The sequence below is a fragment of the Choloepus didactylus genome, chromosome 9 (assembly GCF_015220235.1).
Source record: "Choloepus didactylus isolate mChoDid1 chromosome 9, mChoDid1.pri, whole genome shotgun sequence".
Classification (NCBI taxonomy): domain Eukaryota; kingdom Metazoa; phylum Chordata; class Mammalia; order Pilosa; family Megalonychidae; genus Choloepus; species Choloepus didactylus.
In genome coordinates, this window is record NC_051315.1 from 66772755 (window position 1) to 66844843 (window position 72089).

The window sequence follows — 72089 nt, forward strand, 5'->3', positions numbered from 1 at the left end:
AATAGGTGCTTGAACATACACAAGAACGGGTAAAGAAATTTTAAGAAGGAATGAAATGTGACAACATATCAAAAGAAGCTTTTTTAAAAAACTCAGGATTAATATCAAGCTAGGTCCCCCTTCAGAATCACAGTGACATAAAGCATCAGCCTCCGGTCAAAGGTTTTCTTTTAGTTGCTGTTGCTATAGTTACATAGCACACACAAAACCCCAGGCCCTGGGAATTCAGGCTACCTGAGACCAGGATGCCCAAAATCTGGGAAGGCTCTCAGAGATCATTGTTCCAGTGGTCAGTACCAAGCTCTTTGTTTTATATAGGAGGAAACTGAGTGCAGATTGGTCAAGGGGACTTGCCAAGACCACACAGCCAGTGACCGCAGTCAACCTACTTCCCATCCTATGGTTCTTCCTCTACTCCACAGTTCATCCTCCTGTGCCCCAGCTCTCTGGAGGAATCAGTTTGCTGACTCAAAAGCAAGGTTAATGTATCCACCTTCTAAGATAGACAAATCCAAGTCCAATACCACTTATTGCATGAGCATCTACCCAATGAGACTATAAAGCAGAGGCACTGTCTGCTCTGTGGGCCCCCAAAGATCCCACAATGCCTTTTTGCAAGAGCTGAATTTACCTCCACTCTGGCCAAAGAAAAGCTCAGATGACTTTCACCTTTCTCTTTAGACTGCATTCCCTCCTTGCCTCCTAACTCTTCCTTCTCTGGCATCTGCTTTGCAGATCATTCCTTTGTGGTGCACTAGGGCAGATATCACGAACAGCTCTACAACTGCTGAACTACTGGAGAAAATGAGTTCTCACCAACCAGACCTGCTGCCTTTGCCTTAATAATCCAAGCTGCTGTGTGAGAATCCAGGTTGTGTTTGTAGATTTATTTCTGCTAACGCAATGCTTTTAATAAGTGACTAAAGCCATGATACAACTTTGCCAATTAATTTTTTTTTAATTCTAAGACAATTTGGGACACATTATCTTGGAAGGTTATTTGGAAAAAACCTTCTAATCAACCAAATTTAATTAATATTATTTGCTGTTACCTGACAGAACTAAATAGCAATCTCAGCTTTTGAACAGGGCCAGATCTCAATTAATAACATTGATTTATTTAAAATAAAAATAATGACCTCTCTTTACTCTCTGGCTCCCAAACGCAAAATCCCACAGTCTCCAATTAATGGTGATTTCTTTCCAGCAAAAACTTTTTTATCTCATCTATTCTCAAAATGCATGATTTGGCCTCAGGATTTCCTTTATACCAACTCACAGATACCTGAAGCTATTTTTAAATCTAGTGTGGTAGATGCCATCAAAATGGGTAAACACTGATCTTGATTTTCAAAGTACTTACATAGTAATGACTGTGATTTTCTTTGAAGAGGCTTAACTATGATACTTCTAGGTGAACATCTCCTGCAGTTTCTGATTTACTCAGCTAGACACAACTAGCACCAAAATACATAATCGTGGCAGTACAACAAAATGTAAAGCATCTGGATTAAAAGTTTAAAAAGGCAGATATCCATCCAGATGTTTGGGAGTGTATAAAAAAGGCAACTAGAGACCAGTTTGTTTTTTCACTTTTCTTGGAGATGCTCAACTGATATTAGAGTTTCATGAGTTAGAAAAAGAAGGGGCCATGAAGATCATACAGTTGTACCCCTTTGAAAAAAAAAAAAAAAGACAGACAACGTGGTGTTGTGATTAAGAGCTCACACTCTGGAATTACACCGTCAAGATTCAAAACCTGGCTCTTCCACTTTCTATTCTGTGAAGTTGATCACGAAGATTATCTTCTGTGTCTTAGTATCCTCATCTATAAAATATGATAATAATGACATTTACCTCATTAGCTTTGTTAGAATTAACTGAAACAATGTAAGCATATATTTATATATGGGGAGTTGGGGAGAGCACTCAGAAAGAAACTGCCACTTAGGAAGCACTAAAGAAGTAGATATTATTATATATTCTTTTATTTGTATAGGTTAGGAAATCAAGGCCAGTAAGTTATATGACTTACCCAGTGCAAAGCAACACAAGAAGAGCTACAATTCCTAGTCTTCTATTGCACACCCAGTGCTCACTCCACTCTGCCACCCTCCTTCTAATGAATGTTTTGATCTAGTGTAAACTGAGCTGTAAACATCGCTTAGCATTAAAGCAACAGCTGAGGGAAATCCAAGTGCTTTTATCAAGAATAACAAAAGACTCCCATTGATATAAACACTACTTGCACTGTGTCTTCTAATGGAAGGTGGTGCTGTAACCGCTTGCCCACAATTCCCTTTAACGGCGAATCTGCCATTATTCCTGTTGGCTGTCACTTACTGCCCTACGAGAAGGACTAGTACTGTCCCTGCTGACAAACATGGAAATTGGGGAACAGAATTGATGGCAGAGCCCAGTTTTCCTTCAAACTTATAGTTTTATGAAACTACACAAAGATATAGCTAGGTATCATCTTCTTCCAGGAAATGGGAACATTTAGAATCTTATTTCTTTAGGTTCGATGACTAGATCTAATAAAGAATTTCATTTTTCATGCCACAAAAGATGAGTTTTCTAAAATCCAATTTGAAAGAGAAATTAATTCCATTATCATCAATCAGGGAAGCATGCCCTCATTTAATAATAATTTTTACATCTTAGGCCATCTAATACACCAAAGAAATTCAAACGAGCCATGCTTTTTTATAAATCTTGGAATGGGAGGATAAAGGACTATAAGCTTACCTAACTTTTGGTAGTTAAAAACAGGATATTTAAAAACTTTCCTTGACAACTGCGCAAAAATGTATGACTCAAGGTATTATAATGTAGTACGTGATATATAACATATAAAGTCAAAAACAACTTAAATGTCCAATAATGGGAGGATAGATTAAATATATTATGGTGTATCTCTATAATGGACTACTCTACAGCCATCAACAATGATTATTAGTTACAAATTTATTTTGTCCTTAAAGATGTTTATGTTAATTAATGAGAAGCAGTTATAAATATTAATTTGTTATCACTCCATTTTGTTAAAGGTCTGTAGTCATATTTCACATGTCTAGGTATATGTAGGTAAAAGGTTAGAAGGATATACATCAAAATAATAAGAAAGTTTATTTCTAGGTAGTAGGATTATGGTAGTTTTTTGTTTAAATATTATAATTTTTTTACACTAATATGTTTCACTTGCATAAATAGTAAAAAAGCATATAATGCATCAGAAAGAATTCCATCCAAAATAGTTAATATTAAGAAATTGTTTTCATTTGTCTGGGACATTAGCTTCTGCTGCATACTTCATACCTTGGCGATGCCAGATAAATAAGAAATTCCTTTATTTTCCTGCCTCCCTGGGTAAACTGAGTTACCAAGTAAAATCAGAGGCAGAATTAAGGTCAAAACACAAAGGTGTTGGATTTTAATCCCCACTGCCAAAGTTTCTTTAGTCATTCACTGAATGAATATTTGTTATGCAGCTATAATAAGGAACATCAGGATAAATCATTCACAGATCCTATTGTCAAAGAGAATACAGCTACTAGGAGGATAAAGATTGTACTTATCAGAAAACATAGATAATGCCAGAAAAGAGGTATGTATGAAGGAGAGGTTTCTTTTTACTCGGGGAATTATGGAAGTATTATTGAACTAAAAGAACACAAATGAAATTAGGTATTGAAAAGTTGAGTTTTTCTGGTTAAATATTGTTTAAAGTTGAATTCCATACAGTATTACATGAAAACAGCAAGTTACAAAACAATATGTATGCTTAATATACACATTTTACACACTCATACAAACACACCCCCACACACAAGCATGAGTATAGCAAAATGTTACCAATGCTAATCTCTAGATAGGGAAATTACAGGTAGTTTTTATCATTTTGCATATGTCATGTTCAATTTCACTACAATCAACCCAAGCAGTGTATTCCAAATCAATAAATGGAGAAAACTTGCCCCTGGTGACCAAATAAAAGTTGGCATCATGTCACAATTAGTGCTTGACTATGGAAGAGTTAATGCTGACATGTGATAGATTATGAACAGAATATAGATCTCACCCACTTCTTTTCTGACAGCCACAGGCTCTGATTTTTTCCATCTGATAACACTGAATGAGTGTTACAAAATTCCCTCTTCCTTTGTGTAATATTCAGAGAACTGGTTAGATTCCTGAAGACTGAAAAAAGAACCAAAAAGAACCAGAACTCTTGAGGACATTTGCAATTATACGATCATTAATAACCAATATAGCTTCATGAAGAACTTGTCCGGGCTGGATGATATACAGTCATCTTCTTACATAGCAGACTGGTAGGCCTGGTGTGCCACAGAAAACTAATTGATGAAACCTATCTCGACTTGAGGAAGGCTTTTAATCCTGTCCTGTAACACATACTAGGAAAATAGGACCAGGAGAAGACTACTGTTCATTAGCTAATTACCACCTGGCTGGGAATTTTAAACTAAAGCATTCAAGTCTAGGAGGCCACAAATGGTGTTCTGTGATATCAAACTGAACAATGAACAGAAGTGCCAAGAAAGGAGTTCAGAAGGTAAAGTAACATTTTAAGATGAAATTGTACAAATAACCAGAAACAAAGACCAGAATTAAACAGTGTGAAAAACAGACAAACAAAAAAACATGCACCAAAAGTATACTTAGCACACGGGAGATTAAAAAAAAAAAAAAAAAAAAAGCAAATTGTTGAATAGAAATCTTAGAAATCTGACTACCAATAGACCTTATAGAAGCAGTTAAAAATACTTTTCTGACCATGGATGCAGAATTGGTACTGTAACATACAAATGTATGTTGTGCACACCCATATTAGCATTCCCCATGTTGTATTGCCATTATTTGTTGGCATGTCTTTTCCTCTTTTCAGATCTTTATATCGTGCTGTATTCCCAACACGGAGTCTGGCAGAGACGGCTTTCAGTAACTCCATAACTCCATAACTTTCAGTAACTCCATAAGAATGAATGAGATCATCCTCCCATGTTCCTCAGGATACCCTCCTAAAGCGCACATCTCCCTTAGAACTCCGTATGTAAAGACAGATATGAATAATCTGCTGAGCTTTTAAGGTTTATTTAGTTTATTTAGGGGAGAACCTAAATAAACTGGGGGAGGGGGGTGATAAATGAGAAAATAGCTAGGAATTGGATTATTTGGTTTATAGAAGAGAGGGCTGAGGGTAAATTAGTTACAATGTTCAAATTCTGAAGAGATCTTACCAAAGGATGTTCTCTTTTTCTACTACAAATGTCCCAAAATTTTTAGGTTAGAAGTCAAAATTAAGGAAATGGATCATTAAATATTGTAATGGATAACAAAACTAAACAAACAAAAAATACTAAACTAAAACGTCTTTTACTGTATGCTTTTACAAAAGAGCTAGCTCCTCAGCTCTAGAGATGAAGGCTTACTTACGAACCTCTGTGAAGTAAGGAGCTGGTCTCTCCAAGCTCCTTCCAGAGTCAAGTCCACAATTTCATGATAAATATGAGTATTCAGCCATCATCACAAGCTTTGCACAATTAAGCTGAAAATGCAAAACTCATTTTTATTTTTATGACACTTATGTTCAAGGGTATCATAGAAGTCTATATTAAGAACATAAAATAAATGTGGATATCTAGGAAATAGATTTCTAGAAAATCCCATACATCACTCTTCATGTATATTGCATAGATTTCTAGTTTTTAAAAATTAGCTGGTTATTTATGAATTCAGAATGTTCTAAATAAAACCAATATAATAAGTATAATTAAATCCAAAATAATTATTTCAGTTCGAAAATGTGTGACCTCTATACCTAATGTGGTTCAGTACACACTATATATGGTTACAACAAGAACTCAACTCTTGCACCCAACTTTTGTTGATTCCTGTGATGTATTTGTTGATACAATTTTGTTGTATCATTTGACCACTGGTTTAATTTGCAATGTGTAACTGTTCTAGTAACCCATTTGTCACCATAAAGAGCCTTTGGGTTTCTCCCAAAAGTGAAAGGGTACCCCAAATCTACTGATTTAGCACCAAACTTAAATAAACCCAGAGACCTTTGCACTTCTCATATTGAGTAGAACAAGGTCAAACTCAGCATCTTCCAAATGTAAAGGCTTAATTGGACTAATTCTTTCATGATAATAATGTATATTTAAGATAGCCACTAAAAATTGTCAATGCTAATTCAGTAGATCAATTCCATTAAACGCTTTGAACTTTTCACCACTTGCTAATCTAATCTATTAAAGCTGCTATTTTTGTTGAAAATCTGAAGCTGTAACTTAATATCAAATTACAATTCTATCCCAGACCTCAGAAATACTTCCCTACATGTGAAATATAATCTTAAGTATCTTGAGTTGTGTTAAATTATAAAAGATTCTAGTCATAAAATTTCCTGCAGCCAAATGCAGAGCTTTCTCAGTCTACTGGCGATTGACATTGTGGTAAGAAGCTTGCCATTTTTTTTATCTTAGAAATACATGTTTTATTGTGTCTAAAGCAAAACTTTAACATTTATGATTATTGATCATAGACCAACCTTTATACAGCTACATGGTTCAGATTTTAATATCAAACACAATGTAATTTAGGTAATAATTCAACTCAGATCAATAAACATGTCAAGATTTTGCTCAACATTTAGATTAACAATTTAAGTAATATAATTCGTTAATGTAAAAATTAATAGTACATTTATTAATCAGCTAATGAAGAATTTTGAGTTTGAGAAAAGAGACTCCAAATATTTACCATGTCTCATTTGTTTGGAACTAGGCTTCTGAGGCTATTTTTATTCCCTGTGATTTACCATCAGTATCCTCTGGGTGATAGTTGAGGAAACAGATGCTGGGAATCTCTCTCCACTCAGTTCCTGAGAGGAGAATTCTGACTCACAGCCGTGCCAGCTCCCTGCTTTGTACTCACACAGGCAGAGGGTGGTGGAGTAAAAAGTAAATGACTGCCTGATTTCCAGGCTCTCGTTGCCAGTTTCCTCAAAGTTTCCACTTACGCACTTGACTCCCTTACCAACTTCGTTTGAAGTTCCCATTCCAAATTCCTGAACGGCATGTTCCCAGGATACGTTTAATATTTTTTTAAATTTCATTCAGTGGGGATTTTCCAACTAAAATAAAAATTGAAAAATGAGGGGGATTCTTTTTGCAGTTCTTTATTCATTGTCCATTGATAGTACTGATATTATCTGCAGAGGGAAGATGAAGATACCACAAAATTTTAAAATGTTCCCCTCTAAGCACTTTCTTGTGGAGAACCATGAACCTTCCCAAAGTTTCCTGTGTGAGAAGATTTCATCTAAGATCTGCATTTACTTGGAGAGATTATATTTAAATTGTTAATAAAAATTAATGTTTATTAAATGCCTACAAGGTATAGAGCTTCATTCTTAGTGTATCTAGACTGACAAGAATACAGGGGTGGGGCAGATATCTGTGTGATTTAAATACTTTCTATAACAGATTTAAAACAGAAGCACAATCCACATTATGGATTGAGAATTCTGTTTTACAAGTCAGAAGTTTCTCATCAAACTATTATTTTAACAGAGAAATTAAACTCACAGGCCAATCTATATGTCTTTACAAAACTTTTTTTTAACCTACTTCTCCTATTGAAAACAATAGGCTCTATATGGGTGAATTTAAAATTAAATTTTATGTAAAGCAATGGGATATCCTTATCAAGCGCCACTGAATTACTTAAATGTTTCTTTATTAATCCTGTTATTTAGTGTAGTTTAATAATAGCCTAAATAATTGATTTAGTCTATATTTACATTAGGAAAACTTAAGAGTTGTTATGGCATTTCAGATAAAGCTATGTGATACTGAGGCAACAAGTGAATTTACTAATTTAATGGAAATCTGCCAGTTCCTTGGGTGGGAACAATGAAAAGGTGGTGGTTTGTCAGCATATAGATTAAGCAACCAACTGAAGACTAAGTAATTGCTTTTACATCAAAAGGCACCTACCCACACCCAAGTTTCCTACCATATTGTTGTCTATGGCAAAGTGGGCACAGTGCTCCATAACCACCAAATAAGGATTTCTTGCCAGCCACCCAAATAAGATATATTATACCAAATTCATAACATTCCAACAGAAAATGAGGCACTTTGAACAAGGAAGACTACTTTAATGAAAAAGATTTGGTGAGATGCCTACAAACAACTTTAAAATGCAAGAGATTCTCCAGTGGAAAATGGCCTACTCCTTGCAAACTGCTACACAATAGACAAAAAGTCAACATGAAAATGGACATTTAAAAAATGCATTCCCCAATAATTCTTTGCACAGATTTTTTTTTTAAAGGAAATGAAAAGAAAGAAAAGTAAATGATGCTGAACTACTATTGTAGCTGCAACAAATAACTCTGGGACTCTATGTGGCATAAAAACACCAGAATAACCCATTGATCCAGCTAGACATTTGAGCAAAGAAAGTCAGTCAAACTTGCTGTATGATCTAAATTATTTGGTCACCCTTCAAAGAGTTAGAAATTCCACTTATAAATGAAAAAAAGGTTAGCAAAAGCTAAAATTCCTCCAGTAAACACAAATACATTGCCTAACTTCAAAGTCTCAGGCAGCAGCGACAAGACTAAGACACACTCTTGTGTTAATGTATTTCTGATACTGTCAAATAGCCTAATAAATGATATCAGTGAAGATCAATCCTGTAACATCTCAAGGGTTAAGCTCTTTGTTGTGAATAATTTTGAAAAAGTATCCCAGTAAAAGCCAGGTTTAAGCTGGTTCAGAGGGAAAAACCATGTTCCATAATGAGAGTTGGCCTGGACCAGTCCCAGTAGAATTAATTTTGTGCTACAGAACACCAAGATAAATTAGTTTTGCTTTAAATATTGAGTCCTAAAAGAGTTAAAAGAGGGAAAATATCAATCAATAATTTTTAGATTAACTACTTTGTATATGACAAAACAAAATTAACTTTGGCATTATAACCCCTTCTTCTGGCATTTCGATGAACCCTAAGTTTAAAATAAATAATTGGAGATTGGAAAACCAGCCAAACATGTGCATTTGTTTCTTAGTATAGAATATTAACTCACTGCCTAGTTTGTAAAAAGAAAAGATGACTCATACATTTTGCAAAATTACAAATATTGTTATTATTTTTATTTTTTAAAATAATCACACCTGAGAATTAAAAACCCTGAAATATGTAGACAGATTTCTGTGAGGTTTTTATATGGAAATACTAAAACAATTACGTTTTAAAATTAAGTGAAAAATAATATCTCAGTTAACAATGTAAGGTTCTTAAAGTTATATTTTAACTGATGAATTTCTCCCAATGTCCACCTATTAGTTCCATTTATAAAACTGAATTCCATGAAATATTTGTGCAGAATTAAAATCATGTCTATAAATGGCTACAAATTTAAACTAAAATTCCCTTGCTTTTTAATGGCTTTTTCTGGTTAAATACCTACCAAAAAGGTAAATGCAAAGATGAAATCTGGTTTTCAACTTGGCCTATTGCCCATATAAACAAACTTCACTGCTATTTAGTCATTTGGTAATTAAAATGGCAAATCACAACACGCTAAATTTACATCCGTGTGCCAAAAAATTATTTAGCATATAACTAGAGATGGAGGAAATGTCTCTTTAACAGATTCTTTTATGAATACATCTACAGGAAGCATCAGGCTTTCGAACACTCATAAAAACAAGAAACAGTTGAACAGTGGCACCCAGAGGTGAAAAATATATTACTTCTAGAGATTTATATGGTTAATCATATATCTGTTTTTCAGCCGTCCTTTTTGTCACATCCCGATTTTTTTTCTAATAATGTACCAGAAATGGGTTTCTCTTAGTTGCATATTGAAATAATACATTTTAATGAACAAAAATAAATATTTTATTTTAGAAAAAAATACTTTGCTTCTGGGTCAAATTGCATATCAATTTCCCTCCCTCAAAACAATAAACTAGCCAACTGAAACCAGGCAAAATAATTTCCAGAAACTGAATATAATGCCCACTTCTTTACTGCTAGCCTACCAAAATTATTAGGAAAAAAGTTTTTAAGAGATGGTTCCGTGACTACTACAATTTCCATTCATCCCACATTACGTTTTTTCTAAAAATCTTTTTGTTGAATGATTGCATATCCCGAACCAAAATTATAACCCAGGGAAGGTTTTTAAAATTCCATATTGAACCCCCTGATTATCACCACGGCAGGGGATGGAAATGGGAAATGAGTGCTGAGCAAGAAAAAGAAAAGGAAATAAGAGTGCTTTTTTATTCCGCAGGAAGTTTAAAAATAACAGAATCTATTTTGATAAAATTAAAATGAGCCTACTGATTTTTAATTAAAGCAGCTCCGTACCTTTGAACCTGCCAACAAGCAGCTGCATTAAGCATTTGGCTGGCGCGAAATTCCTAAATTAAACTGCGGGAAAAACGCCTCCTCCGCGTCTAATCACCTTCTGGGAGCCTCAAATAAACCTTAGTTTTGGGGGCCAGCGCAGGTCAGAATTTTTAAGAGCCTCAGAAGAACAAGGTCTTATTTTTGTTCCTGAGTTGAAATGAACACGTGTATTCAGTAGAAAGGGTTTTCCAGGCCGGTTTTGCCTAATCTAGCCCGGATTTTCGTCTGTTACCGAGTTTCCATTACCTTTTGTCAGACGTTTTCTCCGAGATCGCGCTGCCTCGTTTTAATCACCTAAGAAACGTTGCTGTGACAAGCTCCAGAATAAGGCTCATCCTTTCTTATCTGCATCTTCGGCCTAATGATGAGAAATGGGCTTCTATAAACTTAGAAAAGGTAGGAAAATGCTGCCAGAATCAATATCCACTACTTTGAATTGGAAAGAAGAGATCTGTCCCTTTTTAGAAGAATATTAATAAAATATAACATAACGTTACAAAGCCTTCAGCTTCTCATATAAGAAATGAAGGAAATTGCCTGGTGCTATTCAAAAGAAAAACAAAATACTTTCTTTTCCTACTATCTGAAATTCACATCAGAAGAGATCCTCGGTCTTGCATATCAAGCAGTGTTCAATTGTCTGACAGAAATGAGAGAGAATTATGCCTGCGTGAAAGCTAATATTAAATAATCTCTTCCCTTTTTTTTTTTTTTTTTTTTTTTTTTTTTTTTTTTTTTTGATACTCTCCTCTGGTCTCTTTTTCCCTTTCCCATAAATAGTAGTGTCGTTGCCTAAATCAATGTTTTGGCATTAAGGAGTAGCATTTATGTAGCTTCTAAGTCGCGAGCACGCTACTTGCGCGTGAATAGACTGTGAACCGCGGCTAAGCGCATGTATGCCTGCCTGCCTGCCTGCCTGCTTGTCGCTGCTTCTCATAGAGCAAAATAACAGGCTTTCTCATACTTCAAACCACACCGCCATTCACCATCTTCAGTGATTCCATTCCAGTTACAACCCTGAAGAAACATCAGGCTTACAGCATTTGGGAGCAGACCTTAAAGTGGCTGCTGCACATGAGTCATATTGATCTTTCCAGCCACTGTTGGAAAACCCACAGCTGTTTCAAGACCTGGGCCCAGCGTGGCGAGACGCAGCAGGAGATACGGGCGCCATCTAGTGGATTCTGTCATCTGGGAGAGTCGTCAAGAGATTCTGGGGGTTACATAAGATTCTGGGAAGAATCCCTACAGCCAAGCTATAAAATGAAATTGTCTCCCAAATACAATCGAAAAAACAGTGCAATCGAAGCGGTGGAGAAGGAAGCTTATCTAAAAAAGAAAAAACACAATACATATAAACGCAAAGGACTATTTTACAGGGATTTCAAGACTGTTTCTTCAATATGAATTTTAAGTCTTTGAAATGTAAAAGTGCTCTGTTGTTATATCTTTATTAAGAAAAGGAAAATATGGAAAGATTATTTTGCCAAAATGTTACCATTTTCCTATAATATGCCATTTACCTTAATGGGTTTAGAATTCAGCAAAGCAATCCAAAAAGAATTGAATCCCTATTTTTCCTCCCGTCTGATAAATACATTTTGATTAATGCCCGTGGGCCTTAAGTCTTAAAAATGCCACTTATAAAATACTTCACCAACTATTTCTCCCTTCTTCTCTCTTCTTCACCTCCAACACCATCTATTCTTAACATCCCCCAAAAGATGTCTTACTGTTTCCCCGTTTCTTCTTTGCACATGTATATTTTCTGGGCAAATTTGGGTCTACTACTCAGTTTAAGATCAAATTCAAGATACAACTACTCAAAGGTTCTATCCCTGATTGAGCACAATCACTTCCTATTTTATGTTTCCAAATTTATTTTATGTTACTACTGGTTTATAATTTCCTAATTGTCTTATCTCCACAAATAGTGCTTTTGTGTCACCCACAGACTCTACCTCAGTAAAGCTTTATTAACTGTTTGTTGGATAAATACCTATAATATAAGTAGATGACTTCCCTATCAGAATATGTTAATAAATACTCTGGTTATTTTGCCCTTTTGATGGGCTAAATATATCAATAATAACTAACATGTAGTAAGCCTTACTGAGCTGGCCCTGTGTTAAGTACTTATAAATTTTCTTATGAATGCTCACAACAACCCTATGAAATAAACAAATACATATATATACACACACATTTATTTATTTTTATTTATTTATTTTTATTTTTATTTTATTTTATTTTATACTTGAGAAAAGCTGGGTCTGAAAGGTTAAGAAATTCACCCAGTTGACACAGGCATTAAGAGGGAGAGCTGAAAACTGAACCCAGGCTTTCTGTCTCCAGAGACTATACTCTGAATCACTGCACTATGCTGTCTCTAAATTGTATGTTGTTATTAAATATATGATACACTATGACCTTATTACTGGTTGTATCATATTTCAATGATTCACTTCACAAAAATTTAATTGTTATAATTTTATCCCATACAAGGCCAGTTATTTTAGATAGTGCTAAAATTATTCAAGTTGTTAATATTTTTTACAATGTTTGTTTTTCAAAGAATGAGCTTTCTATAATCAAAAGATTTGTACAGAGGAAGGAAAAGAGATTACTGATCAAAGGACTGATGTAGGAAAATATTCAAGCTGACTGCATTTAGCTAAGATTGCAACAATGAAGTAGAAGAACTAGGGGAAATGGGAGATCTGGTAAGAACTATTTCTTTGTTTTTTCAGTTCACCTAACCCCTTTAAACATTTTAATTTCAAAATGCTGCTCATGGTCCTCAGGCTTGGCCTCATGAGTAAGCAAATCAGGAACCACCTGTGGGGCATTATTTCAAGGGAGTTGGAAAGGGCTCTCGCCCTTCCTGAAATATTGGAAGATGTTTAAAATTGCATTCTTAGAGCTTCTTGCCTTTGCCTTAATCTGGAATGGGACAACACTGATCATAAAAGCTCAAAACTGGAAATTACCTGCATGTCCATAAACAATAAAACTGAACAAATAAATCATGGTAAATCCATACAGTGAAATATTATTCAGCATTGAAAATGAATGCACTGACACCGCACACAACATGGATTAATCTCAAAAGAATTTTGAGCAAAAGAAACAAGATATAGAAGAATACACATAATTCTATTTACATAAAGTGCCTAAACAGACAAAACTAAACTATATTGTTTAGGGAGGCATAACTCAGAGGGAAAAACTACAGAGAAATGCAAGGAAATGATGCCACAAAAGTCAGGCTGGTGGTTGCCTCTTAGAGGAGAGGGAATGGGACATAAAAGGACACACAAACAATTTCTAGAGGGCCAGCAAATGCTTTTCCAAATTGTACATTCATGTTGTATTTGCTTTTCTGTTTGCATATTATATTTTACCATAAAAATTTAAAATAAGCCTATCCCATGGTCATCTTAAAAATGCATCAGGAAAAGAGATCATATTAAGCTTTCTCCATCACTTAAGTTCTGGTGAAGATAAATTTATTCATTCTATAATTGCAAGCAGACCTGGGAGGAGAGGAGAAAAGAGCAAACATGAAGACTCCAAATTCTAGAAGAGGGTAGTGGTTAGAACATGAGCTCTGGAATCAGACAAATCTGGATTTGAATTAGAGCCCTTCCACTTAGCAGCTGTGGGGACTTAGGCTGATGTTTAATCCTCTAAAAACCGTCTGCTCCCCACTTGTGAAGTGAAGATCACAGTAATTCCTACGTCAGAGGGTCATTATGAGGCTTAAACAAGGTACATTTTAGATAAAGCTCCTGTTTTTTATTAAGTACTTAGTAAGTGTTTCTTTCCTTGAAGTTGAAAGTAGAGGGAGAAATCACCAAAGGGAATAGGAAAGGAGAAAATTCAGAGACTGCACTTATTCTCTTTCTTTTCCATTCATCACACTGGCTTCTTCATGAACCACTCACCAGACACTGCTCTGGCAAGAGTCACCAGGGACCTTTTTGTTATTAAACCCAATGAACAACTCTCTACAGCAGACGACACTGTCAACTATGCCCTCCTCCTTGAAACTTTTCTTCCCTTGGTTTCCTCAATCCCTTCTTGCCAAACCCCCAACGGCCAGGGTCTTGTCTTCTCTCTCCCATCCTGCCACAGCCTCCTAAACCGATCCTCTCCAGGGTGGCCCCTCTCCCACCCTCTCCCCACACGGCAGCCGGAGGGATTGTCCTCATGTGTAAATTTCATCATGTCCCTTCCTCAGAACCATCATATTAATGTCTCTTCTCTCTAGCCCACACTAGATGTCCTGAAGGATCTGGTCTCTGTGTCTTCACTCTAACCTACCTGAACTTGTTGGGACTTTCTTGCCTTTCTATCACCTGTTCTCTCTACCTGGAAGGCCCACACCCCACCCTACCCCTCACCATATTTCCATGTTATTCACTGGTGAAACATGCTTCAAGAACATTACATGAAAAATCCAATATCACAAAAATTTAACCTTTGCTACTCTTATTTTTTGCACCTAATATTGCAATTCAAATCTTGTTACATGTAAAGTGATGGTTTTGAAGAATGCAATAAGAACAGAAAGACAAATGAAGGAAAAATAGAATTGGGTAGCTAAAACTATATGAGGACACTTGTCTGGCTTTTATAAATAGGAGAACAAGATCTTTGGAAGATGTTCTTGATCTTTAATTTATATTACAGATACATATTCTTATTCAAAAGAATACAATATATATGAGAGAACATTTTTATCCTTCACTATTCTGAAGTGAAAGGTCTGTTGGTTTTTCTGTGAAACTTACTTTCCCTCTCCCAATTGTTCCCCCAAAAAAGAAACATCAAAACATGAGCCACTTTTTTAAAAAGGAGCATTTTCCACATATTATTCTTCATGCCCAAGTGACACTGGTAAGGTAAGACATTTTTTAAAGTACATATTTTTAAGTTTAAGCTACCATGTTAAAAAAAAAAGTCATTTCCTTAAACAGGAAATGTATTAATAATGGCACAAAAGACAGTACAAGCCATACTATAGAGTACAATGTTTCCCTTCAGAGAGAAAATAATATCTTATTCTCAAAGGGTAGTAATTCTTTAACGCAGTTGTTTAAAAAATAAATATAGGAGGGGGAATAAATCTTGCCACCCTTCATCTCACATTCACATATATTTTGGAGAGTTCTGATCATTTGAAAAGTTAATGTATTTCATTAAGGACTTAAGTTGAGACTGCCTGAAAATTTAAATTGCATTAATATTCTCTTGTTCTCACCAATCAAATAAGTTAACTTTGCTTTATACATGTATCTATTTTCACACCAACATTTGCAAAACTACTATTATATTTTTGCAACTGATCCATTCTGGTAAGCACCATATTCCAGAAGGCTCTGTAAAGAAGGACTTACTAAAATAATATATTTTTACAGACTCCTAAAGTTTTTAGATTTACTTATAAAACAGGGACTTCAGATGGAAACATTTTTGGCATCATGTAATGTACATTTTATTTGCAGTGACTTTTGATGATGTCAAGGAGGGAAAAAACCTTCAAGCAATGTAAGTGTGCATGAATTCAAAGTCCTGAGGAGTTACCAATAGTATATTTTAACTTCCTATTAGCTAAAAACATACAACCTTATTATTGATTCAACTCACTACCCAACACATTTCTCTAATAGGCCTGCTTTTCCCATTCTTAACCTTAAAATTTTTTTTTTACCATTTGAATTTAATACAAAACTTTGACCTGTGTTTAGCCTAATGGCTGGGGTTTGTGTGCTTGTTTTAAGTTCCTTTGTGTCTTGACCAGGTATTAGGCCAACAATTCAAAGGCATTGTTGAAGCCATCCTAAAACACAATTTCATTTTGTCTGCCCACTTCATAAAATCCATCAAACCACATCAAAGATAATGATGAGATATTCCAAACTCTTTTTCCAAAGAAGCTAACAGATTTCTTGGAGCAAATGAATGTTAGTAGGTATGACGGTCTCATTGAATTGGTTCAATTCACAATTCAGTGAGTGTCAGCATGTTTATGAGTGAGTGGTTGTGAGGATTTAATTTTTATGTAAATCAAATTTTTAATTTTGGGTTTGCTTGTTGCTTTAAAAAAAAATTAAGTATTTTCCAGGCTCAGGATATAAGGAGGTCTCTGTTAAAAAAGATTCTTTTACTTGCTAAAAGTAACTTTCTAAAATAGGACCTCCCAAGCCTCCGAAAGTGTTACTTTGCTTTTGAACCAGCGATCTCAGGATCCAGGATATAAATTATTCCTTGAAGATAACATTTCACTAAATAATGGTTTGAGGAGTGATTTAGAAATGCTTTTTCTTAAAAAGTCTCATTTTTTGTGAGCAAAGAGGATTTGTTTGGGCTTGCAATCAAAAACAGCAAAGACAGAATTTTTATTTTTTCATAAAGGATAGAGGTTGCATAAATACATCAACCTTCAAAAGGCACAACTTTTTCATGAATTACCTCCAAATGTGATTTTAAGCAAAAGCTGAGAGAGAGAAAACATGGTAACATCAAGTCCACCTATTTAATAGACTTGGATTCATCTGAGTTGAGTGGAAAAAAAAATTATACCATTTAGTAAAATACCAATTTAGTAAAAGCCAAAATATGCCCCTGAGCATAGTATGGATGTAGAGATGACTCACTCTTCCACTGTTTCTTGAACTGTTTTATGGGCAAAGTTGCCTATCACTTTGATGTGATTTAAGGGGGATTTAAAGAATCTACAAGTTCCTCTGCCATTCAAAAAAACAGACCAAAAAGAAAAATTTTCTGTCACAAAATATCTCCCTTATCGTGTGAAAATTTCACTGTTCTATTAAAGTAAATTAAAAGGCAAGTCTATACATTCCAAGAAGACAGAAGAAGCCATACCTGTCTTATTTGCAGTTCTACTCTTAGTATGAGATCAGTGCCTGGAACAGTAGCTGATCAATAAATATCTGTTGAAGGAACATGTTTCCTGGTACTTTTATGCAAATTAAATTTTTAATTTTGGGTTTCTTGCTTTAAAAAAAAAATAAATCTCTTTCCAATCCATAAATGCAAGAACTCAAAGAAGTTACTGAAAAACTTAAAGGAAAGAGAACTTTAGAATGAATAATGCATACTTAATCATTTTGAATAATGGGGATGAAAGCAAATTTCTGATTTGTAACAAATTTGTGGCCAGCCTGTCTACAATCTAGTAATTGAGGAGGATAAAATAATTGTTCTCTTCTAATATGTAAATTTGGTTACTTAATAACAGAGTGCATTCCTTATTGTCAAAATGTTGTGAACCAAAATTCACTCATTGGTAGAGTGTCCTTGTCTTTCCAAGTTCCTGTAAATCCTAATTTTAACCTTATTGAATGGAGCATTTGACAAAAAATAATTCTAGCACATAATTTTTCACTAGCTCTTCGACAATATCCGATTTCACAGTAATAGTATTGGGACTGAACATTAATACACTAAAGGAGGACGAATACTGATATTGAAGACATAATTTTGATCTTCATGAAAATTCTTACATGAATAAAGTTTGTTACTCCCCATCCCCCACCCCACCCAGGGGCCTGTGGGCCTGTGGGCCTGTGGGCCTGTGTTAATTTGAACAGCTTGTAACCTAAATTCCGAATAAGGCATATGGAAATAAATCAAACAGTGTGTACTGTAGTATTATGCCAACTATCAGATTACCTTTTAAAGAAGGGGGAAATATGGCAGCTTTCATTTCAACACTTCAAAGAAAAGGCAATAGGGTTATGTTAAATTCAGGAAGGCAAATTGTTTAGCTGCATCTTTGTTAACAATTTGGAAGCATCCATTGTATTACTTCTGTAATGTTATTGAGCTAGTTTTATTAAGCCAAATTTATAGCAATGTTAGAAATTAATACCACTCTTATTTCCTCCACTGTCTGACTTTATTGAATGCCATGGGGCATATTAATCAGTAAAGCCAAGTAGTGCATGAAATAAAAGTATAAATTAACCTGTAACATGAATGTAAAAGGGGCTTAATAAAATAGAAATAAATAACACTTTAATGATAATCAACCTGTCCTGTCTGAGCCAAGCAAAAATTGTGATAATGCCAAACATAGAGTCTAAAGAACCCTGTATATTTATATAAAGTTAAATGGAAGAACGCATTGACATGGAAGTCAACAATGACAATTACAGCCACATAAGCCAGAAATGATGTTAGTTGAATTGTGGTATTATCAGTTCAACAAATAAACACATATACTGCATTAAAAGAGTTTTAACACTGTGCAGCTAACTATTCTAAGTGCCTACTTTTTGTCAAGTAGTTTAGAAGAAAATTGTCTATTGGCTTTTTCTCCACCATATATTCTATTACTACAGAAAAAAATCAGTACATGGTTTTCAAATTAATTAAACTGTATTTTCTTCAAATTTTTAAAAATATAGTATCTTACTAAAAATTTTAAATCTCCTCTCTATCCATATTCAAGACCCAGGTTATTGTAACTTTTCTTTTTTCTGTGGATCAAGTAAAATACAGTATTAATATGTCACATCTCTGGTGGTTTGATGGGTTGAGCCCTCTACCATAAGTTTTACCCTTGGGAAGACAGTTGCTGCAAAGGAGAGGCTAGGCCTCCCTACAATTGTGCCTAAGAGCCTCCTCCCGAATGCCTCTTTGTTGCTCAGATGTGGCCCTCTCTCTCTGGCTAAGCCAACTTGAAAGGTGAAATCACTGCCCTCCCCCCTACGTGGGATCAGACACCCAGGGGAGTGAATCTCCCTGGCAACGTGGAATATGACTCCCGGGGAGGAATGTAGACCCGGCATCGTGGGACGGAGAACATCTTCTTGACCAAAAGGGGGATGTGAAAGGAAATGAAATAAGCTTCAGTGGCAGAGAGAATCCAAAAGGAGCCGAGAGGTCACTCTGGTGGGCACTTTTACGCACAATTTAGACAACCCTTTTTAGGTTCTAAAGAATTGGGGTAGCTGGTGGTGGATACCTGAAACTATCAAACTACAACCCAGAACCCATGAATCTCGAAGACAATTGTATAAAAATGTAGCTTATGAGGGGTGACAATGGGATTGGGAAAGCCATAAGGACCACACTCCACTTTGTCTAGTTTATGGATGGATGAGTAGAAAAATAGGGGAAGGAAACAAACAAACAAACAGACAAAGGTACCCAGTGTTCTTTTTTACTTCAATTGCTCTTTTTCACTTTAATTATTATTCTTATTATTTTTGTGTGTGTGCTAATGAAGGTGTCAGGGATTGATTTAGGTGATGAATGTACAACTATGTAATGGTACTGTGAACAATCGAATGTACGATTTGTTTTGTATGACTGCGTGGTATGTGAATATAGCTCAATAAAATGAAGATTAAAAAAATGACACATCTGTAAATTGTAAAGTTTTATAGAAAAAGAAAAATGTTTTTAGAGAAACTTTTATACATATACACTTACATACAACTGGATGATATTCTCATTTATTTCCCTCCAAAAAGTGTTTTCTATTAGTGTATAATTGAATCAATTATGGTACCACAGTGTAAGCTTTTCCAAAACAAGTAGTCATAGAAGGATAATCACTGCACCTAACAGAAAAACTGAAATAGCTATTGGCTTTCAGTCTTATCTATAAATCTACATTTATGTGTGCTATCATGATGGGGGTCAGGGTTGGGGACTTGTAATACCTGTTAGCGTTTATAAGCATCTATTAACCTTACCAGGCTGATGGAAGAACAAAGCAAAATAATATGTTAGCATTTAGAATAATGAAATATGCTCCCCAAATGTAAGATGTTATTATTAATATCCATAAAGAAAATACCCCTCACAGCTCTTCTCAGACTTACTCTCCTGGATTTTAACACTGACTATATTTACTAGAAAGACAACATAAAAACACTTAAAATCATACTCTAAAAATACGTGAACAGTGTCTTTTAAATTAAACTTCTTTATTTCTTTTTCAAATACTGATGCCAAATCAGTTTGATTAAATTTTCAAGGATGCCGTATCCTGTTGCCAAATAATATTAGTATAATATTTTTCTCTGTCCCTAGAATATTATTCCCATTACATCTCCCTCTAAAATCCTCCTTGGCTCCCATTGACTCTAGAACGACGTCCTAACTGTTTAGTTGCACATTAAAGCTTCACAGATGCCCTCTGCTCTCCTTTAGGTACCCAAGGTTCCTATGTTCTAGTTCCACTGGGGGACCTTTCCAATACTGCCCCTTTGCTTATGATCTACTTTCTACCTGAAATATCTTCCCTTCTCACCGCAACTACCTACTGCACCCCTACTGCCATCCCATAAATTTGTTTGTAACCTTCAAGGACCTGCTCAAATGATATTTCTCCCTAAAGATTTCTGATCACTCTTGAGTTTGCATTTCTTTATTTCAACACATAGGGAAATAGAATTGTCGATCCACACCTTTATCACAAAATTTTAAGTCTCAAACAGTTTTAGATATAGATATGTGTGTGTGTGTGTGTGTGTGTGTGTGTGTGTGTATACATGTTTTATTGTATGGGTTGCACCAATATTCTATGTCTTTGGCAATGAAAAGTTGATGCTTAGTTGCAATCTATTTGTTATGAAATTTTAAAATTCTTCTATAGAAATTGTTTAGATTTACAAAACCCTTCTTAATATAATCATAAACCCTCACATTGTGAGGTGACTTTTCTGATACTATCAGCAAAGTCACCAAGTCGGGTATTTGAGTATCACTCTAGAGTTCCTTCCCCTCCAATCGAGCAGAATATTCTAGGATGAACCCCAGTATATATAATACGCATTGACATTTCCATTGTTTATTTAGACAGCATGAAGTAATTCAGGTATTCTCAATTATTTTACAGGAGTGAAAACCTACTGATCCAAGGACCTTGTCAAGCATAAGAGAATAATATTAAATGCCACTGGGCTTTTGCATTTTATTAACTTCAAAATTGGAAACTAAGTCTGGGTCATATGAGAACTCACAGGGATTCTGGGGGACCTTTCTTCACTTTCACAATCTCAAAAATATGTCAAATTATATATATTTTAACTCCTATTCTTTGTTTCAGGAAAAAAAAAAAGCTGCAGCTGGGAATACAAGCAAGCAGACACATAGATTATTTAGAGATTTAGGCTGATTTCATTTTTAGAGAAATAATAAAATTTGGAACAGGATTTTTCCCTGGTTTAAAAAAGAGGGAAGAAAGCACTGCCAAATTCTTGCCTGTCGATTATTCTTTGTGGTATCCTGATTATTTCATATAAATAAAGAATTTAAATTGACCCTGTCTGACTTAAAATTATACTAACCTAACACATGGTGATTGTGTGTGTTCTAAACATCTATGTTATAATGAAAAACAACAACAACAACTATAATATTATTATAATAATCCAGCCAGAAAAACTACAGACTATAAAACAGTATGGGCTCCCCCTGCTGTTTCTACTGCTAAACTTAACTAACATTTCCGGTTGCCAGGGCTTGATGCCCTGATTTTCAGGCCGATTCATAAACAAAGGGTAAATAAAACAAAATTAAATACCATTATGTCAATAAATCAGTGGGTCGAGGGAAGGAGGAGAAATGAAATTGTCGATGCATTTAACCTAATAAGTAAGCGTGTACGTGAAAGTGAGCCTTGTCTGGAATTCCGAAAGCAATGCTAATGAGTTTCTGGGGAGCAGCAAGACTGTCCTGCCACTGCATTTAGATTAAGAAGTTTTCCAAGACTGACCTGCTGTGGAACTTTGTCAAATCTGAAAACCATGTAATGCCCTTTGGCAAATTGGACACGGTGCCGCCATCTCTGATCCCTGCAAGTGCGACATTGCAGACCAGACCGAGCCCAACAAGGCACACTGAGGATATTATTTGGGAGAAACCATAATGACACTGAATAGGAGGCTAGTTTAACATCTAGTCCAAGTGAGATCCCAGGCCTCCTCCGTGATGACTGCTTGGAATTCTGTAGGCTAATGAGGGGAACCATCTGTAATACTTTGCTGGCAGATGTGACTCCCCCATACCGTGCCAACGTCTCCTAATGGAAGGGTCTGTGGAGGGCTCCAGTATCACTCTGTGAGGAAAGACTGTGAGATTTAGCAACCATATAATCTAGGAGCCAAACAAACATTTAATTATTCATATATCTACATTTTAGTATGCCTTGTCTTTTCAAATGTGAATATCAGAATGAATGCATGGGGGTGTTTATTGTTTGTTTTTTTTTACCACAAGAAAAAATGATATCTTACAGTATATTTCTTTTGTAAAAATTTTATAGATTATTTCAAATGAAAGGGAGCTCCAAACAGAAAACTAGTTATTTGCTGATACCACTATTTCAAAGTCATCAGAGAAATCTCCAAAGAGAAAAATATATATATACTCAGATATATATGCCTGCCTGCCTGCCTGCCTGCCTTCAAATGTGTTCATTTGCAGTACAGGGTTAATTTCAAATTTTATAATATTAAAAAGTAATAAGAAATTAAACTAAAATGACATATCTTAAAATCTTTATGAGTAAATTTCAAATTATGATGGAATGACATTTCAAAGCATTTACTTGGCAGCATATGGGAAATTATATAAGGATGATGGTAGGCATCAAAATATTTTAAAGCAACCATTAAACAGTTTTAAAGATAGACCTACATTGCCTAACCACAAACTCAGCATTTAAAATAAATACTTATATATTACAAAGCTGTTTTAAAAGAGCATAAGTTATTTTATTTTGCTGTAATTCTTGCAGTTTTATGGCAATTCAACTCTATCATTCATTCCAATTTCAATGAATCTCCACTGCCATTGAAAAAGGCTTGAAAAACAAAATAGACTTTTATTTTTCAAAAAATAATAATACTCCTTTCCAAGTACTGATTTGAAACACTTATTCAATTATGTAAGTTCAGCTTTCATCTCAAAGGAAATATACATGAGACTAGGTCACCTGAATTTTTTAAGATTTTTAAAAACTTGGGCCCTATTATACACCACAAGTTAGGAGATGCTTAAAACCAAAGAGAGAATGTCAACACTTAACTTTGTTGTGACAAGTTTAGATGAATGTTTAATATGAAATATGCAGTGTTCAGTAAGTGTAAAATAAGCTTAAAATATGCTTAAGAGTAGTTTATGTAAACCTCGCACACCAACACCATCACCAGCTATTTTTACCATCAAATGTCTCACCTAAATAAGATTCAAAATATATTTCACCAATGTCAGAGTAGCATAAATTAGACTGTGAGGTAAGACTATGAGAATTCTTCCTGACTGAAACGTCCTCTTAAATTAGATTTGCCTTCCAAAAATATTACAAGAAGTTCTAGTTCAGATTGTCTTTATTCACTATTAATTGACATAGATATAGGTATAGACATATGAAGACATTTAAAAAAAGTTCTTCTTTATAACCATCAGCTTGTTTTCATAATAAATTCCTCACAGAATATTAGTAAAAATAATTGATTTTAGCAGTAAGTAATAGAGCTATAAACGGCTCCCACCATTTAATAAAAGAAACATCTCTGTTTCAGGTTTTATTTACTAGCATTTGAAGGCCCTCGGTAACCCTAGTAAGATCAGTTATGGCTTAATTAAATGAGAAAAATGGAGGGCCAACGATTCTTTGTTCTTAAAATAAATACTACAGGTTTTCCTGCAAATCATTATAACCTATTTCTATTTGAGGACAGATTTGACTCCAAGCCTAAATCTACTTCATACATCCCAAATAAAGTATTTTGCCCAGAATTCTAATGTTCTTTTCATAGTGTACCAGCAACAAATATCATCATAAGGGGTTTCTGCTTTATTAACCATTTGAGAGTTATTTATCTTAGAGTTATGCCAGGGCGAGGTAGCAAAGCCTGTTCACAGTAGAAATTATTTGCTACTTAAAAATGAACACAAATTTAGACTTACAACATGTCCTCAGGGCTGTATTTGTGGTGAAGTTCCAGAGTTATTACATGTCCTAAGTGTATATTCAAATATATCTACAAATGAAAAACAAAAGGCTAAAAATTCACTGGCAAAAGATTGAGCTTCTCCATCAACATGGCAGAAATATTTCAAATAAATGATCTCTTCTCAAATCCTTTGGAGAAACGATTGCATTTGTCTGGCCTTTCCTCTCTCCGCCCTGCCACCATTTTTCTCTACTTTCATCTATAATCCCGTCTGCTCCTCTCTGGCCACACTGCAATGATTCCCCATTATGCTGATGAAAAAAAAAAAATGGGGAGGACGAAGGATAAGGGTAGGCAACAACGAGACAAATGCCTTCTCAGATTTGAGAGGGACAGCATGGTCTCATCTCTTACCACTAGCTGGCGCCAGAGCTCTAAAGATGCAGTGATACATTGCGTCATACCTTGCTGATTAACAAAGCTTTTTTAAAACTGGTCATAGTTATCGGAGGAAAACGGGAAATTACTCTATGAATATGTAGAAAAGCAGCAGCAAAGAGGGTGGCATTCCCATGAAAATAACTCCATTTTATGAATCCATGCTTTTGTCTTCAAAAGAAAGAAAAAAATGCATCAATAAAGAATACATGGTTGAAAAAAAATCGTATCCAAATAAAAGACTTTTTCTCCACAAACTATTCACTACACATATAAACTATAAATTTTTCAGGTTGTATAATGACCTTTTAACCTAAATAAAGTGTCGTTGTCATCGTTGTTGTTGTTACACCTTTAGTTCAAGACAGAAATGTCAGACACATAGGGTCACACATGAAAATCTACTTTACTACTTTAAGCTTCTAATTCGCTCTTTACACCTTCCTTTCTGGTACCTAGGTTCAACTTTCCTTTTCTTGGCTACGAGAGACTGGCTTTCGGTTCTCTCATCCAGCCCTTCCTTTTACAATGGAATCTTGTAGATTCTTTCACAACTGTGGGTTCTGTGGGGAGGAGCTGGTCAGGCATCTAAATACACAAAACATTGCTGGCTTTAAGGAAAGACTGCCCTGGGCAAATGAGTGGGACCTAACCTATCATTATGCTAGTGAAATACGCTGAGATTTAGGTCTGGAGAAAAATTCAAAGCATAGGCTGCCATTGAAAATATTCTTTTCATTTGAGAAAACTACCAGTGTATGTAGTACATTTTTATAATTAGAAAAATGACAGACACCTATTTGGCAAGATTCAGACAAAACTACAGTGAAATACCATAATTTTTAAAAGACGTATTTTATAGCTTGACTTGTTAACATGTTAAATGGCTGGTAATACTCTTTTGGAGCACGTGGTTTTTTACCCATCCAACCCCACCCCATTTCCTGCTGGGAGAGTAGGGGGTGGGGCACTTGATAAAAGAGAAAGGGAAGAAACTGATTTCCCTGAGCTTCCCTCTGACTTTCATAGGCAGAAAATTTTCAAGCTTTCCTTCTCTCACCCTTACCCTAGTTCCTCAAAGAAAGAATGCTAAGCTTTATCTTGGGTGGACTTGCTTTACCCTCCACTACAAACGCGATAAAAACATGTTTTCTGTACTTACAAGCCAGTTCCTCTATCCGCCATACATATACAGGTGGTGCCTCAGAGGCTACTAGTTTTAAATTTTTTCCTGATTTGAGTTTTCCCTTAGATATCAGTGAATCATGGTCTTTTGATTTCCAAGTAAGGTCCCAGAAATGAACCAGGACAGAATATGGCCTCTAATACAAACTAATGTTCATTTTGATGGCTTTTCAGTCTTCCAGTTGAAATCTCCTTTATGAGTGCTTTTCTAATGGCACCTGGGTGAGGTAGGCAGGGGCGTTCAGAAGGTGAAATGAAGTTTGAGGGACGATTTCAAAAAGTCTGCAAAACATAGATGCAGTGTAGAAATTCAAAATGTCTGCCTTGTCATAAAGGGTCAGATTTAATCCTTTGCAATTAGTCGTTATTTTGCTGGGCCTTTCCAGGAGACATAATGACAGGGAAACAACATTAACCACAATTCACAATGTCCCACTCTTATGCTAACTGCAGTTACCTTCTGTTACTTGCTGGCCTTTACCTATAGATGGACTGCATCAGGTGCTACTGAAACCAGTAAGTCCCTCTCCAAAGCCTGGTGCATGCCTGATTCAGTTTAATTCATATTCCACTCAACATGCCCGTTTTATTTCCAGTGGAAATTGCTCATTTAATTGCACTGTAAGTTTTATGGTGTATGCCCCAGGCTGCGTTCTTTATACTAGGCATTTCAGTATTTATGGGCAGAGCTATACCTAAAACTTCAAACATAAAGTAAAACCAGCAAAATATGTTCTCCTCCAGTTCCATAAATACTTTTCACCAGTTTCATAATTTTTTCCAATGAAATTAAATGTGTGTTAAACCTGTAACATAGATGTAAGAAAGGAATAAGTTTCGTTTTCACATAGAGACAGCATGGAATAAGGGAAATGGAGGCAAAACCAGTTTAAACAAGCCCCAGACAAAGAGAAGAGAGAATCTGCCTGATGTAAAGAGACATGAGGTAGTATCAGAGGCGGGAACTCACAGCAAAAAAATAAAAATTTGGGGGGGCATTGGCTAATCAGTTCAAAATCTCAATAATGAGCTAGTTGGCTCTCTGGGATTGGCTGTACAAATTAAAATCTCAAAAGATGAATTAGTTAGTGTTCTCGGATAGGCTGTAACCTCTGTAGTACCCAGTCAATGGGGAAACAGGGGAGGGACTTGCGAATTAGGAGTAGGAGATTTAAACATCGCCATTCTCTTCCTCTGGGGCGCCAGCCTTCCGCGTGTTTGGCTGGACGCCCCATCTTGCAAGATCGTAAATAAATTCTTTTCTCCTCCAGAACCGAGAGAGCATTTATTCCCTTACAGGTACCACTTTATTTCCGACAATAGACTATTGCTTGGTATCTCCAGAGCTGCTTTTGCCCTTCATATTCAAAATCCAATACAGCTCTGCTCTCCTTCTTAAGAAGAATAAGACTGCAAAAGAGTAAGCATGCATATTTCTATGTATGGGCTTGCTCTCCAGCAACAATAAGGATGTCCTTTGTAGACAGTCTATAGAATTATTATCCATAAGAATAAACTGGCTTTAAAGGGTATTTTGTGTTTTATTTAAATCAACTGTGCCTACTTCTGAGTCATGTCTACACACAGTAAATACATACTGGGGGTGACTGATCTAGTGCATGTGTTGCAGAATAGAGCTGGTTTAAAGAAGTAAATATCTATGTCAGCCTCCTGCTGCAGGTGGTTCCTGTGTTTTGGCGCCAAAGTAGACAGACATATGATTTTACCTATGGCAAGCTGCAAATAAGCTTGTACTATGTTTTAGTAAACCTATGACTGTCTTTATCTACTGATTATCCCACTATATGAAATACATGAAAACATGTTTCAGGAAATTCTGGAGTTTTAGACAAATACTTCTTGATAGGGCATTAAGGTATTTATGGAATAGTTTCAGTGGAGTGTTATACACCGAAGTCTCATCATGGGGATTTCAGGAAAGACGAACAGTCAGAGAATAAGGACTGTTAAAAGAACTGCTACTGCAAATAGAAAGAAGAGAGCTTTATTAACAGTTAGCAATTCATGAATTAGGCAACTCAAAGTAAAAGCAGGTGTTCCAAAGCATTCCAGAAACACTAGGAATTTATAGTCCAAGAAAAAAAAAGGAGGGAAATGGCAATTGTCAGATGAGCTCTGATTTAGTGGCTTATTGGAAAATTGAGGTAGAAGGAAACTTGCCCGGAACTGAATGGTCCAAGCTTAGGTCTCTTTTTCTTATCCTAGTTCTTGTAAGTCTCGTTCTCCAAGTTGTGCATTCCTGAAGTCTGGTTGTGTCAGAGTAGCTGGTCCTCCTTGTACGTCTCCTTGGCCAATAGCCATTTTTTAACCCAGGGCCTGGAAGTCAATTTAAAGTTCCTTTTGCATTTCCCCCTTTTCATCAAGATCTTTTTTAGAAAGCATTGCCAATGAAGATTGGTTTGGGGCTGTGTCATGGTGCTAGGGGGATATCCTAGGCATCCATGTAGCTGGAAAGGTCCAGTGTCATGTCCCATGAAGAGGGACTGTATTACAAAACCATGGATAGTTGAGGCAACACTGGGAAAATGGATTCCATCAAAGGTTAGCAACAAGATTTCTGAAAGCCATGAAAGGAATATTACTTGGGGGCAAAGTATTTTGGAGTAAGCGAAGGTAGTTATCAGAGGTTTTGTCCTATAAGGCATCATAAGTGTAGGCCTCAAGATTGAAAGCCTGATTTACCAGCATGATTTTGGAAGTGAGAGATTGTTGAATTATAGCCATTATTCTGAAAATAAAACAATGAATTAAAGATACTATGATAATTATAAGGAGGAAAGAGATTGACAATGTTTGAAATATGCCCCTAATCTAGTCTTCCCCAAATCCAAGATTCAACCAGCAAAATAAATCCCAATCCCTGGGAGTCCCTAGTTCTTCCAATATTAGAATCTTTTCTTTGATGTCCTTAATGTTTTGTTCAATTTATCCAGATTGATTTACATAAAAGCCACATTGCTTCCCTTAGAGGACACAAGTCACTCCTTGCTGAGCTAGGCTATCTACCTTGAGTTTTAAGTTCTTTAATGACTTGGTGGTATTATTAAAGGTACCCTCAGTAGTGTCTGACATGTTTCGAATGGCTTTTTAAAGTTAAAGAATTCCATGAAACCAAAGTACACTTCTCAGAAATTCCCAGCCTATGCCAGGCTTTTCAATTAATGGGTTGTATTCTATACTGTCCCACTTAGGTCTAAAATGGTTTTTGAGTTGATAAATGAAAGATCCCAATTAGAAACAATTTTTTATTTGTAACTGGGCCCTCTTCTCTAGATCAGGGAGTAAGGCTGTAATAAGAGTCCCACTCCAGGCTGGTAGTAAGGCTCTATAGGCACACTTTCCACATAGAAAGAAATAGCCTATGTCAGCAAGACCGAGAGTTAAAGTACTACCCATACTACCACGATCCGGTAGTTTCGTTCATGCCTCTCTCAACCTCCAGATATGGGGAAGTTTGCATCTTTACAGGCAAAGTCTGTAAAATCATTGGATCTAGTGGAGTGTAAACAATGGACATTGCAGTGGGCTGTGGGAATGGTTATAGACGAGTGAAGTACCGATAGGGATTTGTGTCCAAGCAAGGCCTGAGAATTGGTCTAGATACTAGACAGTGTGATTGTGAGGGTTATAGAGAAGGATGACACTGGTAGAAAAGGGTGTTTCATTTAGCCTGAAATCATCTGAGTCTTGTCTGGTTATCGTATCATTGCAGAGAGGATAACATTTACCTTCCTCTTGGTCAGACCAAAGGTCTGATTGCAGGGTTGGCTGGGATAGTGCCTAGATAAGGTATAGCACTATTATCATTGTTTAGCAAAGAGAGAAATTCATTACAGTCTGGGCATTCATGCTAGCCACCTCCCCCCTTTCTTCAAGAGAAAGATAAGTCAATAGGGTGACCATTTCTGACATTTATCTATTGAGTGGTCATCCTTTTTTGTCCCATACTTGGTCTATGCAAAATATGGCTTTTGTGCCTATCCAGGTCTAAATGTCTACGGGTATTGTCAATAGCTGGGGCCCTTCTGTGGAGCCTGAATTGGTGCAGATCCAGCAATTTAAAAGATTTCCCAGGTTGGCAGCCCTTTGTATGGCTGGGAAAAAATGATGTCAAATGGCAAGGGAAAGGGAAAGAGAAAGAAAAGGAAAGAATCATGTTTCTTGATCCATAGCTCTTGGGGAAAGCTGTCCACATCAGATGTCATCTACTTCTGGCTGACCTAAAACTCTTTTTAGGATAAGTTTGAGGTCGCCAGTGGCTGTACTTTTCCAACTTACTCATTTAAGTTGAGAAGGTGTATTCAAGGGCCTACATCAGCAAGTTTAGAAGCACATTGGTTGGTGAGGAGGATCTGATAAGGTCCTTTCCACTGAGGTTCCAAAGAGTTTTTTAATTGATGTATTTTCCAATACACAAATTCTCCAGTCTTCAGATTTTGGGGGTCAGTTGGAGTCAGGCAATATTCCCCTCCTTCCAAGGCTTCTTCAGCTTGTGAAACACAAGCTCAAGAGTAGTTCATTAGTTCCTCACAAAACTCAAGTAGGTTTTGTTGGGCAATATTAGGGTCTGTAAAAAATATGTGATGAAGCATTAAAGATCTTCCAGTAACAATTCCATGGGGTGTGAGTTTGTTCTTTCCAAAGGAGATTGAGCAAAAGCTTAGCAGGATGAGTGCAAGTATTTTAGGTCAAGATAATTTTAGAGAATCACTGTGCCAGTTTGGATGTATTATGTCCCATAAAACGCCATTATCTTTAATGCAATCTTGTGGGGGCAGACATATTAGTGTTGATTAGGTTGAAATCCTTTGATTGATTGTTTCCATGGAGATGTGACTCAATCAACTGTGAGTGAAATGTTTGATTGGATAATTTCCATAGAGATATGGACCCCACCCATTCAGGGTGGATCTTGATTTAATTGCTGGAGTCATATAAAAGAGCTCACAAACAGAAGGACTTCAGAGCAGCTAAGAGTGACATTTTGGAGAGCTGCCAAGAGTGACATTTTGGAGCTGCCGCCTAGACAGACATTTTTAAGATGGCCGTTGAAAGCTGACACTTTGGAGAACACCATTTTGAAACGCAACCTGGGAGCAAGCAGATGCCAGTCACATGCCTTCCCAGGTGACAGAGGTTTTCCAGATGCCAGTGACCTTTCTCCAGTGAAGGTGCCCTATTGCTGATGCCTTACCTTGGACACTTTGTGGCCTTGAGATTGTAACTTTGTGACCAAATGAACCCTCTTTATAGAAGTCAAACCATTTCTGGTATTTTGCCTGACAGCAGCATTAGCAAACTGGAACAATCACTAAGCTTGGCTAATTATTGTTTGAATATCCTGTTGGTCCTTTCACCCAGGCCAAAAGATTGAAGGCGGTGTGGGTAGTGCTGCCTTCGATATACAGGGAAGACTCTGTATATTTCTTTAATTATTTACACTATAAAATGAGTGCCTCAATAGCTATGAAGTTTGGTGGGGGTGCCCCAAGTTGGAATTATGTTTTCAAGTAGTTTCTTGGCTACAAAAAAGGCAGAAGCTTGTCTACTAGGAAAGGCTTTTACCTGATGAAAGAACATACAGATCATTACTAGCACACATTTATATCCATGAGAAGGGGGAAGCTGAAAAAAATCCATTTGCTAGATTAGTATTGGCCCAGAAGGTAAAGGAAAATGTCCCATGGGAGACTTTAATGACTTTCCTGGGTTGTACTGTTGACATGTTTGACAAGAAGTATAGGCCTAGTGAGCAATATTACAAAATCATCCCCACCAGTATTTTTCCATTATTTCCATCATTTTGGCTGTTCCGTGGTGTGTGAGTGAATGAAGTGCTCAGAACATTGATAATTTTAGGGCATTTGGTAATACAGGGCAACTGTTAGGCCCTATCCAGATGTTATGTTAGAGTCTAATTGTACAGCCTGATTCCTTCCATAGGCTCTTCTCTTTGGGAATTTCCAATTCTTGACATTTTATTAAGTTATTGGGTTTGCAAGGGGACACTCTATCCAGTATACAGAAAGTAGCTTTTGTGAGAGAGTTTGGGCTACTGACTTAGTGGCTGGATCAGCCAAGTCATTTCCCTTACTTTCAACTGAATTGAGAGTATCATGGGTAAGAGCTTAAACTTTGATAACTGCAATAGCCTTGGGAAGCAAAACAGCTTCTAATAGGTTAGCTTTATGCTTTCCATTCCTAATGGTAGTTCCAGAGGAGGTAAGGAACTCTCTTTGTTCCATACCAAAATCATGTACTATACCAAAGGCATACCTGCTATCATTGTAAATATTTGCTCTTAACCTTTTAGATATTTGGCAAGCTTGAGTAAGGGCTCCTAATTCTGCCTGTTGGGCAGAAGTTTCTCTAGGAAGGAGACTGCTCTCAAGAACCTATTAAGTTAGTTAACTGAATATCCAGCTTGGTATTTGCCTTCTGGGGCTTCAGTTTTTAAATAGGATTCATCAATAAAGAGGATTAGATCTGGGTTGTCTACTGGGGTTTCCTTGAGATCTGGCCTAGGAGAAACTAGAGTTTTGGTAAAAATTATGCAGTCATGATCAGGTGCTCCTTCATCAGGAAGTGGGAGCAGAGTGACAGGGTTTAAGGGGGAGCTCTTATGAATGTGCATATGAGAGAGAAACATAAGTTCAAAAACTGTGAGTTGTACAGCAGAGAGATATTGAGTTAAAGCAGAATTAAGCAAGAATTCCACAACATGAGGAACAAAAAGGTCAAGTTTGTCCTGTGTAACTGCATCTGCAGAAACTTCAACTAGTTTGGCTGCTGCAGCCACCGATGGGAAGCAAGACGGGTATCCCCCAGCTACAGAATATAATTTCATACTATAATATCCAATGGATATTACACTGGACTCCTTCATGCTCTTGGGTTACTGCTCCTAAGGCATTTCCCTTTCTTTCATGGACATGCAGCTGAAAGGGGAGATCATCCTTCAGATTATGAAAAGCATCAATCTGGTTTTGATTCCAGCTCAAAGCCTCAGACCGGTATGTTTTAGTAATTCATAGAGAGATTGAACTAGAAGGGAGAAGTTTACTATCCAGTTCCAACAATATCTACAAGGACCTAAGAAAGTCCCTAGATATTTGACTTCTTGCTGCATGAATTGGAGTTTGTCCCAAGAGGCTTTATGATCCTTTAAGGCTAGCTGTTGTAGTAAATGTAAGGAGTCTACCTGACATATTTACTTGTTAGGAGAACATACAAGGACATCATCAATATATTGTATAAGAAGTGGTAACTGAGGGAAAGTTTATGTCTTTTAAGTCATTGTTAAGGGTTTGAGAAAAGTAACTGGGGGATTCCGTGAGTCCCTGGACATAACAGTCCAGCTATATTTTAATTCATTCCGTGTGAACACAAATAGGGTATCAGGGTAGACTGGTATACTAAAGAAGGCAGTGCAGAGGTCAACCACAGTGGAGTAGACCCAGGGTTAATCTGGGATAGGAGTAGTATATGTACTCAGTTCAAGGCAAAGTGAAAAGTTTGTTTGTTTTAGTTTCCCATCTAAGTTCATTTTTGGTCACTATGTTACCAGACCAAGGTGGTGGATTCTTTTGCCCAGAGCGCTCAAATGACCAATTCCTGAGACACTGGGGTTTCAATGAGAGAAAGTTTTATTGCTAGGCTTGAAGCAGGAGAACAGATGGCCTATTGGTCCAAAATCTTTCTCCCTGAACTGCAGTAATTTTGATAGTTTTATAACATCAAAAGATGGGCAGGTTTTAGGATAATGAGTACAATGGCCTCAGATGATGTAACTAGAAGCAATCTAATTGTAGAGCATGCGCAGACTGATTACATGCTTAGTCACAGAACGTATGTAAGAAAATGGAGGCCTTAATATAATGATGGGTGTGATTTTTAGTATTTTATTGCGGTATAGCTGACTTGTAGGTTAAAGTCTAAGCTACTGTGCATGTCAGGTGGGCCCATTTTGGTTAGATCCAGCTTCAGTTATCAAGATAACTTTGGACTTGGGGTGGGTTAGTTCTGGGCTGACCCAGGACCCTTCATTAATAAATGTTGGGGGCTGTCTTTAGTGATCGTAAGACTTGGAAGTCGAAAAACTGGATAAACGGGTACAAGTGAAGGTTAGTTACAAGGTTTTTACAATCACAAGGGCGCAAGATAAAGGCTATACAATCATTATCAGAGATCAAGGCAGTTGGATTACAGTTCAGGTTTCAGACATTTCCCTCTGTCTACTCTAATATGCCAGAAAGTAAAAAGGAATATCTATGTAATGATTCAGTAATCATAATCAGTCCTTAAATCCTAACTTCTCAGTTACAACTATTCTTTATGTAATTTTTTAAAATAATTTTTTATTGTTAAAAATGTTTCTTGGTGGCTTGATGGGTTGAGCCCTCTACCACAGGTTTTACCCTTGGGAAGACGGTTGCTGCAAAGGAGAGGCTAGGCCTCCCTATGGTTGTGCCTAAGAGCCTCCTCCCGAATGCCTCTTTGTTGCTCAGATGTGGCCCTCTCTCTCTAGCTAAGCCAACTCAAAAGGTGAAATCACTGCCCTCCCCCCTACGTGGGATCAGACACCCAGGGGAGTGAATCTCCCTGGCAACATGGAATATGACTCCCGGGGAGGAATGTAGACCTGGCATCGTGGGACGGAGAACATCTTCTTGACCAAAAGGGGGATGTGAAAGGAAATGAAATAAGCTTCGGTGGCAGAGAGATTCCAAAAGGAGCCGAGAGGTCACTCTGGTGGGCACTCTTATGCACACTTTAGACAACTCTTTTTAGGTTCTAAAGAACTGGGGTAGCTGGTGGTGGATACCTGAAACTATCAAACTACAACCCAGAACCCATGAATCTCGAAGACAGTTGTATAAAAATGTAGCTTATGAGGGGTGACAATGGGATTGGGAAAGCCATAAGGACCACACTCCACTTTGTCTAGTTTATGGATGGATGAGTAGAAAAATAGGGGAAGGAAACAAACAGACAAAGGTACCCAGTGTTCTTTTTTACTTCAATTGCTCTTTTTCACTCTAATTATTATTCTTGTTATTTTTGTGTGTGTGCTAATGAAGGTGTCAGGGATTGATTTGGCTGATGAATGTACCACTATGTAATGGTACTGTAAACAATCGAAAGTACGATTTGTTTTGTATGACTGCGTGGTATGTGAATATATCTCAATAAAATGAAGATTAAAAAAAAAAAAAGACATTTGTTACAGAAAAGTTAGAAAAATCAAAGAAACATAAAGAAGAAAATAAAAAGTATTCCTTAAACCAAAAAAAAAAAAAAAAAAAAAATTGTTTCTTAAACATTTTCAGTGAGCACTGCACCTAGGTTAGGAAGAGACCAAAGTAGATATGGTCCAAGATGTGGAGATAAGAAAAGAAGATCAGTGCATATATGGCAATTTTTTTTATGAAAATTAATCATCAAAACGCAAATCGAAAGAGGACTCAAGTCAGGCAGTGGTATACTGTTGCTTTTTCATTTTCCTTTCTTTACCCTCTGTCTCTTTAACTGTTTCATTACTTTACTTATATAGTGAGAAATTTGTTGTTCATCACTGGGGTTCAAGCATGCCTGGGCATGTTTGTCGAACTGGTGGGGCAAGCCTGGCTGAGGCCCCAGCGGCCCCTGGCAATGGATTCAAACTGGGTTTACTACTGGAGTTCAAACACATCCAGACAAGTCTGGCAAATTGAAAGGGGGTGAGGCAAGGGGGTATGTGTGAGATATGGGAAAGTCTCCCAGAAAAAGAACTCATTCTCAGGGAAGAGGGAATCATACATGAATTGATTTAGGTCCATGTCTAGATCCTGAGTAGAAAGATGGTTGTAAAGAAGTTGAAAGAGCTGTTCCACCAAACCTGTATCATCTCTGGCACCAAGAAAAACTGCTTTGGGAGCCCTTTAAGGGAGGGTCACACACAGGATAAAGTCATTCTGAACTCTGGGGCAGAATTTCTTTACATGTTTTTAAGAGTTCAGCTTTATTTGAATGACACAGGTACCAATTTATTGTCCCCTGTCAAAAGAATTCTTATTATTGGGGCACAGGGTCAGACTGTGTACCTAATGGAATCATCACTGTTAGAGGTTTAAGTAGGATTTGGTATCAGGTCAAAAAGCAACCCTAAACAATGTCTAAGGAGAGACTGGGGCAGGTAATTTGTGCAGTTCAAAACTGGACGGCCACTTGTGGAGCCCTGTTTGGAAGGATATTCACGCTGTTGACCCAAGGGACCCCACAGTACCCACATCTTGCATTGCCCCATCACCTCTCCTCCCCTTAGCTGTCTGAACCATATACCTAAAATCCCAGTGCTGAGCTCTCCAGTTAACAGGCCAAAACACACGGTGTAGGCCTAAACCCCAAATGGGTTTTCTTCCTCCCCTTAAGCCCAAACCTTTGGCAACTTACCTGCCTTAACCAGCTAGTCTCATGGGATAAGAGACCAAAGTAAAAAATAGCCCAAATAGTGACCTGAAATCTGACCTAACAAAGGAGCAGGACCTGTCAGAGGAGCAGGAACCAGAGTGAAGAGGGTGGAGACCTAAGGAAGAAGGATCTAATGCTTAGATCACCAACACTTTATGTTAACATCAGAGATCACCGTAACTCTCAAAGTGCGATTTTAGGGAGCCACAACCACAAGCAGGTGAGGAAAAGAAATTGGAGAACCAAATGTAATGTGAAATAAATGGATACAATATTCCAATACCATAACCCAGAAGGGAGAAAATGTTTCACAAGAACTTAAAGGTAAAGAAATATTAACACTGCTTCCTGGCACAGAAAATATAGAGGTATGGCATTTTTCTGGAACACATCCATTTCTGTAATTACTTAACTGACTAATCCCATAAAGGTTAAATTTACTAAACTCCAAGCTCACTACCAAATGTTTTCCTTTCTTTTGATAACGTAAGATTTTCAGTTAAAGTACTTTAAACTTTCATTTTATATAGATTTATTAGGAGGCTAATAGTATGTAATGCAACTGTTATAGTTTTAGTAATTAATAAAACTAAATGCAGTCTCTTAAAACAAATAATAATATAAAATTTAAAAAATGATTCATAGTTCTTCAAATTATAATATTCATTACGTATTTTAGTTGGAAAGGAAGAAAATATCCAATTGAAGCATGATTTTCAAACTTCTTTGAAGCCAAAAGCCTTTTTCAAAAGCTGTATTTTATGGACATTGTCTCTAAATAAAAGTAAAAGCAAATCTGCTTCAGGGGTGTGCTGGTAAATGTTTAACAACCAGCTCTCCAAGAAACACTGATTTGGAGTGTTTGCTGATGATTCCTGTGGTGCAAATTGCTCCCACCATGGCCATCAGTGCATGTGGAATTGAATAGAGATAAGCCCAATCTGCTCAGGAGTAGCATTCTGAAACCTACACATACACACTCCTGCTCCAGCACTCTCTCCCTTCCACCTTGGTACACCAAGGGGCACAGTTTGAAAACTCACAGTAAGATAATTTGGTTCAGGGAAATTTTTGACAGTTATCTCTGAGACCGGTAAACTTCTGCTTAGCAATACTTAGAAATCCTATTTTCCTAGTCTTATTTTATGATTCAGTGACAAATTTTTAAAAATACAGAGTAGGAATTTAATAACCACAAAATAAACAACTTTTCCTGCTCTTTTAAATGCGGTTTTGACTTTCATCCAATGACACCCCCAAAATACATTTTTGCTACATTGTTCTCAAATTTTAGGATTATATGGAATCCCAAAGGGGTCACATAAATTAACTCTTGAAAATTTGCTTTTAAGATTACAAAAGTCAGAGCACATACAGATATACTCGTTCTCCTTCCTTTTTCCCTCCTTGCCCTCTAAAAAAAAAAAAAACAACAAAAAAAAAAACTCTTGTGATAAAATATATAAAACAGGAAATTTGCCATTTAACCATTTTTAACTAGCTCCAAGTGTACAATTCAGTGGCATTAATTACATTCACAATGTTGTGTAGCCATCACCACTATGTACTTCCAAAACTATTTCATCACCCCAAACAGAAACTGCTCATTCCCCATTCCTTCCTGGTAACCTCTAATCTACTTTCTGTCTCATGAATTTACTAATTCTAGATATTTCATATGAGAGGAATCATGCAGTCTGTTCTTTTGTGTCTGGCTCATTTCACTTAGTATAATGTTTTCAAGGTTCATCCATGTTATAGCATGCTCAGAACTCCATTCCTTTTTATGGCTGAATAATATTCCACATATGAATATATCATATTTGGTTTTTTCATTCATCCATTGATGGAAACTTGGGTTGTTTACACCATTCAGCTATTATGAAGAATGTTGAACATTGGTGTGCAAATACTTATTAGGGTCCCTGTTTTCAGTTCTTTGGGGTTTATACCTAGGAGTAGACTTTCTGGATCATATGGCAATTCTAAGTTTAACTTTTTGAGAAATTATTAAACTGTTTTACAAAGTGGATGTGCTATTTTACATTCCCTCCAAGAATACCCAAGTGTTCTAATTTTTCCACATCCTCACCAACACTTGTTACTTTCCATTTTTAAAATAATAACCATTCTAGTGGGTGTGAATGGTATCTCATTATGGTTTTGAGTTGCATTTCCCTAATGACTAATGATGTTGAGCATCTTTTCATGTGCTTGTTGACCATTTGTATATTGTTCCAGTTTGCTAATGCTGCTGTTATGCAAAATACCAGCAATGGATTGGCTCTTACAAAGAGGATTTATTAGGTTACAAATTTACAGATCTAAGATCATAAAAGTGTCCAAATTAAGGCATCAACAAGAGGATACCTTCACTGAAGAAAGGCCGATGGTGTCCGGAACAGTTCTGTCAGCTGGGAAGTCACGTGAATGGTGTCTGCGGCTCCTGGGTCCTGGTTTCAAAATGGCTGTGTCCAAATGTCTCTGGGCTTCTGTCTCTCTTAGCTTCTCTCTCTCAGCTTCTGTGCATTCTTGCTTGTTCTCCCAGGGTGCTTCTCTCTAAGCATCTGGGAGTCCTCTTTTAGCTTCTCTGGGGCAAACTCTGGGCTTCATCTCTTAGCTTAGCATCTCCAAATGTCTTTCTGTCTGCTTCTCCAAGCATCTGGGTCTGTGTCAGCTCTTAGCTTCTCCCAGGGGCAAACTCTGGATCACCTATCTTAACTTCTATCTAAAATGTGTCTCTCATCTTCTCTAAGCTTCTCCTCTCCGTGAGCTCTCTTATAATCACTGGATGGTTGGGGTCACACCTCCATGGAAATGATCTAATCAAAAGGTCTCACCTACAGTTAGGTCAGTCACATCTCCATGAAAACAAACTAATCAAAGGTCCCACCCTAATCAAAAGACTAATAAGTTTGCCCCCACAACTCTGCATTAAAGAACATGGCTTTTGTGGGGGAACATAATAGATTCAAGCTAGCACATATGTCCTCTTTGCAGAAATGTCTATTCAAGTCCTTTGATCATTTTTTAATAGGGTTGTATTTTTATTGTTGAATTATAGGAGTTCTTTACATATTCTGGACATTAAACCCTTATTAGCTATATGATTTGAGAATATTTTCTCCCATTCTGTAACCTATTTTTTCACTTTCTTAATAGTGTCCTTTGATGCACAAAAGTTTTTAATTTTCAGGAAATCCAATTCATCTATTTTTTCTTTTGTCATCTGTGGTTTTTGTTTCCTAGCTGGTAGAACTAATACCATATAATGCATTGACTTAAACAATGGGAATTTATTGGCTCACAGTCTTGAGTCTAGAAGTCCAAATTGAGGCATCAACAAGGTGATGCTTTCTCCCCAAAGACTGTAGCATTCTGAGACTCACTGCTGATGATCATTGGTCCTTGGCTTTTCTGTCACATGGCAATGCACATGGCAGCATCCTCTTCTTCCAGCTTCTGGCTGCTCCCCATGGATTCTCTCTGACTTTCACTCTGCTTATAAAGCACTCCAGTAATATGGATTAAAGCTCGATCTCATTCAGCTGGGCCACACCTCAACTAAAGTAACATCTTGAAAAGACCTTATTTATAATGGGTCCATTAAAATATGGACCACGACCAAGAATATGTCCTAAATGGGGTATACAAGTCAGTCCACTACACATGTGCTTTTGATGTCATATCTAAGAATCCATTGCCAAATACAGGCTCCTGAAAATACTTCCCCAGGTTTTCTTCTAAGATTTTCATAATTTTAGCTCCTATATATAGGTCATTGATCTATTTTCTGTTAATTTTTGTATATGGTGACAAGTAGGGGTCCATTTTCATTCTTTTGCCCTTGGAAATCCAGCTTTCCCAGCACAATTTGCTAAACAGATTATTCTTTTCCCATTGAGTGGCCTTGACACCCTTGTTGAAAATCAAATGGCCCACCCTCATCAAAAATCAATTGGCCTATGTGATGGTTTAGTTCATTGTCATCTTGGCCAGGTTATGGTGTCCAGTTGTTTGGTCAAGCAAGCGCTGGCCTGATTGTTACTGTGAGAATATTTTGTGGATTTATGTCATCAGTAAGTTGATTGCATCTATGGCTGATTACATTTACAATCAACTGAAGAGATTGTCTACAACAATGAGAGAAATCTTAAGAAATAAGTTGAAGGCCTTAAAAGGAGAAGTGATGATTTCAGCAGTCAGAAGGGAGAATTTCCAACTCTACATCAGTCAGCTAGCTTCTCCTGGGAATTCATCAAAAGTCTTCATTGGAATTCCCAGCTTGTGGCCTGCCTTATGGAATTTGGACTTGCCAACTCCCACAGTTGCATGAGACAACTCTTATAAAAATTTCATAGTATTTACATTACATATACATATATTTATATATATATGTTTATATATTTCCTGTTGATTCTGTTTCCCTAGAGAACCCTGATTAATACAGCCATTAATGTGTGGGTTTATTTCTGGACTCTTAATTCTATTCTACTGGACTATCCTTAGGCCAGTACCACACAGTTTTGATTATTGTAGCTCTGTAGTAAGTTTGAAATCAGGAAGTGTGTGTCCTCTGACTTTGTTCTTATTTTTCAAGAATGTTTTGGCTATTTCAGGCCCCTTTCAATTCCATATGAATTTGAGGACCAGCTTTTCCATTTCTGCAAAAAGGCTGCTGGAATTTTGATCAATATTGCATTGAATCTGTAAACCGGCTTGGGTAGAATCGACATCTAACAATATTGTCTTCCAATCCATGAAGATGGGATGCATTTCCATTTATTTAGGTCTTCTTTAATTTCTTTAAGCAATATTTTGAAGTTTTCAGTGTACAAGTCTTTCACTGTGACAGATTGAGTTATGTACCCTGGGGGTTGGAGGTGGGAGGATATGTTCTTAATCTTAATCCATTCCTGTGGGTGTGAACCCATTATAGGACCTTTTGAAGATGTTATTTTTAGTTAAAGTGTGGTCAACTGAATCAGAATGTGTCTTTATCCTGTTACTAAAGGCCTTACAGGAAAAAAAGCCACAGGGAGGAACTAGAAGCTGGAAGTCAGGGGAACCCAGAAGAGAAGGAAAGGATGTCACCATGTGATGGAAAAGCCAAGGAACCCCAAGGATTGCCATCCAGCCAAATTGCTAATGACCCCAGGAAAAAGAAAGCTATCTAGCCTCTGAGACCATAAGCCTGTCAATTCCTATTGTGGTATTCGTCATAGCTGCTTGGACACTAAGATATTCTCCTTCTTGGCTAAATTTATTCCTAGTTATTCTTTGTTGTTTAAATTTATTCCTTCAAGAAAGGGTGTTGGATTTTGTCAAATGCATTTTCTGCATCAATTGAGATTATTTTTTTCTTTCATTCTGTTAATGTGGAGTATTATATTGATTGATTTTCTTATGTTGGACTGGGATAAATCCCACTTGGTCATGGCATTTAATCCTTTTAATATGGTGTTGGATTTGGTTTGCTAGTATTTTGTTGAGGATTCCTCCTTCTCTTTCCTTCCAAAAGTTATAATGAATTTAAAAGATGTTCAGCATGGTAAATGAGGAATTTGTACAGAAGCAGAGCCTATTTCAAGATCTAGAATTGAAGGATATGTTTCTTTTGATTTGGGGGAGCCTAGAGAGAAAGCCCAGAGCAAACTACACTCCTTTTAGTGCTTCTACCTAAGAAGTGCAGGGAGACCAATGCCCAGTTAGCGACTGTTGCCAGGGGAGGATGACAGTCACATATAGCAATGATTCTCAGAAGGTAAAGAGGAGGAACTGATTAGGAATCCCAGCTTCTGTCACTTGCCACTACCCATGTTTTCTCCCCTCTTTTTATGTCTTTGTTCTTTTGTTAACAAGTAACCACTCCATTTTTTTCTTCCTTTTGTGGCTCTCTTTAACCCTTCTGTTTTTGTTTTGCTTTGTTTTAATATTGCTGGATTATGCTATCAGGGAACAGGAGATAAACATTTCCTCCTATGTGCTAGGAATCCACAAACAGATCAAGTTAACCAAACAAAAGAAGGGGGAAGGGTCTGATCCAAGGAGTTAAGATGGGAGGCCTGGCCTAATTGGCCGGGCTGAGCCAAATAACTTATTCCACATGCATTTATCGAGTCCCTACTACGTGCCAGGCACTGTGAGATGCAGAGAGACTGGAAATCAGTTCTTCCACCAAAGATCCCCCAGTTTACCCTCAGTTTATTGTTTTTGTTGTTTTTGTTGGGGCAGGGAGCAGGTGGTATATCCTCATCCAGGCTATACTTAAATACCTTGCATGCAGACAACAGGAATGCATCTGAGACGCTAAGCAAACACCCACAGTGAACCTGAGGGACTGTGCCATCTGCCTGGGAGGAGGCCAAGGATGGCAACTCTGGGAAAGGAAGGTGGAAAAGGGAAGCAGAATCTGTCCTCTGGATCAGGCTAGGCATACTGAGGACCTGGAGAGAAGGGACTGTGAAAGGGTAAAGAGAAACTGTAGCTTTAGAGAAGAAGTATAGAGAAGCTAGAACATGTTCATTTAGGGTAGAAGAGCTCCAGCAAGCAGCAGACAGAAAGAGAATGCTTGCTGATGGGAAGCTCACCTCAGGGAAAGTGATCAGAGGGTGAATGTTCATAACCAGGAAAAAGAGGTGAGCAGTTCCAGATGGCTGGGAAAACTGCCATCTCGACATTGGCAGGCAACCTAATAAACTCGAGCAAAGTCAGGAAAAAGTCCACTTTTCCAGGAACCCAGGGCTGAAAGACACAATACCTCCTAAGCCTGGGAGTAGAAGGATGACCCAGGGGAGGATCAAGAAGAGCTACCTTCAAACTGTGTGCCAGGCTCTAAGCACTCAGCCTTGTGTAGCTCACTTAACTGTCACAACAGCTGTGTGCAATGGGTATTATTATCATCATCCCCATCTTACAGATGTAAAAACTGAGGAATGGAGTTTTTAGTTTATTTCTGCACAGCTAGTAAATAATGGGGTCTAGATTCATAACCAGTTGGTATAACTCCATAGCCCAGGCTCTTAATCACTAGTCCCAAAGAAGAATAACAGAAAATAACTGGGAAGAACAGGTTAATTTTTCAAACTAATAACATGAGATTATATCCTTGTGATGTACCTCATTTACCAATAGCAAGTATCCCCAAATTCTTTCATATCATAGTAAAGATATTTGTTCACATGATAGACTTTGAGCATCTTGTTCAACAGACACATACAAATATTTATTGAGCACCTCGCCTATTCCAGGCACTGGGAGAGATGATAGGAATTCTTGTTCTAATGGAGCTTACAGTCAAATGCAGATACTCAGGGGTGATGGGCCATGTTCTAGTTTGCTAATGCTGCCAGAATGCAAAACACCAGAGACGGATTGGCTTTTATAAAAGGGGGTTTATTTGGTTACACAGTTACAGTATTATGGCCATAAAGTGTCCAAGGTAACACATCAGCAGTTGGGTACCTTCACTGAAGGATGGCCAATGGTGTCCGGAAAACTTCTGTTAGCTGGGAAGACACGTGGCTGCCGTCTGCTTTCAAGTTCTGGTTTCAAAATGGCTTTCTCCCATGACGTTCCTCTTTAGGCTGCAGTTCCTCAAAAATGTCACTCTTAGTTGCACTTGGTATTTGTCCTCTCTTAGCTTCTCTGGAGCAAGAGTCTGCTTTCAACGGCCGTCTTCAAACTGTCTCTCATCTGCAGCTCCTGTGTTTTCTTCAAAGTGACACTCTTGGCTATAGCTCCTCTTCAAAATGTCACTCACAGCTGCACTGAGTTCCTTCTGTTTGTCAGCTCATTTATATGGTTCCACTGATCAAGGCCCACCATGATGGGTGGGACCACACCTCCATGGAAATATCTCACCAGAGTTAGCACCCACAGTTGGGTGGGGCACATTCTATGGAAACACTCAAAGAATTACAATCTAATTAACACAGATAGGTCTACCCACACAAGATTACATCAAAGATAATGGCGTTTGGGGGGCCATAATACATTCAAACTGGCACAGGCTATTACCAGAAAATATAAGATGGAGAAAACCCTTCAGGTTTTTCAAAAAGTATTAAACCTTGAATATTAAACACTACCAATTATTGATTCCCGAAACTTCATACATGATTACATTCGCCCTATAGTAACTTTGTACCTATTTTACAAACAAAGAAACTGACGCCCTAAAAAGTTCAATAAAGTTTCTGTAGTCACAGAGCAAATAAATGGCAGAGATTCAAATCTGGATACTTCTGATATGAAAGTCCATGCTCCCTTGTCCCCTCGACACTGAAATACAGAAGTTCCATGGAAAGAGTGAATGTCAGGGACAGTTAACTAAACATCTGTGGGCTTTCCTAAACTATAACACTTTTTTTGTTTTTTGTTTTTTTTTTACAGTAATATGTGAATTCTAATAGCAAAAGCCATGTGTGTATTTAGTGGGGAGTGAGTCTGGGAACGGGATTTACTGGATTAAAGGCCTGTTAATTCTTTAGTGGAGTTGTTACAGAAAGTATCTTTAGTTTAATGATGATTCATATCTTGCCTTTTATCAGCTCCTATTTTAAGGGTGTTTAAAAGGTAAAGGCATTCTCAGGGCAACCTTAAGGTACTGTGGAGATCTTTATTTAATTCCTTATCTACTGTTGGGGGGTGGAATAAAGTCCACTTAGTAAAGCCCTTAACCTACTTTGCATTTGTATTAGAAAGCTCCCTGTAAGGAAACTGTTCTCCTGCCCTACAGGTTTGTGGAAAAGCCTGAGCCATTGAGAACAGCTGTGGTTTGAATCTGGTGATCCCATTCTAGTTGTGGCTCCCCCATTTTGATTCCTGTTTTGGTAGAAATACAAAGCAACCCAAGGTGAGTAAAGGTGGCACTTTCTCCTGAGGAACTGTCCTCAAAATCGCTTTGTTCTGTGTCAGCACACAAACACATACACACAGCTTGTCTGTGTAAACATGCCCCATGAAGGGTGAAAAGTAAGAATAAACACAGAAGCTATATAACAAGAAAAGGGAGATAAAAAAGATATCCTGAGGTCTTCCTAAGGAACCCCCAAGACAGTCTTCTTTCTGGGATCCCATAAGCAAGTGCCACTTTGGAACAAGGCTTTATTTCTTTGGTCCCAAGAGTGTCCGTCCACTAAAGTAATTAAAGCCTGCACATCTTTCTAAAAAGTTAGGTGTTACAGCTTGATTATAATAAAATTGTTGGATTTTAGATCCTAATACAGTGGTTCTCAGCCTTGGTTGTGTATTTAAATCACCTGAGGAGCTTTAAAAACTACTGATGTCTGGGTCCTACCCCCAAAGATTCTGAATTAATTGATCTGTGGTACAGCCCAGACAACAGGATTTTTAAAAGCTCCCTAGCTAATTCTAATATGCAGTCAAGGTTAAAAATCATTATCGAAGCTAGATTTGAAACATAAGATGAGATTGTGTAATGAAGAAGTTAGGATTTAAGGACTAAATGTGATTGAATCATTATATAAATATTCCTTTTTACTTCCTGGCATATTAGAGTACACAGAGGGAAATACCTGAAACCTGAATTGTAATCCACCTGCTTTGATCTCTGATAATGATTGTATAGCCTTTATCTTGCGCCCTTGTGATTGTAAAAACCTTGTGACCAACCTTCACTTGTACCCATTTATCCAGTTTTTCTATTTTAGAGTCTTATGATCACTAAAGACAGCTCCTAATGTTTATTAATGAAGGGTCCTGGGTCAGTCCAGAACTAACCCACCACAAGTCCAAAGTTATCTTGATAACAGAAGCTGGATCTAACCAAAATGGGCCTGCCTGATGCACAGTAGCTTAGACTTTAACCTACAAATCACCTGTACCTCATTATAATACTAAAAATCACACCCATCATCATACTAAGGCCGCTGTTTTCTTACATACGTTCTGTGACTAAGCATGTAATCAATCTGCACATGCTCAACAATCAGATCACTTCTAATTACATCATCTGGGATCATTGTACTTGTTATCCTAAAACCTGCCCATCTTTTGATGCTATAAAACTATCAGAATTACTGCAGTTCAGGGAGCAAGATTTTGGACCAATAGGCCATCTGTTCTCCTGCTTCAAGCCTAGCAATTAAACTCTTACTCTCTTTGAAACCCCAGTGTCTCAGGAATTGGTCATTTGAGCTCATCAGGCAAAAGAATCCACCACCTTGGTCGGGTAACAATTGGCTTTCCTCTACCTATTTAAAAATAATTGCTGCATTACTTGTGTCTAGACAGGCAAGCACTGGAATCCCTGGCTGCCCTTGGTTAAGAGTCTGGACTATACCTGTGGGCTCCATTAGGGGGCGACTCTGATGGCCATCACTTCCAGACCACCTGAGGCAAGAGGACCCATCCCTGGTCCATGCACGTCTGTTATCCTGTGAGCCCAAATATCAGACCCCCCGTTCCCTCTCCTGAACATATGAGGGAATTCACAGTTTCCACGGGGTCCTGAAATCTGTCAGAAGGACCCTCCCTATCCCAACTCCTTCTCTGCTGTTGTGTGCGCTCGCCCTATCTGGAAGGCTGGGAAGCAGAAACCCTGAACTCCTTTGGAGGTCCATCTCCTTAGGAAGAAAGCCAAATGTACCCTAAATATCCTTTAACTCTAGTATGGAAGTAGTCACAGTCCACCTTTACTTCTAGAACTTTCTGTTACAGCTTCAGTTAAAAGATGTGCTCCTTTCAAATGTATTATCATCACCTTACTGATGTTTTTGTATTTAATTCTAAACATATTCCATAAGATTTATCTGGGAGGTTAAGGGCTCTTTTATTTTACATTAGTCAAAATATTTTCAAATGACTACATTTTTCTAAGGGTGACTGTATATAACTTGGGAAAATCTTCTTCCATAAATAACATTCCCTTTATTTATTTCTGTTTACCAGATAAACTGTACCTGTGGATTTCCCTGTGTGCTGATTTTATCACTATGATCCTTATTAATATATAGAAAATGATATAGTATCTAATCAAAAAAGGAGGGGAACTTAAGGCATATATATTTTGAAAGCCAAAAAGTCAACAGGTTATATAATGTCAATATTGACAGCATTTGACAATTTTAAAGTCTTCTATCATTATTTGACTTACACTGTTTGGTTAACACTTCCGTAGTCATTATTGTACTTATCTAAGGATGGTAAAAAGGCTTTTTAAAAATAGTATTAGTATATACATATGATGGAATATTATTCAGTGGTAAGAAGGAATGAAGTCCTGAAGCATGCAACAATATGGATGAACTTTGAGAACATTATGTTGAGTGAAATAAGCCAGACACAAAAAGATAAATATTATATGATCTCACTAATATGAACTAATTAGAATATGTCAATTTACAGACATAGAATCTAGAATATAGGTTACCAAGAAATAGAATGAAGCTAGAGAATGGGAATGGTTGCTTAAGATGTACAGAATTTTTAACTAGGTTGAATTTAAGTAGTGGAAATGGATAGAAGTGATGGCAGCACATTACTGTTAGTATAACAGTGCTGAATTGTGTGTGAAAGTGGTTGATAGGGGAAGTTTAGAGTCATATATTTCACCAGAAGGAAAGCCAGCCAGAGGTTAAAACTTGGGACTATATAACTCAGTAAATCTTGTGATGGATGATGACTGATTAACAAAACAAATATAAAAAATTTTATACTAGAACAAATGTACAAAACAATTACAAAGAGTTAATGATAGAGTGGAATAGGGAGGAAATGCACCTATTACAAATTATGGATTATAGTTAACAGTGTATCTTAATATACTTCCATCAACAATAAAAAATGTACCACACCAATGCTAGGGATCAATGATGGGGAGAATAAGGGGTATGGGATGTTTTGGGTTTTCTCTTTTTTTTCCTTTTGGAGTAATGAAGATATTCTAAAATTGATTGTGATGATGAATGTACAACTCTATGATGATACTGTGAGCCACTGATTGTATACTTTGGATGGATTATATGATGCATAAGTGTATCTCAATAAAATTGCATAAAAAGAGAAAAAAAAATTCAAAATGGATCAACGACCCAAATGTGAGTTAATACTATAAAATGCTTACAAGGAAACATAGTGAAATATCTTCAGGAACCTTGTAGTAGTCAGTGGATTTTTAGATTTTACACCAAAAGCACAAGCCACAAAAGAAAAAATAGATAAAATGGACTTCATCAAAATGAAAAACTTTTGTGTTTCAAAGGACATTATCGAGAAAGTGAAAATACCACCTACAGAATGGGAGGAAATATTTGGAAACTGTATGTGCCGGTTTGTATATATTATGTCCCCCTGAAAAAGCCATATTCTTTAATGCAATCTTGTGGGGGCAGATTGATTAATCTTTTTGATTAGGGTGTGACCTCTTGATTCAATGTTTCCTTGGAGATTTGACCCCATCCATTCAGGGTGGGTCTTGATTAGTTTACCGGAGTCCTTTAAAGAGAGCTCACACAGACAGCAGAGAGATGAAATGCAACCTGGGAACAAAGGAAGAGCAGATGCAAGCCACATGCCTTCTCACCTGACAGAGGTATTCTGGATGCCATCCGCCATTCTTCAGTGAGTTATCCTCTTCTTGATGCCTTAATTTGGACATTTCCATGGCCTTCAGAGTATAAATTTGTAACTTAATCCCTTTTATAAAAGCCAATCTATTTTTGGTATTTTGCATAATGGCAGCATTAGCAAACCAGAACACCATATATCTGTTAAGTGTTTAATATCCAGTATATACAAAGAACTCCTACAACTCAACAAAAAAAACACAAACAACCCAATTTAAAAATGGGCCAAGGATTTGAATACACATTTCTCCAAATAAAATATTCAACTGAACAATAAGCATATGAAAAAATTCTCAACAACATTAGCTATCAGAGAAATGCAAATTAAAACAACAATGAGATATCATTTCACACCCACCAGGATGGCTACTATTAAACACACACACACACACACACACAAAATAACAAGTGTTGACAAGGATGTGGAGAAATAGAAATTCTTGTACATTGTTGGTGTAAATGTAAAATGGGGCAGCTGCTATGGAAAACAGTTCAGTGGGTCCTCAAAAAGTTAAACAGAATTACCATATGACCCAGCAATTTCTCTCCTAGGATTATACCCAAAAGAACTGAAAACAGGAACTCAGACAGATATTGTACACCAATGTTCATAGCACCATTGTTCACAAGAGCCAGAAGGTGGAAGCAACCGAAGAGTCCATCAGCAGATGACTGAGTACACAAAATGTGGTATATCCACAGAACAGAATATTATTCAGCCTTAAAAAGAAATTATGTGCAGACATGTTCTGGTTTGCTAATGCTGCCGGAATGCAAAACATCAGAGATGGATTGGCTTTTATAGAGGGGGTTTATTTGGTTACACAGTTGCAGTCTTAAGGCCATAAAGTGTCCAAGGTAACACAGCAATCAGGTACCTTCACTGTTGGATGGCCAATGGTGTCTGGAATACCTCTGTTAGCTGGGAAGGCACGTGGCTGGCATCTGCTCCAAAGTTCTGGTTTCAATATGGCTTTCTCCCAGGATGTTCCTCTCTAGGCTGCAGTTCCTCAAAAATGTCACTCTTAGGTGCACTTGGGGTATTTGTCCTCTCTTAGCTTCTCCGGAGCAAGAGTCTGCTTCCAACGGCTGTCTTCAAAATGTCTCTCATCTGCAGCTCCTGTGCGTTCTTCAAAGTGTCCCTCTTTGCGGTCGCAGTTGATTCGTCGGGGGGGGGGGGTGGCAGCCGGTTGCTAAATCCTAGGCTCTCAGGATTGCTTGGAGGGTACCGGCAGCGGGGGCTCTTTCCCGGAGGCGAGGGCGAGGCGGGGGACTTGGCCAGGTCCCCGGCGGGGTGGCGTGCAAAGTATGGAGGGCGGCAAGAAAGGAACAGGCGGGACACGTTTCTTTTTAGGGTGAAGAAACCAAGAGAGTTTATTAGGGGAGAGTACAAGCTTATATCGGGCGTTTAGAGGGCGGGGTAGCTGTAGAGGTTAAAGGCTTGGATTGGTTCTGAGAGGGCGCGGAGGTTGATTGAAAAGGGGCGAGAGTTGCTCCGGTAACGGTGTCTGGCAACAATGTATGCGCACTGGTGGTAATGGGAGTTGCACTGGCAACGGGGAGTGTCCGGGCAAGATAAGGGGGTGGGGAAAAGGCGGTTCCCTCCGGCAAGCCTCCCCTAACAGTGTTATTTTGGGTGAGGAAATGGGGCCTGCCTCCGGCCTCACTTTCCCAGGCCCGGGGGGCTGTGGAGGGCGCTGTCGCCCGTGCCCACCACCCTCCCCAGGGGCTGATCAGGTCCCCCAGCCCAGGCCTGCCAAGTTGAAGCACGTAATCAGTGTCCCGCACCTCTTGGCTGTAGCAGCTTGCTCCTTCTGTCTGAGCTTATATAGTGCTCCAGTAATTTAATTCAGACCCACCCTGAATGGGCGGGACAACACCTCCATGGAACTTATCCAATCAGAGTCATCACCCACAGTTGGGTGGGGCACATCTCCATGGAAACACTCAAAGAATTACAATCTAATTAACACTGATAGTCTGCCCACACAAGATTACATCAAAGATAATGGCGTTTGGGGGGACATAATACATTCAAACTGGCACAAGACACATACTACAACATGGATGAACCTCAAAGACATCATGTTGAGTGAAATAAGCCAGACACGAAAGGACAAATATTATACAATTTCTCTTATATGCAATACTTAGAATAAACCAGTTCATAGAGACAGAAAGCAAAATAGTGGTTACCAGGTCAGGGGGCAGGGGATGGAGCATTGTTGCTCTACCCCTTTCCTTCTAATTGGCTTTATTCTCATAGGTGTTCTGCATGTGGTGGGCAGTATGACCCCTGGAAGTTCAGAGACCACTTAGAGGTATTAGAGCACCCATATCAATCTCCCAAAATCCTGTTGGCCCAGCTTAAGTCACAAGCCCACTCTTAGACCAATCACTATTTCCGGAAGAGTGGGATACTGTGATTTGCCAACCATAATCACTCAGCTTAGGGGAGAGGCAGGTCTCAAAATATAGGCAGTTTGACAAACAAAAGTTAACAAATATCTACTAAGCCATTCAAAGGACTTAAAATATAATACTAAGTTTAAAAAAGAGGATGCAAAAGTCATGTAGTTGTTAAGATGACAATTATGTCAAAAATAAAAGAAAAAGGTAAGCTTCAAAAAATAAGCTGGAAGAAATTTATCTAAAATATTAATAGTGGTTTCTCTAAAATATTAATAAAATATTAATGATTTCTCTAAAATGTTAATATGATGTTTCTAGGAACATTTATATTAGTTCATATTTCAACAAGATAAAAATTGAAGTTTTGATTTTCCACTTCAGAAGTGGAACTCTGGATAATGTTGTTCGTACTTTCTTCTTGTTCAAAATTTTCTTTATTGATCACTCATAACTTTTTCTTAAAATTCAGTTTTATTGAGATATATTCATATACCATATAATCATTCATAGTGTGTAATCAACTGTTCATAGTACACTCATAATTTTTATCATAAAAAAGTTTTAATGTTTGAAAGAGAGGACATTCCTTGCATTATAGGTATCTGTATATAAATGTTGTATTTCACTTTCCAATTTGTGAAAGCATGGACCAAGTCTCATGCAACTTTATTTCCTTCCCAGCTCCTAATATGCAGTATCTTGCACTTATCAGATACTCAAGAAATATTTGTTGTCTAAATGTCAAAACTTAGCTCCCTCACCACTTACCATCCTCACTGAAATTCCTACACTTGTAACTTCTTTGGATTAAGGGAGTGAAGTCTCCTGATAAACCAAAAATATGTTTTCCAGGAAATGTAATACACTTAACCCCTTAATTTATCAAAATAGCAAGTCTAACTTGTTATAAATGCAGTAGGAATGGAAAAAGGGAAAAATAAGTTTTACTGACTCAGAGAAGAGGGAGTTGAGTGATTTTCAAGGATGGGGTAAGGCACATTCTCCTAGTGAGGTACATGGGACTGCAGGGAGGGAGCATGGAGGAGAGTCTTTCTACAATCTATACATGTTTGCCCCTCCCCATTTTGATATACCATTTTTGAGTGTAGGGGGGTGGGGAAGCACTTAGTGAGATGGTACTGAAGGGACAGTGTTGTGGAGGCATCTATTTCCTTTATGGTGGACCTAGGTAAGTACCCTGGCAGATGACCAGTGACAGAGAAAACATTGTATTTTATTGTCCAATGAGAGATTAACCAGTTTTGCATCTATTCACAAATTCATTTCTGCCATCCTGAGTGTATGTGTACACATATATTTATTAATACAACGCTAATGTTTAGTGATTGTGGTGGCCCAGGGCCCAGGCCCCCTCCTAAATGGCATGTAGAAAGCCTGCTTTAACCAAGGACAAAGGTCAAGAAAGTAAACAATCTCTCTGAGGGAGAAGAATGTAAGCAGGGATGTAAAATGGCACTGATTGTATCTTAGCCTTAAACATTAATCTTAGTAAAACATAAGGTCTTAAGCCTTTTAATGATTACACTAGTGGCCTGATGTCCTCATACTATATAGAATGTCTTTGTTCTAAAATCATATATTGCCCCTTGTACCCCCATACCTTTGCGGGACACTATCCCTCCAGGCTGGCTGCCACCAGAGAATCTCTCCTGTTTATAAGACCCAATAAATCAATGTCTGCGCCTGGTGTGTTTTTTCAGTCTTGCGGCAGCACCACCCTGTGCTTTGCACAAACTCGATCTGGGCCAGAACAGTGATATAAACACTACGAGGCCCCAGGCCCCAGAGCCCCGCCCCCTCCTCCATTACGAGATGCACGCAGCTGCCCGCATGACCAGGCAATAGGCCCCGCCCCCCGGGGGAAAGCATTTAAACTTCCCTCTCCTAATCACTGTTTGTATTCAAATCTCGTGAGACCTTGGAACCAAATCTCATGAGAAACTCCATTGTCACAAACATTTATAAGCACCCCACCCCCACCCCCCAGCACTGCTCTATCTCTTTTTCATGTGGTTTGCTTTCCATGGCCGGCCGCAACCGTGAGACCATCATCTCCTCGCGGTAAATCCCAGTTAAACACATGTCCACTTGGTGCCTGGCGTGTTCTTCCATCTTAAGGCTAAGCTGGGTTGGAACAATTGGCGTGCTGGCCAGAAGGATCAAAGAGCCACCAGCCAACCTGGGCCTGAGTCCTGGGAAGGGAGTCTGGGGTGGCCTAATTCCTCATTGTGGGGAGGGGTTGTTCACTTGATTGACTACACTGCAGTCAGCTAGCTGTTGTACAGCTAGCTACAGCAGACTGTCTTGAAAAAGAAACACGCAGGTTGGAAAAAAAAAACACTCTGGGCAGCAGGGCTCAAAGCCTTAGTTTTGTAATTACTGTAAACAAACATGGACATTAAAAAGAAATCACCCTTGGAATTTCCCTAAGGCAGCAGAAGGCTGCCAGAGGGCTGCCTCTAGAAATGGCAAGACTTTTTCCAACTGTCTGGCTCACAGCTTTAAGTGAAATAAATCTAATAATTGTGAATAATTAAAAGAAGGGCACAGAAACTCCCTAAATCTGACTGCCCTGATTTAAAACTTTTAAATCCAAGTTCACCAAGCCAAGCCTCTTTCTGTCTCATCTATCCCTTCCCCCAAAGCCTAAGCACCTAAGCAGCTATGAAAGATGGGGGACATGTAGTTTAAAATTCCTTTTTATCTTTTTTTTTGTTTCTGAGCCTAGAGATTAAAAATGTTGAGCATAGGGGAAAAAAAAAAGCCACATTGCAAACCACTATAGGGGAATTCCACCTCCGGTATAAAGTGATTGGATCTCGCTAAGTATCTCCCTAGGAAAACAAGCCAGCCTGCATTTGACTTCTCCTAAGGAGGCCAACAATGGACTGTGTTTCCCGAAGTCTATGTACATAGCCTGACCATCTGTCTCAGTCTCATTGCAAAAGTGAAAAGGTCCCACAAATGTAACTCTGTTTCACTACATTGATAATGACATGCTAACCAGTAACTCTTTCAGACTTGTATGTTGTATGATTGAGTAAAACAAAACTATACCCTCTGCTGTAGCTGATAAGGTGCAATGTTTCCCTATACCACAAATGCCAAAGCAACTAATGGCTTTCTTGGGATTGTTGGGGTATTGGAGACCTTTGTTCCTGACTTAGCCCAAATGTCAAAACCTTTGTAAGTCTTGACTAGGAAAAGCTATCTCTGGGAATGAGACACCTCCCAATAGGCTGCATTTAAAAAGGAAAAAAGCAATAGCACAGGCACAAGCACTGGGGGGTGCAAATCCAGACCTCCCTTGTGAATTGGATGTAGCCGGGAGTAATACTGGCTTTGGGGGGGGGGGGGTGTCTGTGACAGAGGCAATATTCTAAACAAATGCTTCTTGGCTTTTGGTCACAATTATAGAAAGGGGCAGAACTGAGATGCAGCCCCCTGAAAAAAGCTACTGTGTTCTGCATATAATGCCTTATTGTAAGTGAAGGGACTGATGCAAAGGTGCCCAGTCACCTTAAAAATGGTCATCCTCCTCTCTCTAAACCCACTCTGCAGGTAAACTCACTGCCCTCCCCTCTACATGGGACATAACTCCCAGGGATGAGCATGGACCCGGCATCATGGGATTGAGAAAGTCTTCTTGACCAAAAGGGAGAAGCAAAATGAAACAAAATAAAGTTTCAGTGGTTGAGAGATTCAAATGAAGTCAAGAAGTCATTCAGGAGGATATTCTTATGGCTACATAGATACCCCTTCTCAGTTTTTAGTGTATTGGAATAGCTAGAAGGAAATAACTGAAACTGTTGAACTGCAACCCAGTAGCCTTGATTCTTTAAGATAATTGTACAACTACGTAGCTTACACAGCATGACTGTGGTTGTGAAAACCTTGTAGCTCACACTCCCTTTATCCAGTGGATGATGAGTAGAAAAATGGGGACAAAAATTAAATGAAAAATAGCTGGGGATAGGGGAATGGGATGTTTTAGGTGTTCTTTTTTACTTTTATTTTTATTATTTAAATTTTTTAGAGCAATAAAAATGTTCAAAAATTGATTGTGGTGATAATGCACAACCATATGATGGTACTGTGAACAACTGATTGTACACTGTGGATGATTGGTATGTGAATATATCTCAATAAAACCGAATTTTCAAAAAATGTCCATCTTTATTCAGGGGTGGATAACCAACATGGCTTCTAAGCCATGCTCTGGTAGTGCCCAACTAAGCACACTGGCCAAATGGAAAGCCTACCTGCTACAGCACAGCATTTTCAATACCAGCCCTCTGAGTGCAAAAATGCATGTGATTCTAAGACCAGTGTCCTATATAGAGGATTCAACAGCTAAAGTTGCTGCACCTGAGGTAGCTATTGAACTGCCCACCATAAAGTCACGGGTACCATTCCTGAGTCTGCTTGGTATACTGATGGGTCTGCTAGAGGACAGCCGCCCACATCGACAGCTATGGCAGTGTAACCCAATACTGACCCTATATAGTGGGAGACTGGAGCTATGCAAAGCAGTCAACAGGCTGAGTAAGAGCAGTGTGAACGGTAATAGTGCATGAACCAGGAGATGTGCTAACCATCTGTACTGACAGCTGGGCTGTTTACAAAGGCCTTATGACCAAGATGGCAACCTGGAAGCAAGAACAATGGACAATCATAGGTCACCCCCTCTGGGCACAAGAATTGTGGAAAAACATCTGGGATGTCTGCCAATGACGAAAGGTAACTGTTGCCAGCAGCTAGTGGACATCACTAGAGAGTGCCCTTCATGTTCCCTGCGTCAACTGCGTAGTCTACCACACCAGATGGGACACATGGACTACATCAGTCCCTGTCTGCTCTTGAGGTATGCTTTAACTGCCATGGACATGGCTACAGGACTTTTGTTAGCTTTCCCTGTGGGGGGAAGGCTAACCAGTGGCCCACCATCCATTGTTATGACCCAAGCGTGGGCTACAACAATGGACTAAAAAGCTGTATCAGGCCTCAACTCACTTAAATGCAATAGGGTGGGCTGCTGCACCTGTCCACATTGAAATGCTACCAGCGGGACCAATGCAAGCACTGATAATCCAAGTTAAAGGACCAGCCACTTTATAGCCGAAAAGGGAGAATGGTAATAACTTGTTATTGTCTGTGCCTCAGCCATACAAAACAAGGAAAACAAGGTCAATTGGCCTTGGTGCTGGCCTACACAGCCACATTGGTTAGGAATCCTAAGTCCCAGGGGAATAGGGGTTACCCAAAATATTCTAATAATACCTGTTCCAGTTTGCTAATCCTGCCATTTTGCAAAACATGAGAAATAGATTGACTTTTATAAAGGGGGTTTATTTGGTTACAAATTTACAGTCTGGAGGCCATGAAAATGTCCAAATTAAAGCTTCAACATGAGTATACTTTCACTGAAGGAAGGACAATGGTGTCTGGAAAACCTCTGTTAGCTCAGAAGGCACATAGCTGGTGTCTGCTGATCCCAGGTTATGTTCCAGCTCCTCTCTCAGTTACTGTGTGTTCTTCAAAATGTTGCTCTTGTTGCATTTTGTCTTCTCTTAGCTTCTCCGGAGCCAACTCTGGGCTAGCATAAGTCTGCTTTCAATGGCCGTCTCCAAAATGTCTCTCTCAGTTGCTCTCCAAAACATCACTCACAGCTGCTCTCAGTTCCTTCTGTTTCTCAGCTCTTTTATATGGCTCCAGTGATTTAATTTAGATCCACCCTGAATGGGTGGGGTAACACCTCCATGGAAATTATCCAATCAAAGGTCTTGCCCACAGTTGATTGAGTCACATCTCCATGGAAACAATCAATAGGTTCCAACCTAATCAACATTAATATGCCTGCCCCGACAAGATTGCCTCAAAGAACACAGCGTTTTGGGGGACATAATACATCCAAACTAGCACAATACCCAAATGCTTTTAAAATCTTTTATCACCAATCTGAGGCCTCCTATTCCCATGGAAACTTTATGCATGACTATGTGGACCCTTCTTATGCCCAGATTTTATGATAGAAAACCTCAAAATTTGCAGAAGGAGACTATCTAGTATTTAAAACCTCCCCATAATGTTCCTCTGTCTGGTACCTTGTTGTCAACCAGTGGAATCCTAGCATGTATATTGTTAGATCAGCAGGAATTGCCCCTTATTATTCCCCATAAACATCTCTCTTTTCACTCATAGTGCCCTAGCAAACACTTTCCTGAAGTGGGCCTCAGCAATAACTCATGCCCACTATTGAACCCGATGTTGGGCTTGCAAGAATTTACCACCTTTAGGTGCTATCAGCCTTTCTTGGACTGTAACTCCTGTGAATTGGACTGTGTGGAACACCCTGCTGTCCTGGACTGAAAATCAGATTTTATCAATTGTCAGAAGCATTTCTTTGTGGGGATGTTATTTCTGTGTGTGGGGATTCCTAGTGTTTTGTGGTTTCTTATCCTACAATGTCTGTCCTGTGGTCAACTTAAGTCTGCTGCATGGGAGTGGATTGTGAGGAACCAGGGCCTAGGTCCCCACCCCCTCCTCCATTAGGAGATATACCCCGCCCACATGACCAGGCCACAGGCCCCTCCACCCCTGGGGGGGAAGCATTAAAACTTCCCTCCCCTAATCCCTGTTAATAACCAAATCTCATGAGATCCTATTGTATCCAAATCTCATGAGAAACTCTGTTGTCACAAACCTTTATAAGTCCTCCCATCCCCCTACCCCCAGCACTCCTCTCTTCCTTTTTTGCATGGTTCACTTTCTATGGCCAGCCACAACCATGAGACCATCATCTCCTGTCAGTAAGTCCCAATTAAACCCATATCCACTTCGTGCCTGGTGTGTTCTTTGGTCTTAGGGCTAAGCTGGTTTGGAATAAACATGTTCTTCAAAGTCTTCTTTGATTATCTGATTGATTCCTTCATTAATTAATGAGCTGATAAAATCTTTGACACATTTTCATTTTATATTTACATGAAAATTTTGTTTTTAACTTTTTGAAAATTATACTTTAGTACCATTGATGTTCCTAGGAACATTTTTATTGGCTCATGTGCCAGTTTGGATATATTATGTCCCCCAAAATGACATTATCTTTAATACAGTCTTGTGGGGGCAGATGTATTGGTGTTGATTAGGTTGGAACCTTGTGATTGAGCATTTCCATGGAGATGTGACCCACCCAACTGTGAGTGATACCTTTGATTAGGGTGTGACCTCTTGATTGAAAGTTTCCATGGATGTGTGGCTCCACCCTTTCAGCGTGGATCATTATTGGATCACTGGAGTAATTTAAAAAGAGCCACACAGGCCCAGACACTGCTGCAGCCTAGAGAGGAATGTCTTGGGAGAAAGCCACTTTGACACCAGAGCTCCGGAGCAGACTCCAGCCACGTGCCTTCCCAGCTAACAGGTTTTCTGGACACCACTGGCCATCCTCCAGTGAAGGTACCCAATTTTTGATGCTTTACCTTGGACACTTAATGGCCTTAAGACTGTAACTTTGTACCCAAATAAATCCCCTTTATAAAAGCCAATCCATTTCTGGTATTTTGCATAACAGCAGCATTAGCAAACCGGAACAGTTCATATCTCAGCAAGATCAAAATTAAAGTTTTAGCTTTCTAAAAGATATTATTCCACTTTCAAAATATCAGTTGTATAATATTTCTAATTTTACTGAATTTGAACAAGAAAAATGTACACATCAGAAAATTTGCAAGTGGGTTTGAAAAAGACGAAATTATGTCAATTACTTTAAAATCAGATCTTTATATAAACAGATTAAAAGCAGATAGATCAGGGGAATGTGAAGAGAACAAAATTAAAGAGTGTCAGTGCTAAAGATATGTGATTTTAATACCAATACAGGGCAAAGGAAAACAGCAGAATTAATTCAATAGATGTTGTGTGAGCATTTACAAAAAAAAAAAAAAAAAAAAAAATTATCATTAGCACAGAATTATTATTGAGATGAGAATTAGTCTAATCCACACAACCACCTTGTTAACTCAGAGTAGAAACAACTCAATAAATCCTTGTTTGTTGATTGGTCAATACCTTCTAGTAGAACATGTACAAAAATGCTCTTTTATCCCCCAGATGACTTACATTTCTCCTTTAAAAGTTTATCTTCAAACATCCCAGTATTCTGGCTTTTAAAAATAGTTAAGGCATCACATATAATAAAATGTAATCTGACCAATTTTGAGTTTTGCTTCTTGAATTTTTGATAATTAGATGTCAAGATACCAGTGGAGTAAATCATATCTAGATCTCACACTGCTATATATTAAGTCAAAGATAATGTCTTCTTTAGGACCTACCCTAGGTAAAATCCTAGGTAATATTTGTCTTTGGTGCCCCTCTTTCTCCCTTTCAACATTACTTTCTATCAGCGATCCCATCCCTCATGTTTTTCCTTGACATTTAGGAATCCCATTACATTGTCCTACCCAGTTTTGTCATTCCAACTTTAGCCCCGATTTTGTCAACTATAAGCCTCCATCCCTCACCAAAACCTTACTGTATTGTTTCCTTAGGTGTAGGAAAGATGAAAATCTCTGTACCTTTCTCTTCACGTCCTTTCTTGTTTGCTCCCAACCCAACCCCTGGGTTGATGATATGATTGGGCAGAGCCAGAAACACCCAGTTAGGCTAAGTTGACTGTTGAGCGGGTTCACTGTGGTTAGAGGTCATGCTCCGCGCTCTCTTTCCCATTACACTAGATGAACTGGTAGTCTTATTCAGGCTCCCAGCCAGCTCTCATTAAACTCTTTGTAGCCAAATCAGAAGATGATAGGATCTCAAAGCTAAATTTGAGAGTAGAATTGTCTACAATCTCAAAAGAAAGTAATTTTAGTTAGTTGATGGCACCCTTAACCAGCAGTCTCAAAAGAACCTAAGGCAAAGCAAATGCAAGAAAACGAATGAGCTGTTGTTACTTTTAGGAGTAACCTCTTTAACTCAGGAGTGTAGTAGCTGTGGAAAACTGAAGGAATCCACTTCTTGTAGTATCAGCTTTTCAGCTAAAGAACAAATTTAATTATCAAAAGACATTAATGTACACTTTCCATGGGAACTAAATTAAGACTAAAAAGCGAATTGAATCTGAAAAGTAAAATTTTATGTTTAGTCTAACAATAATAAATCAAGTATTTGCAAGAATTTCTCTCCATAGGAAAGGCAGAAAGAGTTAGTGCTGGAAATCTCTCCTGAGAATGGAGTGAAGAGGAAGCAGCCATACATATATACTCATAAAGACAAATAATCTGGTACCAGGTAAAAATTAACCTAGAAGATGATGTCTAATGAGCCGAAGAGAAATAACATAGACAGATGTACTGTAACTAGAAGAAAACTCAGTGAAGTTATAATGAGAAGGGTTGGTAGCTCCCATCTCTGTTATGTGGAGCTTGAGAGACCATGTGTAGGAATGCTACTGGTTCTTTTGTGAGTATGCTTTTGTTATTATATAACTAACTGCTCTAGAGATTAAAAAAAAAAAGAATAAAGTAAAAGGGATAAGGAATAAAAGATGTGGAGTTTTAACTTGGACTTTGCCAGTGTTTAGTAATTAGACTTTGGTCAAATTACTCAACGTACAACGAGGAGAGAACAATTTTGACTGGGTTCTGTGGGAATGATAATAACCGACTATAAAAACACTCCATTACTAAATATCAATGAAACCAAGATTTGGTAGTTTTTATGATTAAATAGAAATTAAACGGTTAATTTGTTAATCCTGAAAACAATATTTTCTCAGCTACATGACACTGGCCAGAAGCAACTGAGTCTTCTGAGGCTGCCCACAGGAAACTGCAAACAAACCTATTTAAAGAAAGGATATCTCTGAAAATATCAAGGTATCGTTCATATCAAAAGGATTGTGTTATTTTATTTCAAAATAAAAAAACTTGAAATATGTTCTTTGGGCAGAATGTCCTTCAGATGTCTCAAGCTCTGCCCATACCAAACCACACTCTTTTTCTCTCATTACCCCTCCTAACCCCAGCCCAATTTTATTCCTATATTCTCATGAGTTAACTCAGTTGCAGAAACTTCAACTCCTTTTAATCAGTTACCTCTCCTGTAAACCGTAAACTAAATAAACCTCTCTTTATTTAATCAGTTACCAACTCCTGTGAACTGTCTCTCAAAACATCTGTTTCTTGTTTTCCCTTATCGAACAACTTGGCCTTTGCCATTCCTCCTGCTAAATCCATCCCTTCCCCCACCTCACTCATCCCAAATAACAGGATATAGGTACGCAGTGAAATATAATAATTAATGTATACTTATAAAACCCTTGAAGAAAACAGAGAAATTTTAGATATGATTTCTCAGTTAGCATCTACTGAAAATATAGTGGATTTTATAAAAATTTTATACTAGGAAAATTTCAAATGTGTACGAAAGAAAGAGAATATGAACTTCCATGACTTACCACCTATCATTCATTCTCCTGTCCAGTCCCCTCCAACTTTTTTTTCTCCTGGGGAATTTTTAAACAAATTACTTTATCATATCAGTTCACCAGTATATACCTCATATACTGAGTTTTTGGAATTTTAGTTTCCTGTAAGAAGACAGAGAGAGGAGAAATTTGTATCTGATGGATAGTCTGGGAACATAATTTGCCCCCTTAACAGAGTTTTTCATAGTTGTCAGGAATTTACCCTAATTTTCTATTTTCCTTCCATTCATAAATTGCTTTTTTAAGTTTCATAATTATATTGTATTCAGTGCTTTAAATTCAAGTAGAATTTTATATGCTGAATTGTGAGTTCTTTTCTCAAGTTAAACTAAGTTCTTGAATCTGGCCTCCAGACTAACAAAAACTTACTTGAATGTTAAATAAGGTCCTATATTATCTTTTCCCATAGCTTAATTCACTTATTCCCAGGGCATCCCATAATTCAATATTGCTCTAAAGAGAATCATTATTATCTCAGTTTCACTCTTGTGTAAATTATCTTATAGTATGACTTCTATATAGTATGTATTAATCTATTTACTGTCTAGGCATAGTTATCAAGAAGGCCCCTTTCCATTAGATATGTTTATTTTTACTAATAAAGTTTAGAGGGCCCTTTTGAGAAATTATTTCTGTTTGGAGATCTTGATTTGAAGTTTAAATTTGGCTTTGTTTTGTTGTTGTTTTAAGACAACTATCAAATCATGAATATTTTTTATATCATAGATTCACCTGAGCTCTATAGGTGAGCTTTTTTTTGGGGGGGGGGGGGCTGTTAAGCATCCAGAATTCCTCTCCATTCTTTAAAATCCCATTCAAAAGTCTCATCTCCATTATGCAATCTTCCTAGACACTGGAGACCTTCATTTATTTCCCCACTTCTCTGTAACACAGTGCTTTAATCTAGACCACTCAATTTAGTACTTACATATGATCTCCTGGCTCTAACTGTATTAGGACAGAGGACAGAGAAGGCATCTTACTCCACTTAGAGTGGTTTAAGCATTTCATAGTGCTGAGGAGATACTAGATTGTCAATAAATTCTTGATTAATTATAATATAGGGAAAGTATTAGGAGTCTGTGGGAAAAAGAGATAAAATTTATACCCAAGCACTATAGTGCCTCCCAAATCACATTGCAACAATTATTTATTATTCATATCATTAGAAAATATTGGCATGGAAATAGGTCTTTATCAGTTATTCCTATAACTACCTGGGTATGTACTCTATGTACCCTAAGGATTTTATCTTTTCTGAGTCATATAGTGGGCCTGTTTTAAGCACAGTTCAAGAAAACTGAGTCTGAGGCAGATGGTGTGCTCTTCCTTTATTTGGTAGGTGTAACCCAGGCCAGTGAGAGGGAGGAGAAAGGGAGGAGAGGCAGGAAAGTGTAGGAAGCAATGCAGGGGTAGGCTGTATGGGAAAACCATGCCATGGAGCAGCCAGGCAATGAGAGGGAGGAAGGGGGTACTTTCATCTGCCAGGCTCCTCTCATCTATAGTTCTATTGGGCAAAATTTGTCTCATTTGTAGCTGACATCCCAGCCCTCTGTGTCATGTCACCCAAACCCTTTGGCAGCCATTTGGGGAACCAGATACCATGCTCTTTAGTGAGATGTTTCATTCAAGTCCTAAAGTGGTGGGAGGAGCCAGAAACTCAGAATATATGGCTGGCACAGCAGCCACCAAGAAGAACCAACATCCCAGATGCTGCTCCAGCAGCAGAACTGTGCAGGCTCCAAAGCTGTCATTCAGCCTGGTTCACCACTAAGGCAGAGCAACCAGCTCTGTTAGGTTAGAGGGAATCTGAGGAAGTATGAAAGGAGTCTCTGATATAATCTATCTGAAGGTTCAGAGGACAGGACAGACCATCTCCCATATTCTCTGAGAAGACCTCTTTCCCTGAATTCTCAAAAGCAACATGATATGCTAATACTATATTAGTCAAGTGAATTCCTCAGCTTTTTTTCTGTGTGCATATAACAAGGATCTTTGCTCACTTAAATGGCATTACATTATACTGTGTCTGAGAAAAAGAGGCATCCCTCCTGACTAACTACACCATATAGGTGGGCAATGGGAACATAGTGAGACATAACTTCTTTATTTTCCATATAACAACCAATCTATAAATCATCCACAGTTTAAATAACAATTTATTTTATGGCAATTGTATAAATTCATCAGAGAACTCAAATGTGAGACTTCCACATGAAAGTGTGAGCTATTGGCAAAATTGCTCTTTATATGAACCCTAAGAGAGAGCAACGCATTTCAGTTCTGTACCCAACAACTTTCCACTGTAGGCCTGGTCCTTGAGGGGTGAAATCAGTCCATTTTCATCCTGTCAAGGGCACGGATAATATCTGCAGGGTCTGGGACAAGAGTACAAATGGAGGCTGCTTCCTACTAACTGCCCAGACCTTCTTTCCACCTCCTGCGCTGGCACACACAAGGGCCCTGGAATTATTCATGTGGACACCCCAGTCCATTTATCTTTAAGAGTCCATACCAGGGGACAGGTTCACCAAAGGCAGGACAGATGTGGGGAAGAGGTACCTGTAGACTCTGCTGTTTGTTCTGGCTGTTTAGGCAAGGATTTCAGGAGCCCCAGGAAGCCAGAGAAGAAAATCACATAATTGCAATATCTTGCTCTAGGGATTTGAGGGCAAAGGACTGTGTGATGGTTAGGTTCATATGTCAACTTGGCCAAGTGATGGTACCCAGCTGTCTGGTCAAGCAAGCACTGGCCTAACTGTTACTGCAAGGACATTTGTGGCTGGTTAATAAACCAGAAGGCTGGTTTATTAAATCATCAGTCAATTGGCTGCAGCTGTGACTGATTACCTTGAGAGGGGTGTGGCTTCCACAATGAGGTAATTCAATCACCTGGATTTAACCCAGTCAGTTGAAGACTTTTAAGGCAGAAGAGAGAGAACTTTCACTTCTTCAGCCAGCCAGCCTCTCCTGAGGAGTTCATTGAAGAACTTCATTGGAGTTGCCTGCTCGCTGCCTGCTCTACGGAATTTGGACTCATGCATCCTCACAGTTGCGTGAGACATTTTTATAAAATCTCATATTTGCAGATATCTCCTGTTGGTTCTGTTTCCCTAGAAAACCCTAACTATACAACTGGCTTTATTCTTTTTAGGCCTAGAGGCTTTTTCGTGAGTTCCTATGGTTTGTTTTCTATCAATCACATACTGGCCTTTGGGAGTGGGTGGCTGCAAATATTTCTTATGAGAGATCGAAGGTTTTATTTGTTTGTTGTATGGCATTTTTGTTTTGTTCTTCTATTTTGTAATCTAGCCAAGGAATTGATTATCAACATTCAATAGTTTATACTGCAGAATTTCTTTTGAGCAGAGAAAAATCAAAGCAGATTGCTGCGTAGATGTTAGGAATTATATGGAAAAGATTGCTAGGTGATAATTATAGTTTCACTTTAAATTGCATATTGCAAAATACCTACTTTGTTTCTCTTGTGGAGGGGGAGTTAGGAAGAATTTGAGGATTTAGCCAGTCTCCCAACCTAATTCCTCAAGAACCCTCAGCTATTAATTCATTCAACAACTCTCTTCTGGCCTGAAATGATATCGTATACTATTTTGATTGCACTTCATGCCATTTGTTCTTCAATCTGAGAGATTTATTGTATCTTGTGACAGAATAACTATTGGCTTATTTTATACTCCTTAACTCACACATCTAATTAGATGAGCAAAACCCAATTAACATCTAAATTTTCAAAAGTGCTTTGAAAAAAAAAAAAAGATCTACTAAAAGCCAGTTAGGAGTCTTAAGAAACTGATTGCCCTGTTAATTGAAAGAAGCAAACAGAGGAATGTTTGAAAGCACGGAAAAGGGTTATTCGAGTTCACCAGAAGAGAATGCAGCTCCCTTACAAGGCCCCTCTTGCTATAGCAACTCCATGTGGAGAACTTCACTGTGAAACTGCTAATGAAAGAAGGAATTCAATATTATACCTTGAATTTTTTATGGCATTTTACCCAAAGTACACTGGGCAGGTTATGGCCTTTATTTAGAAAATTAAAGCTTCTCTGTTCTAGCCTCTGCCTTCATCTTTTGTAGAGGCACAGTGCTGCCTAAGCTATTGCTACTGCTAGGGAAACGTGACTATGAAATATAAGGTGGTGTCCTGGATGGAATCCTGCAACCGTAAAACAATGTTAGGTAAAAACTAAAGAAATCTGAATGAAGTATGAACTTTAGTTAATGATGATAATGTATCGATATTGTTTCATTAATTGTAACAAATATACCATAGTAATATAAGATGCTGGTAATATAAGATGCTAGTAATAGGGGAAACTGGGCTGGGCCACAAAGAAAGATGCAGGTGAGTTGCTTACAGAGTGAAGACATTTATCTCCCACTAGCTCTGTTTTCCCTCAGACCCAGCTCTCTCATCCCAGTCTTACTCTCATTAGCCATATGCTCTAAGGCAAGTTACTTAGCTTCACTAACCCATGGTGTCCAGGTCTCTAAAATGGAAATAATAAATCCTATCTATGGCCAATAAAAGGATTCATTGAAACTGTAAGCAAACAGCTTTGGCTATTAGTGGGTTCTTAATCTAAGTTCCTACACCACTTCCTACCTTTTAAATACTGTATAGGTAAAAATGGGAAGCCACACTATTCCTACCTTGCTAGTTATCTTTGTTGCCCAGAAATTCAAGTTCACAGCACAGGAAATAGTCTGGAATTAACGATGGAATTGACAAGGAGCCAGGAAATGAGTTGATGGCTGTGTTGTTCCTGAGAAAAAATTTTATGATGATGATGATGATGATGATGATTATATTAGATATCTTTTCTCTCTTGTAACTTCTTAGAAATTTGACTTTATGAACACCTTTTAGAAACAATCTTTGCTTCATATATTAAGGGATACTTTAATGACACCCTGGAACTTTGCTCATACTATCATGCAAAGAAATATATTGGCTAGAATGTGATGTTCTTGGCAATTAACTATAGCCTGGTTTCTGTCCCTTCCATCACTATCCTGAAACACTCCTTTCAATTTTCAAAGGCGTGTGGTCACTAAAATATGAATAAAACTGAAGTGTTTGACCTGGAGCTTTAACCTAAGAAATTCAGAACACATTTCTAATAGCTGAATGGTGCCTTGGCCATCAGAGCATTGTAAATATTTAATGAAGATATTATAGAAATAAGTCTTCTGTTAACAAACAGCATAAAAAATGTTCAAAACTTATTGTAAGGCTTCAGTAAGATTTTCAGATTTTTCTACAAGAGAAAATCTCAACATCAATGGCATATTTAATGTCTATATGTAATTGGTACTCTGCTGATTATGAATGTGGGAGAATCATCTAAAAGTTGTTTTTATTTGCTATAATGGAAACCGTAAGCATGGCCAGCTTCTCATTCACATCTGTGAAAATTATGATTCAGGTAATGCACATTAATTTTAAAAATCTATGTCACACAAATACTCATGTAAAAATTATGATGTAAATGAAGAGCTCCATTTGTTAAAGATGAGGCGTCCTTCAGTTTCATTTCCTTTCCAAAAAGTCTTAATTTTATATAGTCCTAGATTTTCTGCTTCCTTTTTGCCACCTTAGTACTATGTCATATCAGTAGTTAGAAAGATAAAATATGGTATAAATTAACAAAGGAGATAGACTACATAATTTTTAAGATCCCTTCCAGGTCTAGTATACTAAATTCTATTATAATAAAATTTCAGAAATAATATAAAAGGGGTTATATGAGAAAAACATTGTCATAGTGACAATGAACTAATTGAAATACCACAGGTATAGAATCCTTTGCAGTAATCTAATCATGTGATTCTTCTCTGATGGTTTTGAATTCATACGGAACTTCATTATTGTAAAGTGAATTGTAGGAACTCAAAAGAACTGAGGTCCCTGAGAATAAGCAACACACTCCAGCTTATATAGCAAACTAGTACAAATTTGTTGAAATTATTAAATACAAGAAGAGAAAAATCTTTAAACAATCTCATTAGATTTTGTCTCTTCTGTTAATGCTAGCTATTTGCTAAATGCAATTTTTGAAATATAAGTTAATTTAGAAGCAAAGCGAGAGAAAATCGAGTCCAGCTCCATGTCCAGTGAGCTGTGTGGCCTTGAATATCTTGAATCACTTGCTGTCCTTGTCTGTGCTTTTATTTACTCATTTGTAAAATTAAAGGATCTAAGTAAATGAGCAGTAAAACCCCTTCCAGCTCTAAAATTCTACAATCACCACTGAGGGTTTGATCCTTTTGAAATTTCTAAATATTTTCAAAAGTTTTAGCTTATTAAATGCCGTTCTAGCAGATCTAGAGCTGCAGTTAGAAATTCATTGTTTACCCTTGAGTGAAAATAAAATAAAGGAGAAAAGGCATATGTAGAAACAGGCACAAAGTATAATAAAGTGATAATCCACTTAGTCAATTGCCCCACCCCAGCCACATGCTACATTGCTCCTACAAAATGTTTATTTTAAAATCTTGCCAACTGAATATCGTGCAATCTAGTTAACATTCTAAGAGAAAATGCCAGCAAATATGAAAATGTAGTGATTGTTACTGTTTTCAAATACCAATGATCTCTCTGTTTGTTAGTTTGCTTTTTATCTTCCATTTTCTTTTTTGTTGTTGTTTGTAAGTTTAGCACCATGAATAAGGTTGATCAGTAAAATCTGGGAGCCCTGCAACCAAGGCTGATTGGATCAAAGAGATAGAAAGTAGATCCTTGAGGTAAAACCAGTCCATTCATTGGCTTTCCTGAATCAAATCATATTCTCTCTCTTCTCTCTCACTATCTCTCTCTCCCTCTCTCCCTATCTCTCCCTCTCTCCCTCCCTCTTTCTTTCTCTCTCTCTCAAGTCTTTGAACAGACACCTAAACCCTGAAGTTATACTAAAAGGTCTGCATTTTGGGGACATGTGCATAATGTGCTAGCTAAATGAGTTACCTAGCCTGGGCTTGACTGACACAAAGTGCTTTTTAGAGATGGGGTGGGGCAGGGGTGGAGCAGGGGTGAGGGGGTGAAGGGGTGAGGGGTAGGTCTGATTCAGTGGGGCAGTGAACACACACCACCTAGGGATGTGTTTACCCACCATATCAGCTATACCCATGTAGCTGTTTCACCTTTCAGTAAATATCAGTATTCATCAAAGGAGAATCAGTTTTCTAAATGTTAAAGCTTAATTCAGATTAACTATCTGATACAGTTCTAACTTCAGCAGTCACACCAGTATGTGTCTAGTTTGTCTTTGCCACTTATTAGATCTTGGCTAACTAAGGAGCATCTAATTTCAAATTGAGAAACCATGGTCATTTTTTTAGCCACAAGAAGAGGAAATTCAAAATTATTTCAAATTAAAGGATCAGAATTCATGACAATTATCCCTTAGATACATGGAAACAAGTGTTCTGAGTGTTCTGAAAATGATAGCACACTATCAGAGACTTAATGCTAAATGATTCTGTTTTGTTTTTTGCTTTTTTGTTTTTAATATTTTTAATGATTTTTCAATAGGATGCTTGAGTCATTCCTTAGGTGAATTTGAACTTCCTTTCCCAGCCCCCATCACAAAATAACCTTTATTGCTCTAATATTTAAGAATGATACTTTCAGCTTTTTAAATAGTCTTCTACTTAATAGTAATGGCTAGTGCTTAAAGATAAATTTGAATTTAAAACAATATTAATGAAGTAATAATATAAATTTTATTTCCAGAACTCATTAAAACTGTTTTAAAGCTAAATCACTGCAATAAGAATAATTATAATTATTCTTTTCATATGGTTCATATGGTATCATCTGATTTAAGGGACATTTCACCAAGAAATAATTAACATGCTGAAAAGAAAAGTAAAGTAGGAATACAATTACAACATGTAAATAATTAAAATAATAAAAATTGAAGAAATCTGGGATATAAACTGAAAAGAATTAATTTGGCTTTACTTGTTTACCTAACAGATAGTGTTTAAAATGTTGTAACTACAACTACAACTTGAAAAGACCATGGCAATATTTGGACTGAACATAATTCACAATTGATATTGTAAGCTTGAAGTAAACACACAGCATATGCTAGTTAGCAAACTCTAGGAATATGTTTCTGGATGTAAACAAGACCAGCAGTGTATTATTATTGCAAAGTTCAACATAGTTAGTCCTACCAAATGGAGATCGTTTGCCTGTAACTTACACACTCAAAAAAGACATTTGGATTCTTTACACTTTGTCCTGTAACCCTGTGTATATCTCCCATTATTACAGATTTCTTACTAATGGCCCTGCTTTGTGGTTTACTCTCAAGAACAATCTAAATTGTACTTTGTTTTCTATTTGCAGTTTTGAGATTGTCATCATTGCTGCAAGGGACTAACCAAAAGCACAGATCTGTCATACAAACAACAGAATAACATTGTTTGGGTTCAGTGTTGCTGAAGTATAAAAAAAATTTCATTAACTTAGCCTTTGCACCATCTGTGTCTGTCATTTTCTATGTACTTGAGGTCCTTATTTCCATTTCATGAACTGATAATACAACTGAAAACCAGGAATATCTACTCATCTATTAACTTTGAAAGGATTGTAGATTATCACCATCTACATCAGATTATATCTTCATCTACAAAGTGTCAGTAAATGCCTATTTTCTAAGCCTAAGTAGATAACTTATAGTTTCATTTTTTTCAGCCATTTTCTCCATTGTGTTCTATGAGTCATCATCACCATAATAATGTTAATACATAATAGCTAAGTTTTATTGAGATTTTACTGTGTGCCATATTTTAATTAATTTAATCCTTATAAAAACCTATGAGGAATGCACCATTATTATTCCCTTTATATATGAGTGATTAAGTAACTTGCCCCAGGTTTCACAAGTAGCAAGAGGTCGTTCTGGGTTTCAAATCTGGACAATCTAGATCCGAAATCCTTGCTCTAAACCACTAGATTATGCGGGGCCCATGTGGCATAAACTGAAGGCCAGAGCAAAACAGAGTCTGTGGTGGTTTTTAACTATATGTTCTCCCAGAAAAGTATGTTCTTAAAGTTAATTCATTCCTGTGGATGTGGATTCATTGGAAGAAGGATCTTTTGATGAGGCTACTTCAGTTAAAGTGTGACCCACCTCATTCAGGATGGGTATTAATCCTTTTACTGGAGTCCCTTATAAAGGGGATGAATACAGAAAGAGAGCAAGTCAGCACCATGGAAGTAAGAAGCTAAAATCAGCAAAACCCAGAAGAGAATGGAGAGAGGAGCAGGCGCTACCATGTGCGTTGCCATGTGACAGAGGAGTCCAGGATCACCACATCATCTTGATGATGCCTTTATTCAGACATTTTCTTAATCTCAAAACTGTAAGCTTTTAAGCTAATAAATTCCCGTTGTTAAAAGCCAACCCGTTTCATGGTATCTGCTTTAAGCAGCCTAGGAAACTAAAACGTCCTTTCTAAAACTGAAGGTTATCAGAGCTGTGCCTATCCCAAAGTTCACACTGTCACCTACTGCTTCTTACCAGACCCAGAACCCTCTGCAGGTAACAGGTCTGGGTCGCCTATTAGAGGTCCTGGTTAAGGCCTTTCCTGACTCCCCTTATCCCTTCCCTTCAGCCTGTTCAGGCAACATGAAGAGAGATATCCATCAGACACTCCTTCCCTCTTCAGGACTCAATTTCTGAAGGAAGAAGACATTTCCCACATAGTGGTACAGAGAGGTCAGTACCAACCTTTGCTAAAATTACAAGATAGAGAACATTTCTTTGTTACTTTCTCAGCTCTCCAAACCCATTTCCCACCCCCTTGATGTATTCAGAACCTAACCTACTCTTGACCCTCAATACTCTCACATTGGTTCAGTTTGGGGTTGCACAGAGTGCCCCATTATAAGGCCTCCCACTCAGTACTGCCCTCCACCTTGAAGTCTCATTCTTCAAACGACCTCTCTGTGGCAGAAAGTGCCGGGTATTCCCCAACATCTGCATGTCCCTCGCAATTATTTATGGCGCTGTGACCAAGTTTTATCCAATAGGATGTAAACGTACATTG